This window comes from Hevea brasiliensis, chromosome 8 (assembly GCF_030052815.1).
Source record: "Hevea brasiliensis isolate MT/VB/25A 57/8 chromosome 8, ASM3005281v1, whole genome shotgun sequence".
NCBI lineage: Eukaryota > Viridiplantae > Streptophyta > Magnoliopsida > Malpighiales > Euphorbiaceae > Hevea > Hevea brasiliensis.
The window spans coordinates 93,914,232-93,986,320 of NC_079500.1; the positions used below are offsets into that span (position 1 = coordinate 93,914,232).

Sequence of the window (72,089 nt, forward strand, 5' to 3'; positions counted from 1 at the left end):
TGAAGACACCCTTTATGGTGTAGTGTTGTAATAGTAAATATATTGGGTTATGTCTAGAGGAGATTGAGAGGGACTAACTAATATATTTAGTATGAGCAGTTTGATATAATGTGGGATCTCTTGGGTGTAATTAAGTTGATGGGTAGTATAGCTATTAGCTTGTAATTGATGATTTATTATTGATAATAGTGGAAGATGGCATACCCGTAGATGTAGCCCTATGTTGAGAGGGTGAACCACGTAAATATTGGTATTTTGTGTATTTGTTTTATTTTTTTGTAGTTTACACGTTTCTATAGTGCACAACAGTTCCAAAATTATTTTTAAAATTATTTTTTAATTTACATGGTATGCAAAGAAATGAGAGATTTTCGAGTTCCTAAAACCTTTCATTTTTGTTTAGAAAATTCTCTGATTTTTAAAATAAAATTTTTGAAAGCTTTTTAAAATCTCTAAAAATCTTTATTTTCTAACTAATCAAATCGATGAATTAAAAAGATTTATTTTTAAAAACTTCAAACATTTTGAAAAAATTATATTTTTTAAATAAAAAAATTATAAAAGTTGAAAAATAATTAAAAAAACCTTTCTATAAAATTTTACTTAAATGTTACTTTACCTACTTCCAGGTTAGATATTAAAATTATTATTATTATTTAAATTTAACTTAATTCTTTCAAAAAAAATTATTTATAAAAAAATTGCATATCAATTAACTTAACATATTCTTTTTATCATTGTTTTCGTTTGTAGCATAAATTAAAACTACAGAAAAGGAAATTTTACAAAGTAAAAAAAATATTAAAAAAAAAACAAATGATACACAAATCTAGAGAATTTACTCTTTGGGATCCCAAATTTGGCCTCCCATACATGGCTTACCTCTTGGATTTATTGTAAATGAACTAAACAAATAATATGGAGAATCCCTCTCCTAAAGATCGAATCATTAACATAGAAATCCAAAAAAAGTTAGCAAAATTTTCGTTATTGGACTTGAGTGATAATGATCCAAAAGGAAACTCTCCCTCAATGGTTAGGTGAAAGAGTGATTAAAATTTTGATTTTAGCAAGTTTAAATTTCTAGCTTTTTAAATTGTAATTAATATATACTGCACTTACTCTCAGCACTTAGGTACTTTTATCTCCTCCTTCCTATGGGATCGGTTAGTCATTAATACATTTTAACTTTTTTCAGTCATGACCCTTTGTCATTGCACAAAAAAATGCAAATCATTTTTTAAATAGATATAATGGATTTTGGGTGCTAACAACTAACCCATTATGCATATTGTTTCTGGAAGATGACAAAGAAAACATGTCACATCCATTTTTTCCTACTAAAGATAGGTTTGACATGAAAATTGTTATATTTATAATTAAACCCTTATCAAGATAATCATAAATTCTTTAAATATGGTACATATATTAGAAAGAAAATGCCGTGTTAGATTGGTTACTCAAAACTCTAGTAGATTTTGAGAGACATTTTTCTAATTTAATTGGAAGAGATATTCCTTCGTAAAATGGAGAATTATTTCTTAAATAGACTAAAACTCTGTATTATAGCGTCATTTCTAAGTTGAGTTGGATTCGTAATTAGATTAGGATTAAAGGACTAATACTATAAATAGGAGTATTATTGAGAGGTTATTTGGCTTTGCCAATGATGAGAGACTCTTGCCCATTGCAGTCTCATGAAGAGAGAGAGATTTTAGCTTAAGGTGAAGAAAGAACATAGTCCAAGAAGAAGAGACTATTATCCATTGCAGTCCCATAGAGAGAGAGGCTTCGATATAAGATGAAGAAAGGGAATAGTCCAAAAGGAAAAAAAACTATTATGCATTGCAATCCCATATAGAGAGGTTTCAGCCAAAGGTGAAGAAAAGTGTTGTAACAAGCATACAAATCTAAAGCACACACACAAATCGCACAATCACACAGTATTAAAAAGAGAAGAAAAATAACACAGGATTTAACGTGATTCAACTGTAAGGTCTACGTCCACGGGCAAAACAAGAGAAAAAGTTCCACTATGATGAAAAGAGAAAGATACAATCAATCAAAACTCTTAAACCCTAACCTCAGTCTGTTTCCTGAATATCTTACAACTTTATCGCAAAGGATAGAATATTGCAATATTTATATTAGTCCATATCGCGGGGTCGTTGCCCCCGCATCCCCAAGGAGATCAGTGGTGGGCTTTAGGCACAAGCTGTCACTTTTTTTTTTTTTTTTATCCCAATCAGGTCGTAGCCCGAAACTTTTGAGTCGGGTCACAGTTCGGGTCCATGAAAAAATATATCCAATTTTCAAGCCACAAAAAATAATAATTCTTCCCCTTGGCTTGAATTTCCTCTATCATCAACAAAATAACCGCAAAAACACTCTGTCTTGCCATATGACCTCGTAAGGGCATTACTGAGCACTACAAACATCAACCAAGTCTAGGCAATGCCTAAACTTGTTGACTGGGACTCCCTTGGTCATCATATCTGCTGGATTATTATGTGTAGAGACTTTCTGTACAACTACAGTCCCTTGAGATACAATGTCCCGTATGAAGTGATATCTGACATCAATATGCTTAGTTTGCTCATGGTACATCTGATTCTTTGTGAAATGTATTGCACTCTGTCTGTCACAAAATATTGTTGCCTTGTTCTGTATCAACCCAAGATCACCTACCAAACCTTGTAACCATAAAACTTCCTTTACTGCCTCTGCTAAGGCCATATATTTAGCCTCTGTGGTAGACAAAGCAACTGTAGCTTGCAATGTTGCCTTCCAACTGATAGCACTTATAGAAAGAGTAAACAAATAATCTATCAAAGATCTCCTTTTATCTAAGTCCCCTGCAAAATTTGAATCCATATAGCCAATAACTAAATCACTCATCTTGGCCCTGTCAAATGTTAAACCAACATCTGTAGTACCCTTCAATTACCTCAAAATCCATTTCACTGCCTGCCAATGCTCTTTCCCAGGACACGCCATGCATCTACTCACAACACTAACTGCATGTGCATTGTCAGGTCGGGTGCATACCATAGCATATATGATGCTACCAACAGTACTCGAATAGGGAACACTAGACATGTGCTCCATCTCCTCATCTGTTTTTGGTGATATGTTTGCAGATAACTTGAAATGGGCAGCAAACGGAATAGTCACAGGCTTAGCATTATTCATGTTGAAACGTTTAAGGACTTTCTCAACGTAAGCCTATTGAGACAAGAAAAGCTTCCCAACACTTCTATCCCTGGTAATTTCCATTCCCAATATCTTCTTTGCAGCACTCAAATCTTTCATCTCAAACTCATCACTCAACTGCTTTTTGAGAATGTTAATTTGTGACATGCTTTTAGCAGCAATAAGCATGTCATCCACATACAACAACAAATAAACAAAGGAATCATTTGAAAGCTTCTTATAATACACACAACTGTCATATGAACTACGATTAAAACCATTACAAACCATGAATGTATAAAATCTTTTGTACCACTGCCTAGGAGACTGCTTTGCACCATATAAAGATTTCTTAAGCAAGCAAACACGATTTTTCATACCTGGAATGACAAATCCCTCAGGCTGACTCATATAAATTTGCTCCTCCAACTCACCATGCAAAAATGCTGTCTTCACATCTAGTTGCTTAAGTTCTAGATCATAAAGAGCTACTATAAATAGGATGGACCAATCAATAATACTTCTTTCTTAACAAGCAATGAATGAGCACATGCACATACATTAAAAGATACAGGAATTTGAACTGAATATAAGACACCACATGAGCAAATTTGGAGGCAACCATTGAATAAAGGGACGAGATAATAATTAGCCTATAAATAAGTCTCTCTCAATGGTTTGGTGAAAGAGTGGTTAAAAATTTGGTTCTATAGAATAACAAGTTTTCTAAAATCTTGACAAGATAATTTTTTATTATTAAATTATGCCCTAATAACCTAAAAAATCCTAAATTTTACACATTTATTTTTTTAAATCTATCTTATATTTATTTGTTTATTAAGCCAGACCCTTATTAATGCCACTGTTGTAATGTTGATCAGTTTTGCCTTGTAAAAGTGTTTTTTTTTCTTTTTAATATTTTTATTCACCTTTTTCTTCAAAATGAAAAGAAAAATGAAAATTTATTAGGATGAATCTTCTCTCTCATAACTTGATATGAATACACTAGCAAATTAAAAATTTTTTAATTTAGATTTTAAAATTATTTTTTGAAATGATTACTGTTAGAATTATGACTCAAAATCCTAATGGGATTTGGAGAGAGATCTTTTTCTAATTTGATTGAGAGAAATATTTCTCAATAGGATAGAGGAATATTTCCTATAATGAGTAGAACTCTTATTTTAGTGTTATTCCTAAATTGAGTAGGACTCCTAATTAGATAAGGATTGAGGAAATTAACACTATAAATAGGAGAATGATGAAAAAGATTATTTGGCTTTTGCCCATTGAAAAGAGTGGCTTTAGTCTATGGAGTGAGGCCGTCACCCATTGTAGAGAGGGGCTTTGTCAATTGCTAAGGATTTGGCTCACCCATTGACAAGGGGCACTTGCTCATTGCAAGGAGAGAGGTTTCGGCCTAAAGTAGGTAAGGACATAGAATTCAAGAGGAAGGAATTCTTGTCTATTAGTGAGAGGGCTCTTGCCCATGTGTAGTGTTGTAATAATAAATATATTGGGTTATGTCTAGAGGAGATTAAGAGGGACTAACTAATATATTTACTATGAGCAGGTTTATGTTGTATGGGTTCTCTTAGGTGTAATTGGGTTGATGGGTAGTATAACTATGAGCTTGTGATGATGATTTATTATTGTTGATAGTGAAAGATGGCATGCCCGTAGATGTAGCCCTATGTTGTGAGGATGAACCACGTAAATATTGGTATTTTATGTGTTTGCTTTGTCTCTTTGCAGTTTACACGCTTCCAAATGCACAACAAATTGGTATCAGAGCATGGGGATGATCTTGGTGAGTTTGGTTGAAGGTGGAGCTGTTGCGACATGTAGAAAATCGCACATGCAATAATGGTGGTGGCCAAGAATTTGAGGTATGCAATGGTTGATAGATTTTGAGTCAAGGTGGAGATTGTTAGAATTATGACTTAAAATCCTAATGAGATTTAGAGAGAGATATTTTTCTAATTTGAGTGGGAGAAATATTTCTCAATAGGATAGAGGAATATTTCCTATAATGAGTAGAATTCTTATTTTAGTATTATTTCTATATTGAGTGAGACTCCTAATCAGATAAGGATTGAGGGAATTAACACTATAAATAGGAGAATGATGAAAAAGGTTATTTGGCTTTTACCCATTGAAGAGAGTGGTTTTCAGCTCATGGAGTGAGGTTGTCGCCCACTGTAGAGAGGGGTGATACTGTGTGTATATCCGCAAGTGCACGGGTCACAGTAGTATAGTTTTAAAAATTGATATCGATCCCACAGGGAATTGTGCTTAAATTGGAAATAAAAGTATAAGCTAATTAGAATGACAAAAATTAAAAGATATTAAAAATAAAATCTAAAAATTAAAATTAAGATAAAAATTAAAGATGTAAAATGAAATTTGGAATTAAAATTGGTATTTGAGGAATTAAAACTAGATCAATCAATTAACTAAAATTAATTAAACTAGATTACCCAAAAATTAATTTGAAATATCTATTTATGAAATTGAGAGGAATTAAATCTAAATTCAATAAAAATAAAAATAAAGTGATTATAGAAATTGGATTTAAATTGGATTTAAATTTAAATTGCTATTTATGAGGTTTGGAGGATTTATATCTAATTTCAATGAAAAATAAATTGATTCTAGAGATTGGATTTTCAATATTGTTTGCATGTGATTTTTCCCTAATTTAGCCAAACACATGAGAATTGCAATTTTGAGGGAAATCAATTCTTAAATTTTTGAAACCTTTTTCAAGCATCTCAAAATTGGTTTTCATTAAATCAAACCCTGTTTTCACGGTATTTCAAATCTAACAAAAACCCAATTAATGCTCTAATTGATTTTTGGAAAGTTCCCCTTAATCTTCTTAGCTTATGTCTAACACCAAGAAAATAAAGTTTATTGCAAGATTATCTATCCCCAATATTCACTTTTCAGTCCATCTATTAAGGATTAAAACTTAACTTAATGAGGGCCCATTCATCAAGCAAGGAAATAAGCACACAAGCAATAAATCAAAATATAACAATCTTCATTTAAATGGCTAAATCAGTTCAAAACCACAAAACAAATCAATATTTACAAACCCATCTCTAGAATCTCAATAAACTACTCACAAATCATTGTTTAAAGATAAACCCAAATGAAGAAATGAAGAAATAATGGAAATGTAAGCTTAAAGGGGTAGAAAAACCCAGCAAATCTGCAGCAGGATCTCTGCAGAAAAGTGCAGAAACTTGATCCTTGCTGCTGCTGGAAGAAGAAATGCAGAAAGTGCTCCCTTCTCTCTTTCTAATCTTGCCAAAAAATGCCTCCCTTGCTCTCTATATAGAAAGAAAGTGATAAAATGGGTCTTTATATAGGCTAAGGGACTGTTCTAGAATGGGTAAAAGGGGGAAGGATCCAGAAAAGGTGAGGTAAAAAGCTGGAGTAACGGAAATGCCACGTCAACAATTTTCCAGTAAAAACGACATAAGCCGAGTCGGTTGTGTCGCGGGTTGTGTCGCTCTCGGCGTGAATATCTGACGATCGACACAACCTGCGACATGAGCTAATTCGGTTGTGCTGCAGGTTGTGTCGCTCTCGGCCATTTTTTTCTCAACTTCAAAATTTTTTGCAATTCGATTTTAATCTCCTCCAAATGGCTACTCTGATCAAAATTCATCAAATTTCTCCAGATTTAACCTACAAAGCAAATAAATTCAAAAATTAAACTAAGAAACGTGAAAATTGTAAAATTGACTAAATATATACTAATATCTATAATAATGGCTATGAACAAGGGTAAATTATATGCAAAAATTACTCCTAAATGATGATCTAAAATGCATGCATCAAATTCCCCCATACTCAAACTCTTGCTTGTCCTCAAGCAAAATTTCATTAAAACTCATTTGGAAGGGAATAGAATCAGTCTTTGAAAACACAAAATTCACTAATCCAAACCACCAACTTACCTCTAGCCACCAACATTCCAAATTCCCACCAGCAAAAGCACAAAGAATGAAGCAAGCACTCTCAATAATTACAGAATAGCTAAGAATTAACCAATCAACCCAAGCAACAAATACCAACCAGCTACAAGAGTCAATTGTGCCAAAACAAACCTAAATGAAATAGATAGCCAATGTGTCTCAAATAGATGGTGAGTAATGTATGGAAGATTATATTGCCAAACCAATATGCAAGCATAAAAGATCTAACTCTACTAATGTAACAAGCATTTTTCAAAGAATCATTAGGTCTTTTTAAGGGTTGTAATGGGGTCTAATGGGGTAAAATTGTGGTTAACAAAGAAAGGGAATAAGGTAAACAAAATATGAGAATAATATTAATTATGAAACTCAAAGTGCATCCAAAAAATTTTTTTTTTTTTTTTTTTTTTTTTTTTTTATATCAAGAGGAAAGAAATTCACAATGAATCTCAAGTGCTATCGCAATGATTATATAAAGGGACTACTTTATATATTTTTATTTTTGATTTTGTATGTGTCCCTATTTCACGTCACACCCAAAATTACCTTTGGGATATTTTGGTGACCTTTTCAACTTTTCACAATTATTTTAGCACTTTTCAAGATGTTTCAATCCTCCGAGATTTTTTTATTTTATTTTTATTTTTATTTTTATATTATCATTTTTTTTATGCACTTAATTGCTAAAATACTATTCTCATAGATAGGTGGTAGTGTTTAGGTTTAATGGCTAGGTAAATGATTTGGGTTCCAAAGAAATTAGGGATTTAAGGTTCAAGGGGGTTTGCAAGGGTTAAAATGAGATTAAGGTAGGTTAAGGCTAAATGTGAGGTTTAAAATATGAAGAAATGCCTAAATCATATTCTTATCAAATGCAAGTTAAAAATTTCGCTTTGAAAGATCTAAGATGCTTGTTCTAGGAATGGTGAGACGACAATGACCATTTTCTTCCTTAAAGGCTTATCCAGACACTCAAAACTCAAAATAACTAATCAGAATCTGCATACCTAGATGAATGTATTAATTTTCAGCTATTAAGTAAGAGAAAGAATAATGCTTAAGACTTTGTACCCAGCTGGAACTTTCATTCCACTAACCATCTAAAGGCAAGTTGGTTTGCTTGAATAAGTGGCTTATGGAATTCAAAGACTGGTTTAAAAAATTCAAAAATTTTAAATGAGTGAATGATATGCATGAGTGTAAATGTATAGTCAACCTATATGCAACTAAGTATGCATAACTAAGTATATGAAGCTATATGCAAATGAAAAAGAAAAATAATTTTTACAAGGAAAAAAAAAAAATAATTTTTGCAAAAAATTTACCCTCTCCCCCATACTCAGAATGAACATTGTCCTCAATGTTAAAATAGTGCAAGGAATGGGATAATTTGGCTATATGTGCATAAAGAATTATTACCCTGTTGCATAAGCGATAGCACAACTTGTGTTGAAAATGACACAAGCTGAGATAAGAAGTGTTACCTCATTGAAGTGCAGCCAATTTAATTAAGTAAAATTTGGACAGCTGCTGCACTCATTGCAAAAGAAACAGTGCAATGGAATCCATTAAATCAATTAAACTCAAAAAGTTGAAATAGGAAGTTAAGCTCAAAAATGTAACCATCAAGTGTGAATTCGAAGTAGCACATAAAAGCAAGTGAGCAATGTACTAAAATCATAAAATAAAAATGTATTTTATGAGGAACTAAAAAAAACTGAATAAGTAAATGGTTCAAGTAAAATAAAAACAACACAAGCAAAATATTAACTAAACAAGTTCAAAATACTAATTAGTTAAGCAACTAAAATAAAGACATGAAATGTTTTTTTTTTTTTTTTTTTTTTTTTATGCTCATTTGCTTGCAATGCATTATATCCCATCTGCACAAGGAAATTAGAACAATGTTAAACTCTGAATAAGGAGTATATAAAAAAAAAAAAAAATCTTAAAACAAATGAAAGAAAAATTGGGAGTTATGCACAAAAATGCTAAGTTTAGGTCTTTAGCTTGACCATACTTACTCAAAATTTCATGGAGAATGAGAAAGATAGCAAGTTGCTATTTTCTCAATTGGCTCACCAGCTAAATAATGCCTCAACCTTTGTCCATTTACCTTGAAATTACCAGATTTTTCACCAAAAATTTCCACAGCACCATGAGGTAAAACTTTCACAATTTTGAATGGGCCTGACCACCTTGATTTTAATTTTCCTGGAAAAAATTTTAACCTTGAATTGAATAAGAGAACCAAATCTCCTTCTTTAAAGTCCTTTTTCTTGATATGCTTATCATGCCATTTTTTTGTTCTTTCTTTATAGATCTTAGCATTTTCATAAGCATCAAGTCTCAATTCTTCTAACTCATCAAGTTGCAAAAGTCTTTTGTGTCCAGCAGCTTGTAAATCAAAATTGATTGCTCTTATGGCCCAATAAGCTTTATGTTCTAACTCTACGGGCAAATGGCATGATTTCCCAAAAACTAACCTATAAGGTGTAGTTCCTATGGGGGTTTTAAATGCTGTTCTATATGCCCAAAGAGTGTCATCTAATTTAAGGGACCAATCTTTTACGGACTTATTGTGATTTTCTCCAAGATTTGCTTGATTTCTCTATTTGTGATTTCTACTTGGCCATTTGTTTGAGGGTGATATGGTGTGGCAATCCTATGCTTTACCCCATATTTTCTCATCAATTTTTCAAATTGGTGGTTGCAAAAATGGCTACCACCATCACTGATTATGGCACGTGGGGCACCAAACCTGGTCAAAACAAATTTTTTCAGAAATTTCACCACAACTTTTGCATCATTGGTAGGTGTAGCAATAGCTTCTACCCATTTAGATACATAGTCCACCCCTACCAAGATATATTTATTCCCATAAGAAGATGGAAATGGCCCCATGAAATCAATTCCCCACACATCAAATAATTCAACTTCTAATATGGACTGTTGAGGCATCTCATCTCTTTTGGAAATGTTGCCTACCCTTTGGCACCTATCACACTTGCTTACAAAGTCTCTCACATGTTTAAACATTTTAGGCCAATAGAAACCTGATGTCAAGACTTTTTCAACAGTTTTTGAGACACTAAAATGACCACCATATTCAGAGGAATGACAATGGTAAATAACATCATTTATTTCTTCCTCTGGTATACATCTTCTAATTATTCCATCATTGCATCTCCTAAACAAAAGAGGTTCTTCCCAAGAATAAAATTTAACATCATGCAAGAATCTTTTCTTTTGCTGCCAAGATAAATCAGGTGGCAAGACACCACAAGACAAGAAATTCACAATATCAGCAAACCATGGAAGTGCAGAATTCAACACATACAACTGCTCATTTATGAAAAATTCATCAATTGGCACAATTTCATCATCTTTATTTTCAGTTTTTATCCTAGAAAGGTGATCAGCCACCACATTCTCAACACCCTTTTTATCTCTTATTTCCAAATCAAATTCTTGAAGTAACAATATCCATCTAATCAACCTAGATTTAGCTTCTTTCTTGCTCATTAAATACTTTATTGCTGCATGATCAGTGAAAACAATTACCTTTGAGTTGACCAAATAAGAACGGAATTTATTAAGTGCAAATACTACCGCAAGGAACTCCTTTTCAGTTGTAGCGTAATTGACTTAGGCTTCATCAAGGGTTCGGCTTGCATAGTAAATGGCATAAGGTTTCTTATCTTTCCGCTGGCCAAGGACAGCTCCAACAGCAAACTCACTTGCATCACACATGATTTCAAATGGCAAAGTCCAATCTGGGGGTTGCATGATAGGAGCTGTTGTTAAGGCCGTCTTTAACCTGCAAAAAGCAACCATACAATCTTGATTAAAATCAAATTTAACATCATGATTCAAAAGATTTGTTAAGGGTTTAGCAAGTTTAGAAAAATCCTGAATAAATCGCCGGTAAAACCCAGCATGTCCAAGGAAACTTCGCACTCCTTTGACAGTGGTTGGAGGGGGCATTTTTTCAATAATTTCTATTTTAGCTCTATCCACTTCAATTCCCCTATTGGAGATCAAATGCCCTAAAACGATCCCCTCTTGGACCATAAAGTGGCATTTCTCCCAATTCAACACCAAATCATTATCAGCACATCTCTGCAAGATTTTAGACAAATTAGTCAAGCATGAATCAAAATTAGTACCATAAACTGAAAAGTCATCCATGAAGACCTCCATAATTTCTTCAATAAAATCAGAAAAAATGGCCATCATGCATCTTTGAAATGTGCCAGGTGCATTACACAATCCGAATGGCATCCTTCGATAGGCAAAGGTGCCATAGGGACAGGTAAAGGTAGTTTTTTCTTGGTCATCAGGATGTATTGGAATTTGAAAGAAACCAGAATATCCATCTAAGTAACAAAAGAATGAATGCTTGGCTAATCTCTCTAACATTTGATCCATAAAAGGAAGGGGAAAATGGTCTTTTCTTGTAGCATTGTTCAACTTCCTATAGTCTATGCACATTCTCCAACCTGTAACAGTTCTAGTGGGTATCAATTCATTATTTTCATTTTTAACAACTGTCACCCCACCTTTCTTTGGTACAACATGCACAGGACTAACCCACTCACTGTCAGAAATAGGGTAAATAATTCCAGCAGCTAGTAATTTTAGGATTTCCTTTTTCACAACATCCTTCATTGTAGGATTCAATCTTCTTTGGTGTTCAATGGAAGGTTTACTATTTGGCTCAAGGAAAATCCTATGCATACAAACTGTTGGATTAATTCCCTTTATATCATCAATTGCATAACCCAAAACTCTCCTATATTTTCTCAAAACTCTCAACAATTTGTCAATCTCAATATCAGTCAAACATGCATTAATTATAACAGGATATGTTTCATTGGGTCCAAGAAAAGCATACCTGAGGTTGGAAGGAAGAGGTTTAAGATCTACCTTTGGGGCATCCTCTACCTTTAATGATGGTGGTTTGATCTCCAAATTTTGTACTCCTTCAAGTTGAAAAATTGTGGCTTCAGGATGTGGTGGAGAGCTTTCCAAGTATTGCGCAAAAATAGCCATGTTGTGATTATCATCATCAATGCTCCCACCATGGACTAAGCAATTTTCAAGTGGGTCTTGTGGATAGCTTTTTCTGAAATGCTCTTGAACAATCTCTTCAATAATGTCTACCCGCAAACAAGACTCAACTTCTTCATGTTTCCTTTTCATGGCTGGATTGATGTTGAATATCATTTGATCATCTCCCACTCTAAGTGTCAATTGCTCACCCTTTACATCAATTAATGCACCAGCTGTTGCCAAAAAGGGTCTTCCCAATAAGATAGGAACTTTTGTGTCTTCTTCCATATCCAAAATGACAAAGTCCACCGGAATGTAGAATTTCCCCACCTTGATAGGCACATTTTCAAGAATGCCTTCCGGATACTTAATTGAACGGTCAGCTAATGAAAGATACATGTTTGTGGGCTTCAATTCTCCCATATTCAACTTCTCATATATTGAAAGTGGCATTAGGCTGACACTAGCTCCAAGGTCACATAAGGCATTTGCCACACAATTATCACCAATATGACAAGGGATGGAAAACACACCCGGATCTTTGAGTTTAGGAGGTAACTTTTTCTGAATTATAGCACTGCATTGCTCTCCCAAGTTGATGGTGTCATAATCTTCTAGCCTTCTCTTGTTGGAAAGAATCTCCTTCAAAAACTTGGCATAACTTGGCATTTGGGATAGTGCCTCAGTGAATGGCACATTGATATACAACTTCTTTAGCACTTCAAGGAATTTGCCAAATTGTTTGTCTAGTTTATGCTTGATGAATCTTTGAGGGTAGGGAAGGGTGGGTTTGTAAGGTTCAGGTGGGATGTATGGTTTCTCTCCTTCATCTTGCTCACTTTTGCTTTCTTCTTCTTTTTCATTTTTCTTGCTCTCGACTGAATTTTCTTCAATTGTGCTCTCTTTTTCTTCTCTCTTGTTTTCACTCTCTTGACCATGTGTAGTTGTAGTTGTAGTTGAACATTAATTGATTACACCTCCTCTTCTCATGTGTAGTTGTAGTGTGAAGGTAGCTAAATAATCCGCTTCTGCTTCTGGATTTTGTATTGTAATCAATTAATGTTCTTTAAATCTGGTTTTGATTTAGTAATCTTGTCTCACCATGCACTTCTATGAAAATCAAATCTCTTAGAGTAATAAGTTTCAATTTAATATTAGAGTGTGCCTATTAAAACTCGGGCTCATATAAAGATGAGTACATTTATCATCAGATTAAATTTTTATATATAGATTAATACATTTTATATATACACACTTTAATTAATTCACTGTATATGTAGATATAAATATTTAATCTAATGATAATTAAGTTAGTTCTCATATAAATTTAAGTTTATATTAGATGCATTCTTAATATTATTATACTCATTTTTAAAATTATTATGATATAATAAATTAAAATTTAAAATGATTTGAAGCAAAGCATGTGAGTAGAGATTTATTAAAGGTAAGTAGAGAGAAGCACGATGAATGCTGTAAATGCACTTCTATGAAAATCAAATCTCTTAGAGTAATAAGTTTCAATTTAATATTTGAGTGTGCCTATTAAAACTCGGGCTCATATAAAGATGAGTATATTTATCATCAGATTAAGTTTTTATATATAGATTAATACATTTTATATATACACACTTTCATTACCCATCAATTATAAAGAAATACATGATCAAAGCAAGACTTTTAGAGTATATTTTTCATTCAATTATAATCATAGTATTCTTTTGATTTTAATATTTATTTTGTAACATAAGAGATTAAAATTTAAAATGATTTGAAGCAAAGCATGTGAGCAGATTTATTAAAAGGTAAGTAGAGAGAAGCACGATGAATGCTGTAAATGCACTTCAGCCACAAATACCATCACTTTCATCTCCTACGAAAATGTTTCAAACGCCTAAATAAATAAAATTGAGATGCTATAAAAATCAAATCTCTTAGAGTAATAAGTTTCAATTTACTATTAGAGTATGCCTATTAAAACTCGGGCTCATATAAAGATGAGTATATTTATCATCAGATTAAATTTTTATATATAGATTAATACATTTTATATATACACACTTTAATTAATTCTCTGTATATGTAGATATAAATATTTAATTTAATGATAATCAAGTTAGTTCTCATATAAATTTAAGTTTATATTATATGCATTCTTAATATTATTATACTCATTTTTAAAATTATTATGATATAATAAATTAAAATTTAAAATGATTTGAAGCAAAGCATGTGAGTAGATTTATTAAAAGGTAAGTAGAGAAAAGCACGATGAATGCTGTAAATGCACTTCAGCCACAAATACCATCACTTTCATCTCCTACAAAAATGTTTCAAACGCCTAAATAAATAAAATTGAGATGCTATGAAAATCAAATCTCTTAGAGTAATAAGTTTCAATTTAATATTAGAGTGTGCCTATTAAAACTCGGGCTCATATAAAGATGAGTATAATTATCATTAGATTAAATTTTTATATATAGATTAATACATTTTATATATACACACTTTAATTAATTCTCTATATATGTAGATATAAATATTTAATCTAATGATAATTAAGTTAGTTCTCATATAAATTTAAGTTTATATTAGATGCATTCTTAATATTATTATACTCATTTTTAAAATTATTATGATATAATAAATTAAAATTTAAAATGATTTGAAGCAAAGCATGTGAGTAGATTTATTAAAAGGTAAGTAGAGAGAAGCACGATGAATGCTGTAAATGCACTTCAGCCACAAATACCATCACTTTCATCTCCTACAAAAATGATTCAAACGCCTAAATAAATACAATTGAGATGCTATGAAAATCAAATCTCTTAGAGTAATAAGTTTCAATTTAATATTAAAGTGGGCCAATTAAAACTCGGGCTCATATAAAGATGAGTATATTTATCATCAGATTAAATTTTTATATATAGATTAATACATTTTATATATACACACTTTAATTAATTCTCTGTATATGTTAATATGCTATTGCTCCCAGCCGATGTGGGATGCAGAACTTGCCCTTTCATTACCCATCAATTATAAAGGAATGCATGATCAAAGCAAGACTTTTAGAGTATATTTTTCATTCAATTATAATCATAGTATTCTTTTGATTTTAATATTTATTTTGTAACATAAGAGATTAAAATTTAAAATGATTTGAAGCAAAGCATGTGAGGAGATTTATTAAAAGGTAAGTAGAGAGAAGCATGATGAACGCTGTAAATGCACTCCAGCCACAAATACCATCACTTTCATCTCCTACAAAAATGATTCAAACGCCTAAATAAATACAATTGAGATGCTATGAAAATCAAATCTCTTAGAGTAATAAGTTTCAATTTAATATTAAAGTGGGCCAATTAAAACTCGGGCTCATATAAAGATGAGTATATTTATCATCAGATTAAATTTTTATATATAGATTAATACATTTTATATATACACACTTTAATTAATTCTCTGTATATGTAGATATAAATATTTAATCTAATGATAATTAAGTTAGTTCTCATATAAATTTAAGTTTATATTAGATGCATTCTTAATATTATTATACTCATTTTTAAAATTATTATGATATAATAAATTAAAATTTAAAATGATTTGAAGCAAAGCATGTGAGTAGAGATTTATTAAAGGTAAGTAGAGAGAAGCACGATGAATGCTGTAAATGCACTTCTATGAAAATCAAATCTCTTAGAGTAATAAGTTTCAATTTAATATTTGAGTGTGCCTATTAAAACTCGGGCTCATATAAAGATGAGTATATTTATCATCAGATTAAGTTTTTATATATAGATTAATACATTTTATATATACACACTTTAATTAATTCTCTGTATATGTAGATATAAATATTTAATCTAATGATAATTAAGTTAGTTCTCATATAAATTTAAGTTTATATTAGATGCATTCTTAATATTATTATACTCATTTTTAAAATTATTATGATATAATAAATTAAAATTTAAAATGATTTGAAGCAAAGCATGTGAGTAGATTTATTAAAAGGTAAGTAGAGAGAGGCACGATGAATACTGTAAATGCACTTCAGCCACAAATACCATCACTTTCATCTCCTACAAAAATGTTTCAAATGCCTAAATAAATAAAATTGAGATGCTATGAAAATCAAATCTCTTAGAGTAATAAGTTTCAATTTAATATTTGAGTGTGCCTATTAAAACTCGGGCTCATATAAAGATGAGTACATTTATCATCAGATTAAATTTTTATATATAGATTAATACATTTTATATATACACACTTTAATTAATTCTCTGTATATGTAGATATAAATATTTAATCTAATGATAATTAAGTTAGTTCTCATATAAATTTAAGTTTATATTAGATGCATTCTTAATATTATTATACTAATTTTTAAAATTATTATGATATAATAAATTAAAATTTAAAATAATTTGAAGCAAAGAATGTGAGTAGATTTATTAAAAGGTAAGTAGAGAGAAGCATGATAAATGCTGTAAATGCACTTCTATGAAAATCAAATCTCTTAGAGTAATAAGTTTCAATTTAATATTAGAGTGTGCCTATTAAAACTCGGGCTCATATAAAGATGAGTATATTTATCATCAGATTAAATTTTTATATATAGATTAATACATTTTATATATACACACTTTAATTAATTCTCTGTATATGTAGATATAAATATTTAATCTAATGATAATTAAGTTAGTTCTCATATAAATTTAAGTTTATATTAGATGCATTCTTAATATTATTATACTCATTTTTAAAATTATTATGATATAATAAATTAAAATTTAAAATGATTTGAAGCAAAGCATGTGAGTAGATTTATTAAAAGGTAAGTAGAGAGAAGCACGATGAATGCTGTAAATGCACTTAAATATATAAAATTGAGATGCTATGAAAATCAAATCTCTTAGAGTAATAAGTTTCAATTTAATATTAGAGTGTGCCTATTAAAACTCGGGCTCATATAAAGATGAATATATTTATCATCAGTTAAATTTTTATATATAGATTAATACATTTTATATATACACACTTTAATTAATTCTCTGTATATGTAGATATAAATATTTAATCTAATGATAATTAAGTTAGTTCTCATATAAATTTAAGTTTATATTAGATGCATTCTTAATATTATTATACTCATTTTTAAAATTATTATGATATAATAAATTAAAATTTAAAATGATTTGAAGCAAAGCATGTGAGTAGATTTATTAAAAGGTAAGTAGAGAGAAGCACGATGAATGCTGTAAATGCACTTCACCACAAATACCATCACTTTCATCTCCTACAAAAATGTTTCAAACGCCTAAATAAATAAAATTGAGATGCTATGAAAATCAAATCTCTTAGAGTAATAAGTTTCAATTTAATATTAGAGTGTGCCTATTAAAACTCGGGCTCATATAAAGATGAGTATATTTATCATCAGATTAAATTTTTATATATAGATTAATACATTTTATATATACACACTTTAATTAATTCTCTGTATATGTAGATATAAATATTTAATCTAATGATAATTAAGTTAGTTCTCATATAAATTTAAGTTTATATTAGATGCATTCTTAATATTATTATACTCATTTTTAAAATTATTATGATATAATAAATTAAAATTTAAAATGATTTGAAGCAAAGCATGTGAGTAGATTTATTAAAAGGTAAGTAGAGAGAAGCACGATGAATGCTGTAAATGCACTTCAGCCACAAATACCATCACTTTCATCTCCTACAAAAATGTTTCAAACGCCTAAATAAATAAAATTGAGATGCTATGAAAATCAAATCTCTTAGAGTAATAAGTTTCAATTTAATATTAGAGTGTGCCTATTAAAACTCGGGCTCATATAAAGATGAGTATAATTATCATTAGATTAAATTTTTATATATAGATTAATACATTTTATATATACACACTTTAATTAATTCTCTATATATGTAGATATAAATATTTAATCTAATGATAATTAAGTTAGTTCTCATATAAATTTAAGTTTATATTAGATGCATTCTTAATATTATTATACTCATTTTTAAAATTATTATGATATAATAAATTAAAATTTAAAATGATTTGAAGCAAAGCATGTGAGTAGATTTATTAAAAGGTAAGTAGAGAGAAGCACGATGAATGCTGTAAATGCACTTCAGCCACAAATACCATCACTTTCATCTCCTACAAAAATGATTCAAACGCCTAAATAAATACAATTGAGATGCTATGAAAATCAAATCTCTTAGAGTAATAAGTTTCAATTTAATATTAAAGTGGGCCAATTAAAACTCGGGCTCATATAAAGATGAGTATATTTATCATCAGATTAAATTTTTATATATAGATTAATACATTTTATATATACACACTTTAATTAATTCTCTGTATATGTTAATATGCTATTGCTCCCAGCCGATGTGGGATGCAGAACTTGCCCTTTCAATACCCATCAATTATAAAGGAATGCATGATCAAAGCAAGACTTTTAGAGTATATTTTTCATTCAATTATAATCATAGTATTCTTTTGATTTTAATATTTATTTTGTAACATAAGAGATTAAAATTTAAAATGATTTGAAGCAAAGCATGTGAGGAGATTTATTAAAAGGTAAGTAGAGAGAAGCATGATGAACGTAAATGCACTCCACCCACAAATACCATCACTTTCATCTCCTACAAAAATGATTCAAACGCCTAAATAAATACAATTGAGATGCTATGAAAATCAAATCTCTTAGAGTAATAAGTTTCAATTTAATATTAAAGTGGGCCAATTAAAACTCGGGCTCATATAAAGATGAGTATATTTATCATCAGATTAAATTTTTATATATAGATTAATACATTTTATATATACACACTTTAATTAATTATATGTATGTCTCGATATAAATATTTAATTTATTCATAATTAATTTAGTTCTCATATAAATTTAAGTTTATATTAGATGCATTCTTAATATTATTATACTCATTTTTAAAATTATTATGATATAATAAATTAAAATTTAAAATGATTTGAAGCAAAGCATGTGAGTAGAGATTTATTAAAGGTAAGTAGAGAGAAGCACGATGAATGCTGTAAATGCACTTCTATGAAAATCAAATCTCTTAGAGTAATAAGTTTCAATTTAATATTTGAGTGTGCCTATTAAAACTCGGGCTCATATAAAGATGAGTATATTTATCATCAGATTAAGTTTTTATATATAGATTAATACATTTTATATATACACACTTTAATTAATTCTCTGTATATGTAGATATAAATATTTAATCTAATGATAATTAAGTTAGTTCTCATATAAATTTAAGTTTATATTAGATGCATTCTTAATATTATTATACTCATTTTTAAAATTATTATGATATAATAAATTAAAATTTAAAATGATTTGAAGCAAAGCATGTGAGTAGATTTATTAAAAGGTAAGTAGAGAGAGGCACGATGAATACTGTAAATGCACTTCAGCCACAAATACCATCACTTTCATCTCCTACAAAAATGTTTCAAATGCCTAAATAAATAAAATTGAGATGCTATGAAAATCAAATCTCTTAGAGTAATAAGTTTCAATTTAATATTAGAGTGTGCCTATTAAAACTCGGGCTCATATAAAGATGAGTACATTTATCATCAGATTAAATTTTTATATATAGATTAATACATTTTATATATACACACTTTAATTAATTCTATGTATATGTAGATATAAATATTTAATCTAATGATAATTAAGTTAGTTCTCATATAAATTTAAGTTTATATTAGATGCATTCTTAATATTATTATACTAATTTTTAAAATTATTATGATATAATAAATTAAAATTTAAAATAATTTGAAGAAAAGAATGTGAGTAGATTTATTAAAAGGTAAGTAGAGAGAAGCACGATAAATGCTGTAAATGCACTTCTATGAAAATCAAATCTCTTAGAGTAATAAGTTTCAATTTAATATTAGAGTGTGCCTATTAAAACTCGGGCTCATATAAAGATGAGTATATTTATCATCAGATTAAATTTTTATATATAGATTAATACATTTTATATATACACACTTTAATTAATTCACTGTATATGTAGATATAAATATTTAATCTAATGATAATTAAGTTAGTTCTCATATAAATTTAAGTTTATATTAGATGCATTCTTAATATTATTATACTCATTTTTAAAATTATTATGATATAATAAATTAAAATTTAAAATGATTTGAAGCAAAGCATGTGAGTAGATTTATTAAAAGGTAAGTAGAGAGAGGCACGATGAATACTGTAAATGCACTTCAGCCACAAATACCATCACTTTCATCTCCTACAAAAATGTTTCAAATGCCTAAATAAATAAAATTGAGATGCTATGAAAATCAAATCTCTTAGAGTAATAAGTTTCAATTTAATATTAGAGTATGCCTATTAAAACTCGGGCTCATATAAAGATGAGTACATTTATCATCAGATTAAATTTTTATATATAGATTAATACATTTTACATATACACACTTTAATTAATTCTATGTATATGTAGATATAAATATTTAATCTAATGATAATTAAGTTAGTTCTCATATAAATTTAAGTTTATATTAGACGCATTCTTAATATTATTATACTAATTTTTAAAATTATTATGATATAATAAATTAAAATTTAAAATAATTTGAAGCAAAGAATGTGAGTAGATTTATTAAAAGGTAAGTAGAGAGAAGCACGATAAATGCTGTAAATGCACTTCTATGAAAATCAAATCTCTTAGAGTAATAAGTTTCAATTTAATATTAGAGTGTGCCTATTAAAACTCGGGCTCATATAAAGATGAGTATATTTATCATCAGATTAAATTTTTATATATAGATTAATACATTTTATATATACACACTTTAATTAATTCTCTGTATATGTAGATATAAATATTTAATCTAATGATAATTAAGTTAGTTCTCATATAAATTTAAGTTTATATTAGATGCATTCTTAATATTATTATACTCATTTTTAAAATTATTATGATATAATAAATTAAAATTTAAAATGATTTGAAGCAAAGCATGTGAGTAGAGATTTATTAAAGGTAAGTAGAGAGAAGCACGATGAATGCTGTAAATGCACTTCTATGAAAATCAAATCTCTTAGAGTAATAAGTTTCAATTTAATATTTGAGTGTGCCTATTAAAACTCGGGCTCATATAAAGATGAGTATATTTATCATCAGATTAAGTTTTTATATATAGATTAATACATTTTATATATACACACTTTCATTACCCATCAATTATAAAGGAATACATGATCAAAGCAAGACTTTTAGAGTATATTTTTCATTCAATTATAATCATAGTATTCTTTTGATTTTAATATTTATTTTGTAACATAAGAGATTAAAATTTAAAATGATTTGAAGCAAAGCATGTGAGCAGATTTATTAAAAGGTAAGTAGAGAGAAGCACGATGAATCCTGTAAATGCACTTCAGCCACAAATACCATCACTTTCATCTCCTACGAAAATGTTTCAAACGCCTAAATAAATAAAATTGAGATGCTATAAAAATCAAATCTCTTAGAGTAATAAGTTTCAATTTAATATTAGAGTGTGCCTATTAAAACTCGGGCTCATATAAAGATGAGTATATTTATCATCAGATTAAATTTTTATATATAGATTAATACATTTTATATATACACACTTTAATTAATTCTCTGTATATGTAGATATAAATATTTAATCTAATGATAATTAAGTTAGTTCTCATATAAATTTAAGTTTATATTAGATGCATTCTTAATATTATTATACTCATTTTTAAAATTATTATGATATAATAAATTAAAATTTAAAATGATTTGAAGCAAAGCATGTGAGTAGATTTATTAAAAGGTAAGTAGAGAGAAGCACGATGAATGCTGTAAATGCACTTCAGCCATAAATACCATCACTTTCATCTCCTACAAAAATGTTTCAAACGCCTAAATAAATAAAATTGAGATGCTATGAAAATCAAATCTCTTAGAGTAATAAATTTCAATTTAATATTAGAGTGTGCCTATTAAAACTCGGGCTCATATAAAGATGAGTATATTTATCATCAGATTAAATTTTTATATATAGATTAATACATTTTATATATACACACTTTAATTAATTCTCTGTATATGTAGATATAAATATTTAATCTAATGATAATTAAGTTAGTTCTCATATAAATTTAAGTTTATATTAGATGCATTCTTAATATTATTATACTCATTTTTAAAATTATTATGATATAATAAATTAAAATTTAAAATGATTTGAAGCAAAGCATGTGAGTAGGTTTATTAAAAGGTAAGTAGAGAGAAGCACGATGAATGCTGTAAATGCACTTCAGCCACAAATACCATCACTTTCATCTCCTACAAAAATGTTTCAAACGCCTAAATAAATAAAATTGAGATGCTATGAAAATCAAATCTCTTAGAGTAATAAGTTTCAATTTAATATTAGAGTGTGCCTATTAAAACTCGGGCTCATATAAAGATGAGTATATTTATCATCAGATTAAATTTTTACATATAGATTAATACATTTTATATATACACACTTTAATTAATTCTCTGTATATGTAGATATAAATATTTAATCTAATGATAATTAAGTTAGTTCTCATATAAATTTAAGTTTATATTAGATGCATTCTTAATATTATTATACTAATTTTTAAAATTATTATGATATAATAAATTAAAATTTAAAATGATTTGAAACAAAGCATGTGAGTAGATTTATTAAAAGGTAAGTAGAGAGAAGCACGATGAATACTGTAAATGCACTTTAGCCACAAATACCATCACTTTCATCTCCTACAAAAATGTTTCAAATGCCTAAATAAATAAAATTGAGATGCTATGAAAATCAAATCTCTTAGAGTAATAAGTTTCAATTTAATATTAGAGTGTGCCTATTAAAACTCGGGCTCATATAAAGATGAGTATATTTATCATCAGATTAAATTTTTATATATAGATTAATATATTTTATATATACACACTTTAATTAATTCTGTGTATATGTGGATATAAATATTTAATCTAATGATAATTAAGTTAGTTCTCATATAAATTTAAGTTTATATTAGATGCATTCTTAATATTATTATACTCATTTTTAAAATTATTATGATATAATAAATTAAAATTTATTTTGAAATTAAATAAAAAATATGTTTACAAATAATGTAATTGAATTATTTTACTTTACAAAACCATTGAATATTAAACTTGACGCAACCGAAGATTCTAAAGCAAAAGTCAAAGTGTCAAAGCTTGTGATCTTCTAGAAGAATTCTTCTTATATTCTACTTATTTGTTTCTTTGCTTAATTTCAACTAATTATGAAATAAAAAGTTGGAATCTGATTCGCATATGGTGAAATGCAAAACCATCAACCGACAGCTCAAGGGTTTAAGCTGGACCACAGAGAAACCCAACCCACGTACTACATAGTGCAGACATCTCTAGCCCAGTGTGTACCCCGCCCCAAGAAAAACCACAATCCCCTTCGCCTTTGAAGCCTCCAAGGCCCCAGACCGAACAAATCCACCTAATCTTCCTCTCTCTCTCTCTCTTTCTAAAGCCTTCTTTATTTTCTTGCTTTGTCTTTTCTTCATTTCACCCAGAAAGCTCTGGTCTTGATCTTTACTTGTTTCTCGTTGTATGCAACTATCCTTCACTCACTGTTATCATATTTTATATATACTAATTTGTTTATATATGCGCGTGTGCGTGTTCTACTGATCTGGGTACTCATGTATTGGTTTGTTTATTCTGGGTTTTTTGCAGGTGTGTTGAGATATGGCTACAAAGAAGAGCGTTAGCAGTCTAAATGACGCAGATTTGAAGGGAAGGGGTGTTTGTGAGAGTGGATCTCAACGTCCCTTTGGATGATAACTTCAATATCACTGATGATACCAGGATCCGAGCTGCCGTTCCCACCATCAAGTACTTGATGGATCATGGCTCAAAGTTATTCTTTGCACCCATTTGGTATATACTTGCAATGCCTTATTTAATGCTTTTTACCAGTTATATTTCTTGTTCTAGTTGGAAATTTTTTTTGTATTGATCTCTCCCTTTAGATCACTTATATTTACCCTTGTAGATTCTTGATATGTTTATTTGTTATTCTTCGTTTGCCCGACCCTTAATTTATGTGCTGATTTCATTGCTTCTACTAGTTGTATCTGCGTTTTTGGTGGTTATATGTCTGCAGATGTGTATCTACATCACGTAATTCTGATATCTCACAAAAACGCTGTTTGATTGTTGTGATATAGCTTATAGGATTTGCCTGAATCATGCGCATGTTAACAGATTTGCATGTTCTTCTGATATCTGATGCTGTTTTGATAAAATGGGTCTGTGGCTTGTCTTCTATCAATGCTCTGGTTGATATTTCTTTATTTTGCTTCCTGCTAGCTCCTTTGGATATGTATAAAATAGTTTAATTGTTTGTGGTTGTGATTACTTTTATCGTGAAATTGGCTTTTTCAATTATTATTATGCAACTTCTCAGCTTTATTTTTCAGTAGTGCCTATTTACCCTTTTGATCAGATTTCTGCTTGGTTCTGTAATTAGCTGTTTGGATCTACAGTGGTCGCTGCCCGATAAGCTTTTTATTTTTTTCGGAATAGTTTTTGCTGGTGCAAAATGTGGCTTTGAAAATGGATTTGTGCCATGATATCTGTCATATATTCATATTTGATATCTGGGAGAGGACACCTACATTCATACACATGGTGTATTTTCTTTGGTGTAATTGTGGTAGTAATTGGATGGCATTAATCTGCTTAGTCAATTAATCAAGTAGAAGGATCAGTTTGAAGGACTAAAAACAAAAATCCTAAGTGTTTTTAGTACTGAAGAAAGGTGGGCATCACAAAATTTATTTATCTAAGCATTTTTAAGTTTCTTTGTTGCTATTGTTTCTTTTGATGGCTTCATTTGTCTAAATGTGGATAAGGCAGTGCTTAGCTATCTGGGCCTTCCCAATGAAAGCTCTTCTTGGACTTGTAATAGTAGAATTATCAGTTCCTTTTGTCGGTTGTAATATGCATCATCTTTTTGTCTTTTTCTGCCATGAGGAAAATTTCCTCGTCTTCTAGGTTATGTTAATCTTGTTTTTTTCTAGGTTATGTTATTCTTGTTTTTTTTTTTTTTTTTTTATTTTTTTTATCATTGTTATGACTATTGATTGAATTTACGTGATCAAAATTCATGGAATTGGTAAATTAAGGTTATATTTTCCTTTGCTCAACCTCTATTGGGGTGTATAGTGTGATATTCCTTCTTCTCTTCTCCATCGTTGTGAGACTGTAGTCCATCTAGATATATCATACATTTTTGTCATAGACATCATTAAATGAAAAGATCATGCCTGACCTCTGCAATCCATTTTTATGGAATATTCAGTTTCTTTTTGAAAATTGAGTTTTAACTTTCTTTGGCAAGAATATGAATATTTGTTATAAAAAAAAAATCCAGACTGGAGGTGTGCTACCTTATGCTTGAAGTAATGTTGCCAAGACGTATGAGGTGATATGGGATGCATTAAATTATTCAAAAATAATTGGAATTGATAAAAGATATTCATTTATGTGGAATATTTGTTATTATTTTGAAAGTTGAACTAAAACCTGTTATTTAAAAGGGTTAAGATTTGAAGATGAGTAAAATTACTGAAATGTGACAGGCTGAAGAAAGATGCACTGTTGTTTACATGAGCGTATGAAAAAGTTGATAGCTCTTTTACTATGAACAAAACCTATGATCTAGAGTGATGGTTTGCTTACTGGCATGAAAGTATGTGCATTCCTTTCAATCACATGTCTGTTGCATAATAGAATAAATGAGTATGTGATAAATATGATTTTATTCTGTGCCAATTTTTGATAGTGAGCACTTGTATGATTATTTTATCTGATTGTGCTTTTCAGGGACGTCCAAAGGGTGTTACGCCCAAGTAAAGCTTGAAGCCACTTGTACCTAGGCTATCTGAACTTCTTGGAGTCCAGGTTTGCCTTCGTCTCTCTGTCCCCTCTCCTCCCCAACTCCTACTCCTCCACTCCCCCCTCTCTGTTCCTCTGTTTTTGGATTATCTGGGTTGCTTAGTTTTTCTTATTCCTCTATACAATAGGTTAAAATGGCTAATGACTGTATTGGTGAGGAAGTTGAGAAACTGGTGGCTGAGCTCTCAGACGGAGGTGTCTTGCTTCTTGAGAATGTAAGGTTCCACAAGGAGGAGGAAAAGAATGATCCTGAATTCTCCAAGAAACTAGCTGCTCTTGCAGATGTCTACGTTAATGATGCATTTGGCAGTGCTCATAGAGCCCATGCATCAACAGAGGGTGTGGCTAAATACTTGAAACCTTCTGTTGCCGGTTTTCTTATGCAGAAGGTGTGTTAGATGCCTGTTCATTTTTCTTTGTTCTTTCATGAAAGAATGCTGATGTGCTTTTTGCAATTAGGAACTTGACTATCTTGTTGGAGCTGTGGCAAATCCTAAGAAGCCTTTTGCTGCAATTGTTGGTGGCTTAAAGGTATCAACCAAGATTGGAGTGATAGAATCCCTCCTGGGGAAGGTTGATATCCTCATATTGGGTGGAGGAATGATGTTTACTTTATACAAGGCACAAGGGTACTCAGTTGGGTCATCCCTTGTGGAGGAGGACAAACTTGATCTTGCAACTTCACTTGTTGAAAAAGCCAAGGCTAAGGGGGTATCTTTACTGCTGCCTACTGATGTGGTCATTGCTGACAAGTTTGCAGCTGATGCCAACAGCAAGGTATGCTTTTCAATGGCTTTTGTAGTGAATTTTTGCCTGGTTTAAGTGACCAAGAGAAACTTGAATTTCTTAAGAGAAGCATCTTAGATATCAACTGGTGGTGGTGCCAGTTTGGAGTTGTTGGAAGGCAAAGAACTTCCAGGTGTTCTTGCTCTTGATGAAGCCACACCAGTTGCTGTGTAAGATTAATCTAATTTTTCCCCCTCATCCCTGTGTCAGTGCTTTTATCGTGCTTCATAAAGGAGAAAGGGTTGTTGTAGAAAGATATGAGCTCATGTTGTAAATTTTTCTCTTTGTTTCTTTATGCTAAAATTGCTAAAATAGACAGCAAGGATGAGCAAAGAGAGCCATCCAAGTTTTTAATATATGGTTCATTTTTATCAGTTGTTTTATTTAGAGCTTCTATAATGAATTGATGTGTATGAAATTGAGAACAAAAATTGATAAAGGGCGGAAAAACCTCAATTTGTTTTTCTTTTCTTCCTTATATTAATAAATTCTAGTTTTGATGCTGAAATCATCGATTGATTCCATACAATTGTTTTCAGTTAATATTTTGGTTTCTTGTTTGAAATATCCACATTCCACAACACAGATGTCTCTCACATGGCAGCAAAGGTTTTCAAAGCCAACCGGTTTGAATATCCAGAGAGTGAGAACAGCACAAGAATATAGATCGCTCCCTTTGATTGCAAATCTGCCGTTTGAAGCATTTCAGTATGCCCAAAATGTCCAATCATGCGGTTGAAATGTATTGTGCATATATGACAAGGGGTTAACAAATTGAAAATGGTGGAGGTGGTAGCTGTAGCGCTCTTATGTGATCTCCTCCCCAGTCTGTCGCAATGATGCCAAAGACGGTGGAAAGTAACCTACGCAACAAACTGTGTCACAGAATCACCTTACTTTCAGAGCACATGATACTTTCTTCGTTGGACCACTTTTTGTATACAGTAACACAGCATAGAACTTCTGTTAAAAAATACTGTAAAATTATTTAAAATATTATAAATATATCAGATTGGCATGAGAAAATATGTTTTTAAAATCGTTTGAAAAAGAAATCTTGATGTGTATTAATTGATATGATAGAAATAAAAAACAGAAAAAAAATCATAGAAGGGCACCATCCTTTTTTCTTCAATCTATTCGTAAGTGGAATATATATTTTGTCTGTTTCAAAATTCAACTCTCTTTGTGGCTACGACTAAGTCCTGGATTATGAAGTTCGATGGAAATCATTCGTCTTTGTGCAAGGGAAAAAAAACAAATAAATATAAATAATAATTTAAAGAAAATAGATTCAATATTATACATAAAAACAGAACTTGAAGATGATAGCTAATTATTTATGATTTGGAATAAAACATCTCACAGTGGCCTAAATATGCCCTGGATTATATAGGAAAAAGGCAAACACACCAGGAGGCCGTAAGCCCCGTTCTGTTAGAACCCTAGAGCGGGCTAAGTGAATAACTGTGAAGCAACGGCCACTGTGACTCAAGTATAGAATTCGAGGGCTCCAAACTTGTCTCAGCCCCTCGCCAATTGCGATCGAATTCCATGCCTAAGTTTTCCCGATTCCGGGACTGCATCTCTGCAGGAAGGGCCCGGGGACTTTCCTGGGTACAAGCAGAGGCACCCAACCACCACCTCCTGGTGAAGTGCCTTTGATGCCCTTGGTGGAGACTTATAAAGTTAATATGCTATTGCTCCCAGCCGATGTGGGACGCAAAACTTGCCCTTTCATTTAGGGCTGAGCACAATACGGTTCAAACCGAAAAACCGAACCAAACCGATTCAATTCGGTTCAATCGGTTCGGTTTTAAAAGTTAATCGGTTCGGTTTTAATTTATAAAAATTTCGGTTATTTCGGTTCGGTTCGGTTTTGAAGAGAAAAAATCGAACCGAACCGAATAGTGATTTATATAGTCAAATCGAACCGAATCGATTTTTGAATTAATTTATTTTTATGGAAAATTTATGAATTATATTTAATTTTATATATATTAATTATTTAATTTCATTGATTAATGGTTATTAGGTTCAAACCAAAGTTAAAATTAGACCAAATAACTTGAAAATCAAGTCTAAATTAAAAAATCAATCAAAAATCAAACTGATCGGTTTAAACCGAACCGAACCGAATTAAAGCGGTTCGGTTTGATTCGGTTTTTCACTAATTTCGGTTCGGTTCGGTTTCTAAAATTGGCGGTTCGGTTTTGATAATTTAATTCGGTTCGGTTCGGTTCGGTTTGAACCGATTGCTCACCCCTAATCATGTTTACCTTTTTTTTTTTCCCTTAATTTGTTTTTTACACAGCAAAAGATTAAAAGGTAATTTCTTCATGTGGCACTTTACATCATAAGGAATTACAACAAATTAGGAACTAAATCTTCACTGATAGCTTAATGCTCTCCTAAGACTTGGGCAATCACACTAATTTAGGCTAGCTGTATGTAACAAAACTATACTTTTTTTTTTTTTAAGTTATATCAAGAAGGCCTAACTAAATAAGGGAAGAAAAAAAAAATACTAATCAGGGATTACAACAAACTAAGAACTAAATCAGGGATTATACAAATAATAAGGGATTGCAACAAACTAAGAACTAAATCAGGGATTATACAAATAATAAGGGATTGCAACAAATTAGAATCTAAATCAAGAATTGTACAACTAAGTGATTATATAGCTAGTGAATTCTAAGTCAACTCTTCCTCAAATAAGGAATAAAAATAAATAGGAAAGATTTTAGAGATTCTAATAGTACATATTTAACATTCTCTATTTTTGGCTATAATATAGGATCTGATTAAGCTAAAATATTACTTTTCACATATGTAAATTTTTTTGTACTATATAAATCGTATCTATTAAAGAGTTTTCAGTGCCTTTTTCGTCAAACACTTGCTATAAACCCTAAGAAACTGGAGTTAATTAATCTTTCTTTAAATTTCATTTCTTTTCTATAACCTTATTATTTTTTGATTTTTATCTCTTATATTATTACATGTACTGCACTGTAAATAATATATTTTTTTTCCTTTTAAATTAGAAGTATGATATTTTAATGTTATATATATATAAAAGCTATGGCGCCTCACTTTAAAAAGGCACTCGCCTCGCCTCTCGCCTAAGGTTATAATAGGGTACCCTATCGCCTTAATGTCCCCTTTCTCCTTAATAACATTGCTTATATGTTAAATTAACAACCTGAGGCGTTTCCTTTTATTACCAATTGTGCCATATTATACAAATAATTGACTAGTTTTTGGATCTAGTTTTTGTTCCAAAATGTCTTTGACGTTTCATAATGTGCTTTAGAGGGGTGATCCAATATATGAAACATGAGCACTTGTGCCTTAACCTTGCTTTGCTGAGAGGCTGCAAGCTGCAACCGTAGCTTGAACTGATGACCTCAAAGTTACAAATGAAGTAACTTTACTATTACACCAAAGCTATAATGAGCATTAAACTTTTACAAAATGTCAAGCATTAATAAACAGATTTCTTGACCTATCCTACATCAATTCCTTGAACTATTTTGCACCTTTTAGGAACCTTTAGTGTGAAACCACTTTCATGGATTTAGTGTGCCTTGAAATGAGGAGAAATTGTGAGACATGATTTTATTCTTGAATATTGTAGAATAAGCGCAATACATGCTTGTACATGTGTATGCACATAGCCTAGAGAGAATTGTAGATCCACTTTTAAGTAATGCAAACTTCAAAATAGCATTCAAGTATGAGAACCATTCATAGAAAGTGTAGTTAAAAGTGTTATTAAGGCGAGAGGCGACATTAAGACAATAGGGTACCCTATGGACTTAGGCAAGAGTTGAGGCGAGAGCCTTTTTGAAGTGAGGCGTGCATATATATATATATATATATATATATATATATATATATACTTTTACTAGTTTAATGAGTAAAATACAATATTGAAAAGGAAAAAACATATTATTTGCAGTGCATTCATTATATGTAATATAAGAGAAATAGAAAATAAAAACTCAAGTTATAGAAAGGAAATGAAATTCAAAAAAAAATTAATTAACTCCTCTTTATTAGGGTTTAGAACAAGTCTTTGACTAAAAAAGGCACTAAATAGTAGGATTTACATAGGATAGAAAAATTTACATTTGTGGAAAGTAATATTCTAGCTTAATCAGATCTTGTATTGCAGCAAAAAATGAAGAATGTCAAATATGTGCCGTTAGAATCTTCAAAATTTTCCTATTTATTTTTATTCCTTATATGAGGAAGAGTTTACTTAGGAATTCACTAGCTATATAATCACTTGCTGTATAATCTTTGATTTAGATCCTAATTTGTTGTAATCCTTGTTAGCTGTATAATCCTTGATTTAGTTCATTTGTTGTAATATCTGATTAGTTGTTTTTTCCTTGTTTAGTTAGATTTTCTTGGTGTATAAATTCTTCTTATACCTGCAACTTAAAAAACAAAAAAAAGAAAACAATATAGTTTTGTTCATGTACAATTAGCCTAAATTAGTATGATTGCCTAAGTTTTAGGAGAGGATTAAGCTATCAATGCAAATTTAGTTCCCAATTTGTGGTAAACCCTGATGATGAAGAGCGTTATATGAGGAAATTGCTTTCTAATCTTTTGTTGTGTAAATAACAAAAAAAAAAAAAAGGGTAAATGTTACATGAAAAAGGTGCTGCCTCTGTCACCTCTCACCTGGCACCTTTCTCTTTGGGGAGCTCGCCTCATGCAATCCAGGCGAGGCGCTAGAGGGTCGCCTCGCCTCGCCTGGCACCTCGTGTGGCACCTTGGAGTGCCTTTAACAACATTGCATGGTTATTGAAGGTGAAAGCCACACTAAGGTGCAAAGGATTCTTGGACTGAGATGTGAGGCTCAAGTGCATACCTGAGCGACATTAGGCGCATTGAAAACAAAATAAGACGTATATAATCCTAAATAGGACTAAAATATAAGCACCATTAAATAACATAAACCATTTACAGTTCTAGCAGTGAGGTTTTGAAATCCAACAAGAATAACGATTAAGTCTTAATCCCAAATTAGTTGGGGTTGGCTATATAGATCTTTTTTAGCCATTTAGCTACATTTGAGACCAATTCTGCATCGATCACTCCGTGCCATTTTTGGTATCCCCTTTTCTCTCTTTACTCTTTCAACCACAAAAGAACATAAAGCAACTAAAAAACTACTATTCAATTCTCATTAAGAGTAAGATGGTCTCCATGTTCATCTCTATAATCATCAACATCATCATCATCATCTTCTTCTTCTTCTTCCTAACTTCCAAAGTTCTTTTCTTCTTCATCTTCATTATCTTCATTATACTATTATCTTCTTCCTCATCAAGACTACTACTCAAATCTCTTCTTCATCCTCATGTCTAAGTACTAGAGGAGCATTGGCTCTCAAATTAGAAGTTGTTACTGTGCCATTTCCTTACATCTAACACCTTGGAGTAGATGTAGGCTTCACATTTTTTCTTTTGTTGCTCAAGTACTATGGACGTTGTCTTCAACTTCAATAGCTTTAGCAACTGCACACCAAGTTAGATTATCATCTTCAAACACAATTTCATCCTAATCGTTCAAGAGGACATTGGTTTGGTCAGTTCAGCTTGTGTTTATTCCGTTGGATATTTTATATTTAATGTGATGGATGTTCGCCTGATTCTGTTATTACAGATGTATGGTCAATCATCAGAATACATATGAATTTGAACTTAAATAAAATTCAAGCAATGCTAGTTAACTAAGCAAAGCAAAGCTGCCATGGTTTGGTGGATATGAAATTCCATGATTTGGAATAATGGTTGCAACTATTTGATGCGAAGGATATTCTCCTGATTCTGTTGTTACAGATATATGGTCAACGTCAATCATCAGAATACATCTGGATGGAAACTGAAATAAAATTCAAGCAATGCTAGTTAACTAATAAAACTGCACAGTATTTGCAGATAAAAATTTCTATGATTTGGAATAAGGTTACAAATATTTAATGCGATGGATATATGCCTGATTCTCTTATTACAGATGTATGGTCAATCACCAGAATACATCTGAATGTAAACTCAAATAAAATTTAAGTAATGCTAGTTCACTGTGCTTAGGGATAAAAAATTCTATGATTTGGAATGATGGTTACAATTTTATCCAAACTACGTTGTCTCTTACATTTGTCCTTTGTGTACGTAGTGCACTCTCTCTCTCTCTCTCTCTCTCTCTCTCTCTCTATTTCTCCCCCTCTCTCATATTTTATTTGGTGTATCATGCATGCAGCAGTTATTTGATCATGTTTTGGTTTTGGATTTGTAGAAGCAGATTTGTTCCCTTTCCATTAATTGCCGCTTATAATAATATAAATTTGCTGTTGAGTTGCCAGGTTACCAGAGGAAGCAAAGAAGGATAAAGCTGTTAAACATGCTCTTGCAGTTCGTGCAGCTGTAACCTCAGGAAACTATGTTATGTTCTTCAGATTATACAAGACAGCTCCTAACTTGAACATATGCCTCATGGGTGGGCATACATTTTGACTCCTTCACACAACAACGCGCCCGCGCCCCCGCCCAAAAAAAAAAAAATCCTTTTTTTTTATTTGTCAAATTGTCAATTCAATGTGTTATAAGATAGTGATGGTAATTTTTGTCTCTCTGCAGATCTCTGTGTTATAAGATAGTGATGGTAACTTTCATTACCCATCAATTATAAAGGAATACATGATCAAAGCAAGACTTTTAGAGTATATTTTTCATTCAATTATAATCATAGTATTCTTTTGATTTTAATATTTATTTTGTAACATAAGAGATTAAAATTTAAAATGATTTGAAGCAAAGCATGTGAGCAGATTTATTAAAAGGTAAGTAGAGAGAAGCACGATGAATGCTGTAAATGCACTTCAGCCACAAATACCATCACTTTCATCTCCTACGAAAATGTTTCAAACGCCTAAATAAATAAAATTGAGATGCTATAAAAATCAAATCTCTTAGAGTAATAAGTTTCAATTTACTATTAGAGTATGCCTATTAAAACTCGGGCTCATATAAAGATGAGTATATTTATCATCAGATTAAATTTTTATATATAGATTAATACATTTTATATATACACACTTTAATTAATTCTCTGTATATGTAGATATAAATATTTAATTTAATGATAATCAAGTTAGTTCTCATATAAATTTAAGTTTATATTATATGCATTCTTAATATTATTATACTCATTTTTAAAATTATTATGATATAATAAATTAAAATTTAAAATGATTTGAAGCAAAGCATGTGAGTAGATTTATTAAAAGGTAAGTAGAGAGAAGCACGATGAATGCTGTAAATGCACTTCAGCCACAAATACCATCACTTTCATCTCCTACAAAAATGTTTCAAACGCCTAAATAAATAAAATTGAGATGCTATGAAAATCAAATCTCTTAGAGTAATAAGTTTCAATTTAATATTAGAGTGTGCCTATTAAAACTCGGGCTCATATAAAGATGAGTATAATTATCATTAGATTAAATTTTTATATATAGATTAATACATTTTATATATACACACTTTAATTAATTCTCTATATATGTAGATATAAATATTTAATCTAATGATAATTAAGTTAGTTCTCATATAAATTTAAGTTTATATTAGATGCATTCTTAATATTATTATACTCATTTTTAAAATTATTATGATATAATAAATTAAAATTTAAAATGATTTGAAGCAAAGCATGTGAGTAGATTTATTAAAAGGTAAGTAGAGAGAAGCACGATGAATGTTGTAAATGCACTTCAGCCACAAATACCATCACTTTCATCTCCTACAAAAATGATTCAAACGCCTAAATAAATACAATTGAGATGCTATGAAAATCAAATCTCTTAGAGTAATAAGTTTCAATTTAATATTAAAGTGGGCCAATTAAAACTCTGCTCATATAAAGATGAGTATATTTATCATCAGATTAAATTTTTATATATAGATTAATACATTTTATATATACACACTTTAATTAATTCTCTGTATATGTTAATATGCTATTGCTCCCAGCCGATGTGGGATGCAGAACTTGCCCTTTCATTACCCATCAATTATAAAGGAATGCATGATCAAAGCAAGACTTTTAGAGTATATTTTTCATTCAATTATAATCATAGTATTCTTTTGATTTTAATATTTATTTTGTAACATAAGAGATTAAAATTTAAAATGATTTGAAGCAAAGCATGTGAGGAGATTTATTAAAAGGTAAGTAGAGAGAAGCATGATGAACGCTGTAAATGCACTCCAGCCACAAATACCATCACTTTCATCTCCTACAAAAATGATTCAAACGCCTAAATAAATACAATTGAGATGCTATGAAAATCAAATCTCTTAGAGTAATAAGTTTCAATTTAATATTAAAGTGGGCCAATTAAAACTCGGGCTCATATAAAGATGAGTATATTTATCATCAGATTAAATTTTTATATATAGATTAATACATTTTATATATACACACTTTAATTAATTCTCTGTATATGTAGATATAAATATTTAATCTAATGATAATTAAGTTAGTTCTCATATAAATTTAAGTTTATATTAGATGCATTCTTAATATTATTATACTCATTTTTAAAATTATTATGATATAATAAATTAAAATTTAAAATGATTTGAAGCAAAGCATGTGAGTAGAGATTTATTAAAGGTAAGTAGAGAGAAGCACGATGAATGCTGTAAATGCACTTCTATGAAAATCAAATCTCTTAGAGTAATAAGTTTCAATTTAATATTTGAGTGTGCCTATTAAAACTCGGGCTCATATAAAGATGAGTATATTTATCATCAGATTAAGTTTTTATATATAGATTAATACATTTTATATATACACACTTTAATTAATTCTCTGTATATGTAGATATAAATATTTAATCTAATGATAATTAAGTTAGTTCTCATATAAATTTAAGTTTATATTAGATGCATTCTTAATATTATTATACTCATTTTTAAAATTATTATGATATAATAAATTAAAATTTAAAATGATTTGAAGCAAAGCATGTGAGTAGATTTATTAAAAGGTAAGTAGAGAGAGGCACGATGAATACTGTAAATGCACTTCAGCCACAAATACCATCACTTTCATCTCCTACAAAAATGTTTCAAATGCCTAAATAAATAAAATTGAGATGCTATGAAAATCAAATCTCTTAGAGTAATAAGTTTCAATTTAATATTAGAGTGTGCCTATTAAAACTCGGGCTCATATAAAGATGAGTACATTTATCATCAGATTAAATTTTTATATATAGATTAATACATTTTATATATACACACTTTAATTAATTCTCTGTATATGTAGATATAAATATTTAATCTAATGATAATTAAGTTAGTTCTCATATAAATTTAAGTTTATATTAGATGCATTCTTAATATTATTATACTAATTTTTAAAATTATTATGATATAATAAATTAAAATTTAAAATAATTTGAAGCAAAGAATGTGAGTAGATTTATTAAAAGGTAAGTAGAGAGAAGCACGATAAATTCTTCAAATGAACTTCTATTAAAATCAAATCTCTTAGAGTAATAAGTTTGAATTTAATATTAGAGTGTGCCTATTAAAACTCTGCTCATATAAAGATGAGTATATTTATCATCGATTAAATTTTTATATATAGATTAATACATTTTATATATACACACTTTAATTAATTCTCTGTATATGTAGATATAAATATTTAATCTAATGATAATTAAGTTAGTTCTCATATAAATTTAAGTTTATATTAGATGCATTTTTAATATTATTATACTCATTTTTAAAATTATTATGATATAATAAATTAAAATTTAAAATGATTTGAAGCAAAGCATGTGAGTAGATTTATTAAAAGGTAAGTAGAGAGAAGCACGATGAATGTCAGTAAATGCACTTCAGCCACAAATACCATCACTTTCATCTCCTACAAAAATGTTTCAAACGCCTAAATAAATAAAATTGAGATGCTATGAAAATCAAATCTCTTAGAGTAATAAGTTTCAATTTAATATTAGAGTGTGCCTATTAAAACTCGGGCTCATATAAAGATGAGTATATTTATCATCAGATTAAATTTTTATATATAGATTAATACATTTTATATATACACACTTTAATTAATTCTCTGTATATGTAGATATAAATATTTAATCTAATGATAATTAAGTTAGTTCTCATATAAATTTAAGTTTATATTAGATGCATTCTTAATATTATTATACTCATTTTTAAAATTATTATGATATAATAAATTAAAATTTAAAATGATTTGAAGCAAAGCATGTGAGTAGGTTTATTAAAAGGTAAGTAGAGAGAAGCACGATGAATGTCAGTAAATGCACTTCAGCCACAAATACCATCACTTTCATCTCCTACAAAAATGTTTCAAACGCCTAAATAAATAAAATTGAGATGCTATGAAAATCAAATCGCTCAGAGTAATAAGTTTCAATTTAATATTAGAGTGTGCCTATGAAAACTCAGGCTCATATAAAGATGAGTGTATTTATCATCAGATTGAATTTTTATATATAGATTAATACACTTTATACACATATTTTAATTAATTATGTATATGTCTCAATATAAATATTTAATTTATTCATAATTAAATTAGTTCTAATATAAATTTAAGTTTATATTAAATTTATTCTTAATATTATTATACTCATTTTTAAAATTCTTATGATATAATAAATTAAAATTTAAAATGATTTGAAACAAAGCATGTGAGTAGATTTATTAAAAGGTAAGTAGAGAGAAGCACGATGAATCTCAGTAAATGCACTTTAGCCACAAATACCATCACTTTCATCTCCTACAAAAATGTTTCAAATGCCTAAATAAATAAAATTGAGATGCTATGAAAATCAAATCTCTTAGAGTAATAAGTTTCAATTTAATATTAGAGTGTGCCTATTAAAACTCGGGCTCATATAAAGATGAGTATATTTATCATCAGATTAAATTTTTATATATAGATTAATACATTTTATATATACACACTTTAATTAATTCTCTGTATATGTGGATATAAATATTTAATCTAATGATAATTAAGTTAGTTCTCATATAAATTTAAGTTTATATTAGATGCATTCTTAATATTATTATACTCATTTTTAAAATTATTATGATATAATAAATTAAAATTTATTTTGAAATTAAATAAAAAATATGTTTACAAATAATGTAATTGAATTATTTTACTTTACAAAACCATTGAATATTAAACTTGACGCAACCGAAGATTCTAAAGCAAAAGTCAAAGTGTCAAAGCTTGTGATCTTCTAGAAGAATTCTTCTTATATTCTACTTATTTGTTTCTTTGCTTAATTTCAACTAATTATGAAATAAAAAGTTGGAATCTGATTCGCATATGGTGAAATGCAAAACCATCAACCGACAGCTCAAGGGTTTAAGCTGGACCACAGAGAAACCCAACCCACGTACTACATAGTGCAGACATCTCTAGCCCAGTGTGTACCCCGCCCCAAGAAAAACCACAATCCCCTTCGCCTTTGAAGCCTCCAAGGCCCCAGACCGAACAAATCCACCTAATCTTCCTCTCTCTCTCTCTCTTTCTAAAGCCTTCTTTATTTTCTTGCTTTGTCTTTTCTTCATTTCACCCAGAAAGCTCTGGTCTTGATCTTTACTTGTTTCTCGTTGTATGCAACTATCCTTCACTCACTGTTATCATATTTTATATATACTAATTTGTTTATATATGCGCGTGTGCGTGTTCTACTGATCTGGGTACTCATGTATTGGTTTGTTTATTCTGGGTTTTTTGCAGGTGTGTTGAGATATGGCTACAAAGAAGAGCGTTAGCAGTCTAAATGACGCAGATTTGAAGGGGAAGGGGGTGTTTGTGAGAGTGGATCTCAACGTCCCTTTGGATGATAACTTCAATATCACTGATGATACCAGGATCCGAGCTGCCGTTCCCACCATCAAGTACTTGATGGATCATGGCTCCAAAGTTATTCTTTGCACCCATTTGGTATATACTTGCAATGCCTTATTTAATGCTTTTTACCAGTTATATTTCTTGTTCTAGTTGGAAATTTTTTTTGTATTGATCTCTCCCTTTAGATCACTTATATTTACCCTTGTAGATTCTTGATATGTTTATTTGTTATTCTTCGTTTGCCCGACCCTTAATTTATGTGCTGATTTCATTGCTTCTACTAGTTGTATCTGCGTTTTTGGTGGTTATATGTCTGCAGATGTGTATCTACATCACGTAATTCTGATATCTCACAAAAACGCTGTTTGATTGTTGTGATATAGCTTATAGGATTTGCCTGAATCATGCGCATGTTAACAGATTTGCATGTTCTTCTGATATCTGATGCTGTTTTGATAAAATGGGTCTGTGGCTTGTCTTCTATCAATGCTCTGGTTGATATTTCTTTATTTTGCTTCCTGCTAGCTCCTTTGGATATGTATAAAATAGTTTAATTGTTTGTGGTTGTGATTACTTTTATCGTGAAATTGGCTTTTTCAATTATTATTATGCAACTTCTCAGCTTTATTTTTCAGTAGTGCCTATTTACCCTTTTGATCAGATTTCTGCTTGGTTCTGTAATTAGCTGTTTGGATCTACAGTGGTCGCTGCCCGATAAGCTTTTTATTTTTTTCGGAATAGTTTTTGCTGGTGCAAAATGTGGCTTTGAAAATGGATTTGTGCCATGATATCTGTCATATATTCATATTTGATATCTGGGAGAGGACACCTACATTCATACACATGGTGTATTTTCTTTGGTGTAATTGTGGTAGTAATTGGATGGCATTAATCTGCTTAGTCAATTAATCAAGTAGAAGGATCAGTTTGAAGGACTAAAAACAAAAATCCTAAGTGTTTTTAGTACTGAAGAAAGGTGGGCATCACAAAATTTATTTATCTAAGCATTTTTAAGTTTCTTTGTTGCTATTGTTTCTTTTGATGGCTTCATTTGTCTAAATGTGGATAAGGCAGTGCTTAGCTATCTGGGCCTTCCCAATGAAAGCTCTTCTTGGACTTGTAATAGTAGAATTATCAGTTCCTTTTGTCGGTTGTAATATGCATCATCTTTTTGTCTTTTTCTGCCATGAGGAAAATTTCCTCGTCTTCTAGGTTATGTTAATCTTGTTTTTTTCTAGGTTATGTTATTCTTGTTTTTTTTTTTTTTATTTTTTTATTTTTTTTATCATTGTTATGACTATTGATTGAATTTACGTGATCAAAATTCATGGAATTGGTAAATTAAGGTTATATTTTCCTTTGCTCAACCTCTATTGGGGTGTATAGTGTGATATTCCTTCTTCTCTTCTCCATCGTTGTGAGACTGTAGTCCATCTAGATATATCATACATTTTTGTCATAGACATCATTAAATGAAAAGATCATGCCTGACCTCTGCAATCCATTTTTATGGAATATTCAGTTTCTTTTTGAAAATTGAGTTTTAACTTTCTTTGGCAAGAATATGAATATTTGTTATAAAAAAAAAATCCAGACTGGAGGTGTGCTACCTTATGCTTGAAGTAATGTTGCCAAGACGTATGAGGTGATATGGGATGCATTAAATTATTCAAAAATAATTGGAATTGATAAAAGATATTCATTTATGTGGAATATTTGTTATTATTTTGAAAGTTGAACTAAAACCTGTTATTTAAAAGGGTTAAGATTTGAAGATCAGTAAAATTACTGAAATGTGACAGGCTGAAGAAAGATGCACTGTTGTTTACATGAGCGTATGAAAAAGTTGATAGCTCTTTTACTATGAACAAAACCTATGATCTAGAGTGATGGTTTGCTTACTGGCATGAAAGTATGTGCATTCCTTTCAATCACATGTCTGTTGCATAATAGAATAAATGAGTATGTGATAAATATGATTTTATTCTGTGCCAATTTTTGATAGTGAGCACTTGTATGATTATTTTATCTGATTGTGCTTTTCAGGGACGTCCAAAGGGTGTTACGCCCAAGTACAGCTTGAAGCCACTTGTACCTAGGCTATCTGAACTTCTTGGAGTCCAGGTTTGCCTTCGTCTCTCTGTCCCCTCTCCTCCCCAACTCCTACTCCTCCACTCCCCCCTCTCTGTTCCTCTGTTTTTGGATTATCTGGGTTGCTTAGTTTTTCTTATTCCTCTATACAATAGGTTAAAATGGCTAATGACTGTATTGGTGAGGAAGTTGAGAAACTGGTGGCTGAGCTCTCAGACGGAGGTGTCTTGCTTCTTGAGAATGTAAGGTTCCACAAGGAGGAGGAAAAGAATGATCCTGAATTCTCCAAGAAACTAGCTGCTCTTGCAGATGTCTACGTTAATGATGCATTTGGCAGTGCTCATAGAGCCCATGCATCAACAGAGGGTGTGGCTAAATACTTGAAACCTTCTGTTGCCGGTTTTCTTATGCAGAAGGTGTGTTAGATGCCTGTTCATTTTTCTTTGTTCTTTCATGAAAGAATGCTGATGTGCTTTTTGCAATTAGGAACTTGACTATCTTGTTGGAGCTGTGGCAAATCCTAAGAAGCCTTTTGCTGCAATTGTTGGTGGCTTAAAGGTATCAACCAAGATTGGAGTGATAGAATCCCTCCTGGGGAAGGTTGATATCCTCATATTGGGTGGAGGAATGATGTTTACTTTATACAAGGCACAAGGGTACTCAGTTGGGTCATCCCTTGTGGAGGAGGACAAACTTGATCTTGCAACTTCACTTGTTGAAAAAGCCAAGGCTAAGGGGGTATCTTTACTGCTGCCTACTGATGTGGTCATTGCTGACAAGTTTGCAGCTGATGCCAACAGCAAGGTATGCTTTTCAATGGCTTTTGTAGTGAATTTTTGCCTGGTTTAAGTGACCAAGAGAAACTTGAATTTCTTAAGAGAAGCATCTTAGATATCAACTGGTGGTGGTGCCAGTTTGGAGTTGTTGGAAGGCAAAGAACTTCCAGGTGTTCTTGCTCTTGATGAAGCCACACCAGTTGCTGTGTAAGATTAATCTAATTTTTCCCCCTCATCCCTGTGTCAGTGCTTTTATCGTGCTTCATAAAGGAGAAAGGGTTGTTGTAGAAAGATATGAGCTCATGTTGTAAATTTTTCTCTTTGTTTCTTTATGCTAAAATTGCTAAAATAGACAGCAAGGATGAGCAAAGAGAGCCATCCAAGTTTTTAATATATGGTTCATTTTTATCAGTTGTTTTATTTAGAGCTTCTATAATGAATTGATGTGTATGAAATTGAGAACAAAAATTGATAAAGGGCGGAAATACCTCAATTTGTTTTTCTTTTCTTCCTTATATTAATAAATTCTAGTTTTGATGCTGAAATCATCGATTGATTCCATACAATTGTTTTCAGTTAATATTTTGGTTTCTTGTTTGAAATATCCACATTCCACAACACAGATGTCTCTCACATGGCAGCAAAGGTTTTCAAAGCCAACCGGTTTGAATATCCAGAGAGTGAGAACAGCACAAGAATATAGATCGCTCCCTTTGATTGCAAATCTGCCGTTTGAAGCATTTCAGTATGCCCAAAATGTCCAATCATGCGGTTGAAATGTATTGTGCATATATGACAAGGGGTTAACAAATTGAAAATGGTGGAGGTGGTAGCTGTAGCGCTCTTATGTGATCTCCTCCCAGTCTGTCGCAATGATGCCAAAGACGGTGGAAAGTAACCTACGCAACAAACTGTGTCACAGAATCACCTTACTTTCAGAGCACATGATACTTTCTTCGTTGGACCACTTTTTGTATACAGTAACACAGCATAGAACTTCTGTTAAAAAATACTGTAAAATTATTTAAAATATTATAAATATATCAGATTGGCATGAGAAAATATGTTTTTAAAATCGTTTGAAAAAGAAATCTTGATGTGTATTAATTGATATGATAGAAATAAAAAACAGAAAAAAAATCATAGAAGGGCACCATCCTTTTTTCTTCAATCTATTCGTAAGTGGAATATATATTTTGTCTGTTTCAAAATTCAACTCTCTTTGTGGCTACGACTAAGTCCTGGATTATGAAGTTCGATGGAAATCATTCGTCTTTGTGCAAGGGAAAAAAAACAAATAAATATAAATAATAATTTAAAGAAAATAGATTCAATATTATACATAAAAACAGAACTTGAAGATGATAGCTAATTATTTATGATTTGGAATAAAACATCTCACAGTGGCCTAAATATGCCCTGGATTATATAGGAAAAAGGCAAACACACCAGGAGGCCGTAAGCCCCGTTCTGTTAGAACCCTAGAGCGGGCTAAGTGAATAACTGTGAAGCAACGGCCACTGTGACTCAAGTATAGAATTCGAGGGCTCCAAACTTGTCTCAGCCCCTCGCCAATTGCGATCGAATTCCATGCCTAAGTTTTCCCGATTCCGGGACTGCATCTCTGCAGGAAGGGCCCGGGGACTTTCCTGGGTACAAGCAGAGGCACCCAACCACCACCTCCTGGTGAAGTGCCTTTGATGCCCTTGGTGGAGACTTATAAAGTTAATATGCTATTGCTCCCAGCCGATGTGGGACGCAAAACTTGCCCTTTCATTTAGGGCTGAGCACAATACGGTTCAAACCGAAAAACCGAACCAAACCGATTCAATTCGGTTCAATCGGTTCGGTTTTAAAAGTTAATCGGTTCGGTTCGGTTTTAATTTATAAAAATTTCGGTTATTTCGGTTCGGTTCGGTTTTGAAGAGAAAAAATCGAACCGAACCGAATAGTGATTTATATAGTCAAATCGAACCGAATCGATTTTTGAATTAATTTATTTTTATGGAAAATTTATGAATTATATTTAATTTTATATATATTAATTATTTAATTTCATTGATTAATGGTTATTAGGTTCAAACCAAAGTTAAAATTAGACCAAATAACTTGAAAATCAAGTCTAAATTAAAAAATCAATCAAAAATCAAACTGATCGGTTTAAACCGAACCGAACCGAACCGAATTAAAGCGGTTCGGTTTGATTCGGTTTTTCACTAATTTCGGTTCGGTTCGGTTTCTAAAATTGGCGGTTCGGTTTTGATAATTTAATTCGGTTCGGTTCGGTTCGGTTTGAACCGATTGCTCACCCCTAATCATGTTTACCTTTTTTTTTTTTTTTCCCTTAATTTGTTTTTTACACAGCAAAAGATTAAAAGGTAATTTCTTCATGTGGCACTTTACATCATAAGGAATTACAACAAATTAGGAACTAAATCTTCACTGATAGCTTAATGCTCTCCTAAGACTTGGGCAATCACACTAATTTAGGCTAGCTGTATGTAACAAAACTATACTTTTTTTTTTTTTTTAAAGTTATATCAAGAAGGCCTAACTAAATAAGGGAAGAAAAAAAAAATACTAATCAGGGATTACAACAAACTAAGAACTAAATCAGGGATTATACAAATAATAAGGGATTGCAACAAACTAAGAACTAAATCAGGGATTATACAAATAATAAGGGATTGCAACAAATTAGAATCTAAATCAAGAATTGTACAACTAAGTGATTATATAGCTAGTGAATTCTAAGTCAACTCTTCCTCAAATAAGGAATAAAAATAAATAGGAAAGATTTTAGAGATTCTAATAGTACATATTTAACATTCTCTATTTTTGGCTATAATATAGGATCTGATTAAGCTAAAATATTACTTTTCACATATGTAAATTTTTTTGTACTATATAAATCGTATCTATTAAAGAGTTTTCAGTGCCTTTTTCGTCAAACACTTGCTATAAACCCTAAGAAACTGGAGTTAATTAATCTTTCTTTAAATTTCATTTCTTTTCTATAACCTTATTATTTTTTGATTTTTATCTCTTATATTATTACATGTACTGCACTGTAAATAATATATTTTTTTTCCTTTTAAATTAGAAGTATGATATTTTAATGTTATATATATATAAAAGCTATGGCGCCTCACTTTAAAAAGGCACTCGCCTCGCCTCTCGCCTAAGGTTATAATAGGGTACCCTATCGCCTTAATGTCCCCTTTCTCCTTAATAACATTGCTTATATGTTAAATTAACAACCTGAGGCGTTTCCTTTTATTACCAATTGTGCCATATTATACAAATAATTGACTAGTTTTTGGATCTAGTTTTTGTTCCAAAATGTCTTTGACGTTTCATAATGTGCTTTAGAGGGGTGATCCAATATATGAAACATGAGCACTTGTGCCTTAACCTTGCTTTGCTGAGAGGCTGCAAGCTGCAACCGTAGCTTGAACTGATGACCTCAAAGTTACAAATGAAGTAACTTTACTATTACACCAAAGCTATAATGAGCATTAAACTTTTACAAAATGTCAAGCATTAATAAACAGATTTCTTGACCTATCCTACATCAATTCCTTGAACTATTTTGCACCTTTTAGGAACCTTTAGTGTGAAACCACTTTCATGGATTTAGTGTGCCTTGAAATGAGGAGAAATTGTGAGACATGATTTTATTCTTGAATATTGTAGAATAAGCGCAATACATGCTTGTACATGTGTATGCACATAGCCTAGAGAGAATTGTAGATCCACTTTTAAGTAATGCAAACTTCAAAATAGCATTCAAGTATGAGAACCATTCATAGAAAGTGTAGTTAAAAGTGTTATTAAGGCGAGAGGCGACATTAAGACAATAGGGTACCCTATGGACTTAGGCAAGAGTTGAGGCGAGAGCCTTTTTGAAGTGAGGCGTGCATATATATATATATATATATATATATATATATATATATATATATATATATATATACTTTTACTAGTTTAATGAGTAAAATACAATATTGAAAAGGAAAAAACATATTATTTGCAGTGCATTCATTATATGTAATATAAGAGAAATAGAAAATAAAAACTCAAGTTATAGAAAGGAAATGAAATTCAAAAAAAAATTAATTAACTCCTCTTTATTAGGGTTTAGAACAAGTCTTTGACTAAAAAAGGCACTAAATAGTAGGATTTACATAGGATAGAAAAATTTACATTTGTGGAAAGTAATATTCTAGCTTAATCAGATCTTGTATTGCAGCAAAAAATGAAGAATGTCAAATATGTGCCGTTAGAATCTTCAAAATTTTCCTATTTATTTTTATTCCTTATATGAGGAAGAGTTTACTTAGGAATTCACTAGCTATATAATCACTTGCTGTATAATCTTTGATTTAGATCCTAATTTGTTGTAATCCTTGTTAGCTGTATAATCCTTGATTTAGTTCATTTGTTGTAATATCTGATTAGTTGTTTTTTCCTTGTTTAGTTAGATTTTCTTGGTGTATAAATTCTTCTTATACCTGCAACTTAAAAAACAAAAAAAAGAAAACAATATAGTTTTGTTCATGTACAATTAGCCTAAATTAGTATGATTGCCTAAGTTTTAGGAGAGGATTAAGCTATCAATGCAAATTTAGTTCCCAATTTGTGGTAAACCCTGATGATGAAGAGCGTTATATGAGGAAATTGCTTTCTAATCTTTTGTTGTGTAAATAACAAAAAAAAAAAAAAAAGGGTAAATGTTACATGAAAAAGGTGCCTCTGGCACAGCTCACCTGGCACCTTTCTCTTTGGGAGCTCGCCTCATGCAATCCAAAGTAGGCGCTAGAGGGTCGCCGCCGCCTCGCCGCCTCGGGCACCTCGTGTGGCACCTTGGAGTGCCTTTAACAACATTGCATGGTTATTGAAGGTGAAAGCCACACTAAGGTGCAAAGGATTCTTGGACTGAGATGTGAGGCTCAAGTGCATACCTGAGCGACATTAGGCGCATTGAAAACAAAATAAGACGTATATAATCCTAAATAGGACTAAAATATAAGCACCATTAAATAACATAAACCATTTACAGTTCTAGCAGTGAGGTTTTGAAATCCAACAAGAATAACGATTAAGTCTTAATCCCAAATTAGTTGGGGTTGGCTATATAGATCTTTTTTAGCCATTTAGCTACATTTGAGACCAATTCTGCATCGATCACTCCGTGCCATTTTTGGTATCCCCTTTTCTCTCTTTACTCTTTCAACCACAAAAGAACATAAAGCAACTAAAAAACTACTATTCAATTCTCATTAAGAGTAAGATGGTCTCCATGTTCATCTCTATAATCATCAACATCATCATCATCATCTTCTTCTTCTTCTTCCTAACTTCCAAAGTTCTTTTCTTCTTCATCTTCATTATCTTCATTATACTATTATCTTCTTCCTCATCAAGACTACTACTCAAATCTCTTCTTCATCCTCATGTCTAAGTACTAGAGGAGCATTGGCTCTCAAATTAGAAGTTGTTACTGTGCCATTTCCTTACATCTAACACCTTGGAGTAGATGTAGGCTTCACATTTTTTCTTTTGTTGCTCAAGTACTATGGACGTTGTCTTCAACTTCAATAGCTTTAGCAACTGCACACCAAGTTAGATTATCATCTTCAAACACAATTTCATCCTAATCGTTCAAGAGGACATTGGTTTGGTCAGTTCAGCTTGTGTTTATTCCGTTGGATATTTTATATTTAATGTGATGGATGTTCGCCTGATTCTGTTATTACAGATGTATGGTCAATCATCAGAATACATATGAATTTGAACTTAAATAAAATTCAAGCAATGCTAGTTAACTAAGCAAAGCAAAGCTGCCATGGTTTGGTGGATATGAAATTCCATGATTTGGAATAATGGTTGCAACTATTTGATGCGAAGGATATTCTCCTGATTCTGTTGTTACAGATATATGGTCAACGTCAATCATCAGAATACATCTGGATGGAAACTGAAATAAAATTCAAGCAATGCTAGTTAACTAATAAAACTGCACAGTATTTGCAGATAAAAATTTCTATGATTTGGAATAAGGTTACAAATATTTAATGCGATGGATATATGCCTGATTCTCTTATTACAGATGTATGGTCAATCACCAGAATACATCTGAATGTAAACTCAAATAAAATTTAAGTAATGCTAGTTCACTGTGCTTAGGGATAAAAAATTCTATGATTTGGAATGATGGTTACAATTTTATCCAAACTACGTTGTCTCTTACATTTGTCCTTTGTGTACGTAGTGCACTCTCTCTCTCTCTCTCTCTCTCTCTTTCTCTCTCTCTCTCTATTTCTCCCCCTCTCTCATATTTTATTTGGTGTATCATGCATGCAGCAGTTATTTGATCATGTTTTGGTTTTGGATTTGTAGAAGCAGATTTGTTCCCTTTCCATTAATTGCCGCTTATAATAATATAAATTTGCTGTTGAGTTGCCAGGTTACCAGAGGAAGCAAAGAAGGATAAAGCTGTTAAACATGCTCTTGCAGTTCGTGCAGCTGTAACCTCAGGAAACTATGTTATGTTCTTCAGATTATACAAGACAGCTCCTAACTTGAACATATGCCTCATGGGTGGGCATACATTTTGACTCCTTCACACAACAACGCGCCCGCGCCGCGCCCCCCGCCCCCCCCCCCCCCCCACAAAAAAAAAATCCTTTTTTTTTATTTGTCAAATTGTCAATTCAATGTGTTATAAGATAGTGATGGTAATTTTTGTCTCTCTGCAGATCTCTGTGTTGAAAAGATGCGCTATAAGGCTGTAAGCTGCATATCCCGGTCATATCGCCCTACTGTGCCTGTTTCATACATTGCACAGGTTTTGGGCTTCTCCAGCACAAGTGAAGGAAATGACCAGGTCTCAGTTGGATTAGAGGAATGTGTAGAGTGGTTGAGAGCACATGGTGCATGCCTCACTTCAGACGGTAATGGAGAGATGCAGCTGGATACAAAGGTATCTTCAACTTCAACCTTTTTTTTTTAATGTAATTTAATTTTAATAAAGGGAAAAGATTTTCTTTTCATTTTGGTCCTGCATAAGAACCAAGTTTCTGAAGTTTGTTACTGTCAGGATTTTACCAGCACGGAATGGTTTAGAGGGTGAACCAATCCCTTTCCTCTGATCTTCCCTCTTTCAGTAATTCATGTATGCCTTAATTGGGTTTAGTTATACGGATCATTCTTCTTTCCATGCATCTCCACTTGTCTCTCTTGGCCAGGGGAAAAAATAAATTTGCTGGATGTCTTTCCTAGATTAGTGAAACCAAAGAGATATGCCCTCTGGTTTTAGAAATGACAGATGGCTATCCCATAGGAGAACCATAATTGATAGTGGAAAAAGAAATAAAAGAAAATACAACACGTTTCAGCATTACTGTTTGTGCCACTGACCTCTTCTCTCTCTTCTTCTTATTCCTTTTTTTTTTTTTAAATAAATTTAATAATGTTAATTAAGGCAGCTGATGTTATACTTTTAAGGGCTAATTCAATGGTAACTTTGTATGACTTAATATGATGTGCAGGCTTCATCTTCTAGTCTTTATATTCCAGAACCCGAGGATGCTGTGTCCCATGGAGATGCTAGTCTGGCTGTTAATGATTTTCTTGCACGGACATCCTTGTAGTCAAAATGTAATGATTGTATACATTTAATAAGAAAAATTTGAAAATTGCGCAGCCCTCAACAATATGTACAACCAGAAGATTAGGTTTCTTCCCTGACCTGGAAGTGAGAGTTCAACTCAAGCCTTTAGCGAGCGTAGATCATAGATGTATAAAAGCACATATAACGAAAATAGAGCAGAGGCTTCCCTAAGAAATTTGTTGCCTAGAATTGCGGAGGGATTGAACTACGACAATAACCATATGATTTATATTCTTCCTTTTTGTCTTGAACGATGATAATTCATTCTTTGCTGGGGAAGAAGATGGAACTTGTTAGGGGGGAGAAGGGAAGAGAACAAGAACAAATAGCTTTGTTGTATTTTTATTAATTACAGTTCAATGATTTTTTTTAGCATTAGTTCGCAATCATTTGCTCTTTTTTGTACCCAATTGAACGAAATCGTTTGCTTCACTGTAGACAAAAATTTGTTTATTTCATGTATGATTGATGCTTAGCTTTCTCGCTACAGTTGACAAATGAGAGGATTGTGTTTGATAGGGTTGGGTTGAGCTCTACAGGAACACTGCAACATTTTCAATCATGTATCTTTTTGATTCACAAGCTTATTAACATATATATAATTACCTTTTCTTGTGCATTAGATGTAATTCTATTTCGACATTTTGCGAATTATATGAAAGAAATTAATTTATTATCATAATTTTTTCTTTGATTCTAGTACATTATATTCGGAGGTTTCGTCTGCCCCAAAAACTCCATGCAATTGCCGAAAGCTGGAGAATAACTTGTGAAGAACGCATCTGCAACATTGAGAAAAACTAATCTCCGAAATTCACAGAAGTGACCTGAGAAAAATCAAAACCCTTTTAACCCCCAACAGGCCGCAGTACTAGAACACTTTGACAACACATGCACAGAATCTTCAGGCTCACCATAAAATAAATATCCAATGTCAAACTGCAGGTCACATTGATGTAAACACAATTTAGTTAGCAACACATCACGGCATGCTCTCCACCAGAATTTTTTTAATTTTAGGAGGAAGAGCAATCTATTCCAACGACCCGGAATTGCCCCATTCGCCTGAGATCTGAGCGAAGAGCAACCACGATGGTAAGCCGACTTAACCGAATAAATTCCACCCCCATCTATCAGACCTGCTGAAATGACTAATTGGAATTTGACAAATTAGATCCACATCGCGTTGCTGGAAAATGCCTTGTAACGAAGCCAAATTAGAAGAGAATCCATTCTCAGACGATAAATCCCGAACACATAAAACCTTCAAACCTGGAACCAGAAAAGAATCAACCCAGAAATGATGATCATCAGGCAACCACGAATAATCCCAAACTCGAATAGAGTTTCCATTCCCAACACTCCATCTAATTCCATGTTTTAATAACATTTGAGAATGCTAAATGCACTTCCAAACAAAACTTGGATTAGACCTGCAAGAAGCCTCCAAGAACTCTCCCGTAAGGAAACATTTAGCTTTAAAACATCTACATAGAAGAGATTGTGGATCAGAAATAAATTTTCAACCCTGCTTTTCCAACATGGCAATTATAAAACAGTGAAAGTCTCTAAAACCCGAGAATTATAAGATGTAACTGTGATTCCATATAAAATAATCTATCCAATTAAAATAATATACAGATATATAAGTGGATCCTACAGAAGTGTAATCACTATACAAATTTTTTTTTTCAATTGATTATAATATTTTATAAGGGAGAGCAATTTTCGGTTTAAATCGAAAAATCGAACCGAACCGATTTAATTCGGTTCAATCGGTTCGGTTTTAAAATTTAATCGGTTTGGTTCGGTTTATAATTTTGATAATTTCGATTAATCTGTTTGGTTCGGTTATTTTCATAAAAAAATAAAAAAACCGAACCGAACAGAAATTATTAATATATAAAGGAAATAAAAAAATCGAACCGAATTGAATCGAACCGAATCGAACCGAACCGAAATCAAAGAAAACCAAACCGAACCTTAAGATTTTTGAGTTTTGATTTCTAATTTTTTTTTGTTTTTATGTTTTTATTATTTAGATTTAATGTTAAAAATATGAAATTTTATAAATTTTGGTTTGATCGGTTTAAAATCAAACCGAATCGATATTTATCGATTTGATTCAGTTCGATTTTCTCTTATTAATCGGTTTGGTTCGGTTTTTAAAGTTTTTGACTTTCGGTTTTCAGTTTTATCGGTTCGATTCGGTTCGGTTCGTAACCGAACCGACCTTTTGCACACCCCTAATATTTTATGTATTAATTTTACTTACATGGAATTACCGTCCCACTATAAAATTACTCTGGAAACTCAATCCACCATCCTCCTTTTTAAAACATAACCTCTTCCAAGCAAACTAATGAATATCATATCTTTATCATTAACATATAATAAACTAATTATATTCAAATTTAATTTTTATTATAAAAATAAAGAGAAATAATTTATAATTTATTATTATATAACTTAATTAGTTAATAAATGAATAACATAACTTTAAATTTAAAAAAAAATAATAATATTACTAAAATAGATAGTTAAGCTTGAAGAATTGGAACAATTGAGGAGTTGCTTTGTCAATATTTAATTATTTACGACCGTATATGGTAATATGCATAGAACTTATAATCTAAAATTTTTAATACGCTAATTTATAATATTATTATGCATCATGACATTATATATATTATTTATTGCATTATATGTTATTTTGATGTCTAAATATGTTATCTCGATATTATTTATTATTTTAACATTATGTACAAAATGATGTTCATATATATATATATGAAAAAGAACAATTTAAATTAATACAATAAATATGAACCGTATTTTCTAAAAATATTTTTTAAAACAATATTTTTCATAAAAGAAATAGTCTTAGATTAATATTATTCTTATACATAAAGAAGAAGAATTTAGATTAATAAAATAAATTTTTTTTCAATAGATAAAACACATGCACATATGATGAATTAGTGACAAGAATGAATCGCTAATAAAATCATAATCAATTTGAATAGAATTCTTATTTTTATATAACCCATGCGTTGAACACATCAAACTCACTCTAGGACGTCAATGTTTATTTTCTCACAAACCATTTCATTCGCTATTATAAAATAATAATTTGGAAAAGTGACTTTCTTAATTTCCATCAAACTTTAGAATCAAAAAGTGTCTGCCTTCATCTCTATGATACAGTAGCTAATAAAAGAAAATCATTATATCAAAAAGTTTAAGTTTTATCTATAATTTTTAATTTTCATTATTTTAATTAAAATGTAAAAAATGCTGTGATTGTATTTCTTTTATAAAATTCCATTTGTTTGTGAAAAATATTTTTTTAAAAAATATTTTTTATATTTTTTAATATTTAGCACACTCAATTAAATAAAAAATATTTTTTTATCAAATGAAAATACTTTTTATTATCAAAATTTGAGATTTGAACTGTAATTGTAAAGAGGAATAGTGTGTCTTTCACTTGTTTTTAATTAAATATAAGCAAATAAATTATAAGAGAGGATCATTTCATAAGTTGTATAATTAAATAAATAATTTGTCTCTTTGCAAATATAATAATGGGTTATAAGAAACTTATTTTAAACGACATTCCCCCAAACCCACGCAACTAATTAAAGAAATAATTGAAGCAAGAAACATGTTCTTGGCTGTGGATGGGAGTGTTTAATCGGTAACGTTGAAATTTGAAAAAGGTGGCGTCAACTGCAGAAAAGGAAGCCAATGGTGTCAAGAACTAAAGATTACAAGTATGCATGGAATTGTTAGAAGGAAGTGCAATCAACATAAGAATGGCCAAACTAAGCTTTTTGTTTGAACCCTTTTCCATATTCTTCTTCGTCGCGCGTTCTCTTTGTTGTCCTCCATATCAGAAAGAAGCCCTCCGCCATTTCAAATTTCTGTTACTTGGAAACTCTTCCTTTCCATATTCTTCTTCGTCGCCCGTTCTCTTTGTTGTCCTTCTTTATCAGAAAGAAGCCCTCCGCCATTTCAAATTTCTGTTGCTTGGAAACTCTTCCTCCATTTCTAACATGGAGCTTTATGGGAATGACAACTTCACTTCTGATTGCTGTCAGTGGGGACTAGTAGGCTGTACTTCGCAAAAGGTTACTCATCTTCACTTGTCTGGGCTCATTCCCTCACTAGACTTGAAAAAAGTAGTGACATCTGATGTTTTAGCTCCACTCTTTCACTTGCAAACACTCATTTCACTAGACATTTCTAAAAATGATATACATGGTGAAATCCTGAGAGTTGGGTTTGCCAATATAAGTAGCCTTGAATACCTTGACATGGATGGAAATAGTTTCAATGGCTCCCTTCCTCCCCATTTGTTTTCTTTATGGCATCTGGCGACAATCAATTTGGATTATAACTTAATCCATGGATCGATTCCTACACAGATTGGAAACCTCTCTAATTTGGTTGCGATGTCACTTTACAGTAACAAAATTTCTGGAGCAATTCCACCATCGCTATTCCATTTGAAAAGGTTAGGGTTTTTGAATTTGGGACGAAATTTTCTCAACATGGAGTTACCAGCTGAGACTGGCAACCTCTCCAACATAGAATATCTGTTCTTAGATAACAACAATTTGTCCGGAGAGATCCCTTCATCAATTCGAAAGATGGAACAATTAAAATGTCTTGATTTAGGAGATAAATTTGTTATCTGGTGAGATCCCAACATGGTTGTTCAATTTCAGCACACTTTCACTATTGAATCCTGGGGGAAACAAACTTGTTTTGAGAAATGTGAGAATATCACCGAGGAGCATGTTACACAGACTATCATTGAGATCTTGCAATCTTGCAGGGCAAATTCCCATTTGGATTTCCAACCAGATCAAGCTTTTTTTCTTGGACTTGGGTGATAATAACCTTGAAGGAACCTTCCCTTAATGGTTAGCTCAAAGTGATCTTTCAGGTTTGCTTTTATCAAATAACAAGATTTCAGGTTCTCTGCCACCTCACTTATTTCAATCTCAGTCTCTTAATGTCCTCGTACTTTCAAATATAACTTGTTAGGATTATCGCCAGATACTATAGGTCAAGCCAATGAAATGAGGATACTCATGTTGTCAGGTAATAATTTCTCTGGATCAATTCCTACATCCATCTCAAATATGCTTGAACTGGGTGTTGCTGGACTCGTCAAGCAATAGATTTTCAGGCAATAAATTTCCAATATTTAATCAAAATTCATCATTGCTTTATATGGATCTTTCATCCAATAAACTATCTGGTCAGGTCCCTACGACTTTTCCTTTGGGCATAAAAGTGCTTGTGTTAAGCCAAAATGAGTTTTCTCATGTCTTGCCTCAAAACCTCTCAAATTTCAACCAGCTTTATTACCTTGATCTCCGTGGCAACAACATTGGAGGTGAAATCCCAAATTTTCTCTCACAGATGTCTTCTCTTCAAATGTTGAATTTTAGAAATAATTCGTTCGAAGGCTCAATTTCAATTAATTTATCAAGTCTTAGTGCTCTTCAAATACTTGATCTCTCTTGCAATAATAACCTTAGCGGAATAATCCCACATACTTTAGGAAATCTTTCGGGGATGGTCAATCATCATGACTTCTCATCAAGTATCTCTTCAAGCATCATAAGTCAAATTAATATCTTTCCTAACACTGGGTTTTTGATTCATGCAATTACGGTAGCAAATCAAACTGTTTTGTTATTGCGTAGTTTGGAAGTCTTCTGGAAGAAGTCAAAGCGAAGTCTACCAAATAAAAACCTTCAACTATACGCTTTTTTTGACTTGTCTAACAATCAATTATCAGGTGAAATTCCTGACAGTTTAGGTGGATTGAAAAATTTGAAGTCAGTGAACTTATCACAAAACAAATTCTTTGGAAGAATACCTTTGAGTTTTGGTGATTTGGAAAGCTTAGAAAGCTTGGATTTATCACACAACAATCTCTTTGGTGAAATTCCTTACACATTGGCAAATCTCTTTGAGCTGAGTTACTTAGACTTGAGTAAAAATAAATTGGAGGGTTGCATACCAGGTGGTCCTTAGATGGATTGGTTGAATGACCCAAATTCTTATGCCAACAACATTGGATTGTGTGGAATGCAATTTGAAGTATCATGTGGGAAGTTGCCTTCTGAACCAAAGCTAAAAGATGGAAAGCTCAAGAAAAGCAAGAGTTGGGAGACATGGTTTTCATGGGAAATGGCAGTGATTGGATATCCTTCTAGCTTTTTGTCAACAGTTTTCGTTATGTATGTCATTGGCTACTTTAATATTATACCACAGCCAAGTAGGAGAAGAAGAAGAAGATGCCTTGTTAGGCATGGTCTTTTTGGTTTTTAGGCATTTGATGTATGTTTTTCTTAATTTATGCTGTTATAAATAAAGACTTGTAAGGTCTTCATGCTCTGCCCTTAGTTATTGCAACAGCTGCTCCTTGTTTCCTTTGTTATCTCTGCAGATTGTTCCCTTTTTGTTTTTGTATGTTATGTATTTTCTACAAATTTTTTCATTTAACATACCCACCACACCTAGGTTTAAGTTTACGTTTAGAGATGAAAATAGGTAAAGTACCCATAAAAATTACTATATTCGAATCAAAATCTAATTAACATTTTCAATAACCAAATCCATCTCGAATCCAATTAAATATTACCTCAATTACCCACATATTTGTATAATAAATTTATGATGGATTTAGTTTAAACAAGAATTTTGCACCTATTATATATAAGATTATAATTTCTGATTGGCTAGATTTATAAATTAATTTATACATAGAAGAAATTTCCTAACTTCTGTGGTCTCATTCCCACACTAAACTTGAAAATTGTAGTAAAATGGGATGTTTTAGATCCACTGTTTTCACTTGCAAACACTTATTTCACTCCACATTCTAAAGAATTCTGTTCTTGAACTGTTAATCGTGTTGTGACTTTTTTTTTAAAAAGAAATTTTTTTAATAAAAGCTTCAATAATTTAAATTAATATAATAAATTCATATAAACCGTAATTAATGCAATATTTGGTTTTTCACAAATCAATTCATAAATCATTATAAAATAATAATTTGTATCTTCCAATCAATAACCCAGCTTTGGCAAAGTGTATGCTTTAATTTCTTTCCATCGAACTTTAGAAAGTCGATTTAGGAAACATTCTTTGATGACTAATTTATGTACATAAAGTAGCCTAATTAAATGAAGAAAGTGAGATAAATGTTCAGAAATTTCTTCTTACATTAGGCTCTCTTTGTTACGCGGAACTTAATATTAATGAAACAAGTAACAACTTATTAGAAAATTTTAATTTGGAATTTAAAAGTATTGTGGAATGATTCTAAAATTAAGATGTGATAATTAAAAATATTTTTTTAATATTTTAAAAAAAAATTGTAATAGTATCTCATTTAATTTGGTTGTTTAATTTAAGGTATAGCAATAGGTTAAATATTAAAATTATTTTTTGAAGACAAAAAAGAAATTTTTAGATAGAAACCATAATTTTAAATTATATGTCAATTTCTAATTAGGTGGGCATATACAACTGGGTGCATATAAGAATTTCCCTAATTTTAAAAGAATTTTCCCAATTTTAAATGTAAACATGAATTGGATGAATAGTTGATTTGGATTTCCAACCCGACCAAGCTTTAGTTCTTGGACTTTTTCTGATAAGCAAAATCTTATTAAGGATAATAAAATGTCATGAAAAACTTAGCCTCGTAACCAATAGGCTAACCCCGTAAAACCAACCTAGGAGATTGCATGGTAAGTGAAAAAACTTGGACCTGAATTACATTGAAGCAAAGAACATACAGACCAAGATCATCAATAAGACAAAAAGAGCAAAAAATGCAACAGATCAACAGTCTAAAGAATGCAGCAAATCGAAATCCAAAGCATACAAAGATCAAGCAGGCTAAAGCTAGTGGCATCAAGCCAACAAATAAAAAAACCACACGAGAACCTGCTGCACAATCTATCAAATGAGGAGAAGTAGTGACCATCAACCAGAATATGAAAATCCAAAACCAGAGGCGCCAACAATGAATCAAAAAGAAAGCAAAAAAGGATGCAGCTGAAAAGCACGCAAAGAAGATTGATCCAACTAATTAAGAGCCTCCCAAAACAGAAGCTAAAATACAAACCAATCCAACCAGATGAAACCAAACTTCTATAACAAGGCAACGAAATCCTGAAACTGAGACACCCCTGCTTTGGCTAAAGAATCCGCTACATTGTTACCTTCTATAAGTGTGTGATAAAGGAAACAGATAGCAAAGATTCTTGAAGACAAGCAATTCCATTTAAAATTGATGATAATCTCCAAAGAGCGCTATCCGAATTGAGAACCCAAGGGAGTGTAGTTGTCGAATCTAATTCAACAATAATACTAATAATGTTAGAACATAGGTGTGAAGTAGCAGATAACAAATCCAAAGCCTTTATTTCCTTGGCTCTGCTTTATTAGAATCAGCCATGCCAATAGGTTTAGATAAAATCCATAAAAAGTAACCCATAGAATCACCAAGAACCCCGCCAATAGTCGCAAGACCAAGCTTCTCCAAAGAAGATCCATCAACGTTTGCTATCTGGAGGCAACCATTGAATAAAGGGACGAGATAATAATTAGCCTATAAATAAGTCTCTCTCAATGGTTTGGTGAAAGAGTGGTTAAAAATTTGGTTCTATAGAATAACAAGTTTTCTAAAATCTTGACAAGATAATTTTTTATTATTAAATTATGCCCTAATAACCTAAAAAATCCTAAATTTTACACATTTATTTTTTTAAATCTATCTTATATTTATTTGTTTATTAAGCCAGACCCTTATTAATGCCACTGTTGTAATGTTGATCAGTTTTGCCTTGTAAAAGTGTTTTTTTTTCTTTTTAATATTTTTATTCACCTTTTTCTTCAAAATGAAAAGAAAAATGAAAATTTATTAGGATGAATCTTCTCTCTCATAACTTGATATGAATACACTAGCAAATTAAAAATTTTTTAATTTAGATTTTAAAATTATTTTTTGAAATGATTACTGTTAGAATTATGACTCAAAATCCTAATGGGATTTGGAGAGAGATCTTTTTCTAATTTGATTGAGAGAAATATTTCTCAATAGGATAGAGGAATATTTCCTATAATGAGTAGAACTCTTATTTTAGTGTTATTCCTAAATTGAGTAGGACTCCTAATTAGATAAGGATTGAGGAAATTAACACTATAAATAGGAGAATGATGGAAAAGATTATTTGGCTTTTGGCCATTGAAGAGAGTGGCTTTCAGTCTATGGAGTGAGGCCGTCACCCATTGTAGAGAGGGGCTTTGTCAATTGCTAAGGATTTGGCTCAGCCCATTGACAAGGGGCACTTGCTCATTGCAGTGGAGAGAGGTTTCGGCCTAAAGTAGGTAAGGACATAGAATTCAAGAGGAAGGAATTCTTGTCTATTAGTGAGAGGGCTCTTGCCCATGTGTAGTGTTGTAATAATAAATATATTGGGTTATGTCTAGAGGAGATTAAGAGGGACTAACTAATATATTTACTATGAGCAGTTTTATGTTGTATGGGTTCTCTTAGGTGTAATTGGGTTGATGGGTAGTATAACTATGAGCTTGTGATGATGATTTATTATTGTTGATAGTGAAAGATGGCATGCCCGTAGATGTAGCCCTATGTTGTGAGGATGAACCACGTAAATATTGGTATTTTATGTGTTTGCTTTGTCTCTTTGCAGTTTACACGCTTCCGCAGTGCACAACAAATTGGTATCAGAGCATGGGGATGATCTTGGTGAGTTTGGTTGAAGGTGGAGCTGTTGCGACATGTAGAAAATCGCACATGCAATAATGGTGGTGGCCAAGAATTTGAGGTATGCAATGGTTGATAGATTTTGAGTCAAGGTGGAGATTGTTAGAATTATGACTTAAAATCCTAATGAGATTTAGAGAGAGATATTTTTCTAATTTGAGTGGGAGAAATATTTCTCAATAGGATAGAGGAATATTTCCTATAATGAGTAGAATTCTTATTTTAGTATTATTTCTATATTGAGTGAGACTCCTAATCAGATAAGGATTGAGGGAATTAACACTATAAATAGGAGAATGATGAAAAAGGTTATTTGGCTTTTACCCATTGAAGAGAGTGGTTTTCAGCTCATGGAGTGAGGTTGTCGCCCACTGTAGAGAGGGGCCTTGCCAATTGCTGCGGATTTGGCTCTGCCCATTGATGAGGGACTTTTGTCCATTGCAATGAAGAGAGGCTTTGGCCTAAGGTGAAGAAAGGACATAGAATTCAAGAGGAAGGGATTCTTGTCCATTGGTGAGAGGGCTCTTGCCCATATAGTTGAAGACACCCTTTATGGTGTAGTGTTGTAATAGTAAATATATTGGGTTATGTCTAGAGGAGATTGAGAGGGACTAACTAATATATTTAGTATGAGCAGTTTGATATAATGTGGGATCTCTTGGGTGTAATTAAGTTGATGGGTAGTATAGCTATTAGCTTGTAATTGATGATTTATTATTGATAATAGTGGAAGATGGCATACCCGTAGATGTAGCCCTATGTTGAGAGGGTGAACCACGTAAATATTGGTATTTTGTGTATTTGTTTTATTTTTTTGTAGTTTACACGTTTCTATAGTGCACAACAGTTCCAAAATTATTTTTAAAATTATTTTTTAATTTACATGGTATGCAAAGAAATGAGAGATTTTCGAGTTCCTAAAACCTTTCATTTTTGTTTAGAAAATTCTCTGATTTTTAAAATAAAATTTTTGAAAGCTTTTTAAAATCTCTAAAAATCTTTATTTTCTAACTAATCAAATCGATGAATTAAAAAGATTTATTTTTAAAAACTTCAAACATTTTGAAAAAATTATATTTTTTAAATAATAAAAAAATTATAAAAGTTGAAAAATAATTAAAAAAACCTTTCTATAAAATTTTACTTAAATGTTACTTTACCTACTTCCAGGTTAGATATTAAAATTATTATTATTATTTAAATTTAACTTAATTCTTTCAAAAAAAATTATTTATAAAAAAATTGCATATCAATTAACTTAACATATTCTTTTTATCATTGTTTTCGTTTGTAGCATAAATTAAAACTACAGAAAAGGAAATTTTACAAAGTAAAAAAAATATTAAAAAAAAAACAAATGATACACAAATCTAGAGAATTTACTCTTTGGGATCCCAAATTTGGCCTCCCATACATGGCTTACCTCTTGGATTTATTGTAAATGAACTAAACAAATAATATGGAGAATCCCTCTCCTAAAGATCGAATCATTAACATAGAAATCCAAAAAAAGTTAGCAAAATTTTCGTTATTGGACTTGAGTGATAATGATCCAAAAGGAAACTCTCCCTCAATGGTTAGGTGAAAGAGTGATTAAAATTTTGATTTTAGCAAGTTTAAATTTCTAGCTTTTTAAATTGTAATTAATATATACTGCACTTACTCTCAGCACTTAGGTACTTTTATCTCCTCCTTCCTATGGGATCGGTTAGTCATTAATACATTTTAACTTTTTTCAGTCATGACCCTTTGTCATTGCACAAAAAAATGCAAATCATTTTTTAAATAGATATAATGGATTTTGGGTGCTAACAACTAACCCATTATGCATATTGTTTCTGGAAGATGACAAAGAAAACATGTCACATCCATTTTTTCCTACTAAAGATAGGTTTGACATGAAAATTGTTATATTTATAATTAAACCCTTATCAAGATAATCATAAATTCTTTAAATATGGTACATATATTAGAAAGAAAATGCCGTGTTAGATTGGTTACTCAAAACTCTAGTAGATTTTGAGAGACATTTTTCTAATTTAATTGGAAGAGATATTCCTTCGTAAAATGGAGAATTATTTCTTAAATAGACTAAAACTCTGTATTATAGTGTCATTTCTAAGTTGAGTTGGATTCGTAATTAGATTAGGATTAAAGGACTAATACTATAAATAGGAGTATTATTGAGAGGTTATTTGGCTTTGCCAATGATGAGAGACTCTTGCCCATTGCAGTCTCATGAAGAGAGAGAGATTTTAGCTTAAGGTGAAGAAAGAACATAGTCCAAGAAGAAGAGACTATTATCCATTGCAGTCCCATAGAGAGAGAGGCTTCGATATAAGATGAAGAAAGGGAATAGTCCAAAAGGAAAAAAAACTATTATGCATTGCAATCCCATATAGAGAGGTTTCAGCCAAAGGTGAAGAAAAGTGTTGTAACAAGCATACAAATCTAAAGCACACACACAAATCGCACAATCACACAGTATTAAAAAGAGAAGAAAAATAACACAGGATTTAACGTGATTCAACTGTAAGGTCTACGTCCACGGGCAAAACAAGAGAAAAAGTTCCACTATGATGAAAAGAGAAAGATACAATCAATCAAAACTCTTAAACCCTAACCTCAGTCTGTTTCCTGAATATCTTACAACTTTATCGCAAAGGATAGAATATTGCAATATTTATATTAGTCCATATCGCGGGGTCGTTGCCCCTCATCCCCAAGGAGATCAGTGGTGGGCTTTAGGCACAAGCTGTCACTTTTTTTTTTTTTTTTATCCCAATCAGGTCGTAGCCCGAAACTTTTGAGTCGGGTCACAGTTCGGGTCCATGAAAAAATATATCCAATTTTCAAGCCACAAAAAATAATAATTCTTCCCCTTGGCTTGAATTTCCTCTATCATCAACAAAATAACCGCAAAAACACTCTGTCTTGCCATATGACCTCGTAAGGGCATTACTGAGCACTACAAACATCAACCAAGTCTAGGCAATGCCTAAACTTGTTGACTGGGACTCCCTTGGTCATCATATCTGCTGGATTATTATGTGTAGAGACTTTCTGTACAACTACAGTCCCTTGAGATACAATGTCCCGTATGAAGTGATATCTGACATCAATATGCTTAGTTTGCTCATGGTACATCTGATTCTTTGTGAAATGTATTGCACTCTGTCTGTCACAAAATATTGTTGCCTTGTTCTGTATCAACCCAAGATCACCTACCAAACCTTGTAACCATAAAACTTCCTTTACTGCCTCTGCTAAGGCCATATATTTAGCCTCTGTGGTAGACAAAGCAACTGTAGCTTGCAATGTTGCCTTCCAACTGATAGCACTTATAGAAAGAGTAAACAAATAATCTATCAAAGATCTCCTTTTATCTAAGTCCCCTGCAAAATTTGAATCCATATAGCCAATAACTAAATCACTCATCTTGGCCCTGTCAAATGTTAAACCAACATCTGTAGTACCCTTCAATTACCTCAAAATCCATTTCACTGCCTGCCAATGCTCTTTCCCAGGACACGCCATGCATCTACTCACAACACTAACTGCATGTGCATTGTCAGGTCGGGTGCATACCATAGCATATATGATGCTACCAACAGTACTCGAATAGGGAACACTAGACATGTGCTCCATCTCCTCATCTGTTTTTGGTGATATGTTTGCAGATAACTTGAAATGGGCAGCAAACGGAATAGTCACAGGCTTAGCATTATTCATGTTGAAACGTTTAAGGACTTTCTCAACGTAAGCCTATTGAGACAAGAAAAGCTTCCCAACACTTCTATCCCTGGTAATTTCCATTCCCAATATCTTCTTTGCAGCACTCAAATCTTTCATCTCAAACTCATCACTCAACTGCTTTTTGAGAATGTTAATTTGTGACATGCTTTTAGCAGCAATAAGCATGTCATCCACATACAACAACAAATAAACAAAGGAATCATTTGAAAGCTTCTTATAATACACACAACTGTCATATGAACTACGATTAAAACCATTACAAACCATGAATGTATAAAATCTTTTGTACCACTGCCTAGGAGACTGTTTCAGACCATATAAAGATTTCTTAAGCAAGCAAACACGATTTTTCATACCTGGAATGACAAATCCCTCAGGCTGACTCATATAAATTTGCTCCTCCAACTCACCATGCAAAAATGCTGTCTTCACATCTAGTTGCTTAAGTTCTAGATCATAAAGAGCAACTATAAATAGGATGGACCAATCAATAATACTTCTTTCTTAACAAGCAATGAATGAGCACATGCACATACATTAAAAGATACAGGAATTTGAACTGAATATAAGACACCACATGAGCAAATTTGGATGTTTATGTGAATGAACAATAATTTTTGAAATTTTTATATAATATAATTATGATTAATATTCTATAGATGTTCCAGACTTGTCAATTTTTTCAAGATTAAGTTCTTGCATTGCCACTTTTACTGTTGCTCCTACCATTCTTGATGTTGGACAGCTTGCAAGGCTGGTTATCCAGGCTAGATTTGGGGTTTGTTAAATGGCCTCAATGAGTAGAAAACTATGTAAATAGCCTGAATTTATAACCAAGAGTACCTAGGCAGTAAACTTGCAGAAGGAAAACAGATCGTAGGGGTGTTTGCAGTGTAGTGAAGGTAGTGTCAACAGTAAACAAGGTTTTAGGCTTCACAGCTAAGCTTCCTTGGGCTTCATGCCTGCCCTGGGTTCCATGGGCATCACACCTAACAATCCAAGAGCAACAAATGCAGGAAACTTTTATTGTCTAAAAACTTATTAAGATTATAAATATAGGTATTCATAGACTTAAAACTAATACTAAGCGTCTAAGACATGGGACTCCAAAATCAGTCCAAATCCACATGGGGTTGCACTTACCCCTGCAGTAGCTCTTTGGCTTTGCCAATGGGGTTATATTTGCTCGAAGTTGTTTCAAGAAAGTTGCATTATTTGCTTGTCCACTCATTTATTTTATTGATCTTCACTAACAGGATTTTCTGATACATTCTCACATGTAATTTCTTTTTATTCTTGCTTTGGTGGTGCTTTATTTTGTTTTTTGGTGCCACTTGTATCAAGTATTTCTCTTCGTTTTGCCTAGATTATTACTAAGGCAACTGCTGATGGTGCACTTCACACTCGAGACTGGGATACTGAGCCTCTTTTTCCATTACCGGACCCTGATTTTGCCAACAAGGAGTATGTATTCTGTCTGTCTTTTTTTTGTTATTCCGTGTTTCTCTTCATTCTTGTGGCTTTAATTCTTGTAATCTAGGGTCTGTTGACCACTTTGGAATTATTAGGATTGATAATATAATACGCACATTGTTTGGATTCCAGTAATACAAATTTGCTACATTTATGTTGGCTACAGGAGCTCACAGTCTTCAATTCCTGTTCTGTCATTAATGAAGTATAAGAGTCCAAGCAAACGATCCAAAAGTAGGTGGGAGCCTTTACCTGAGGAGAAGTTGGTTGAAAAAACTGTTACTGTCAGTAATGATGATGTAAAATATGGTGGTTGGGATGGAAAGGTATACATTTTTATTTCCTCCTCTTCTCATGTGTAGTTATAGTGTGAAGGTAGCTAAATAATCCACTTCTGCTTCTGGATTTTGTATTGTAATCAATTAATGTTCTTTAAATCTGGTTTTGATTTAGTAATCTTGTCTCACCATACAGCCTTTAATTGGGAATTCTGAGAGCAAGGTTGATGCTTTCAGTGACCTCAAGTTCTCTTTATCGGAGCAGAAAACTCTGAGTAAGGGTTCCCAGAGGCCACTCAAGAAGCAGCGTATTGCTGATGCTTTTAATAGTGCCGAAAATGGCAATGCATCAAGTGATAGTGATAAGGAACAAAGTTTAGCAGCTTATTATTCTGGTGCAATAGCGCTTGCAAATTCACCTGAGGAAAAAAAGAAACGTGAAAATCGCTCTAAGCGTTTTGAAAAAGTACAAGGGCATCAATCAGAAATTAATTACTTCAAACCAAAAAATGCTGGAGCTGGAAACCTGTACAGTAAACGGGCTAGTGCCTTGATGCTTTGCAAAAACTTTGATGATGGTGGAAGCAGGGCTGTTGAAGACATTGACTGGGATGCACTAACTGTTAAAGGGACCTGCCAGGAAATTGAGAAACGTTATTTGCGACTCACTTCTGCACCTGATCCTTCCATTGTAAATATCAATGTCATATTTATATATATTTAGATTGCAAGGTCCAAGTAACAAATGGACTGTATATGAAATGCAACTATTTTGGCTAAAGTCTATTTTGTTTAATAGGTGAGACCAGAAGAAGTGCTAGAGAAAGCTCTGCTTATGGTTCAAATTTCTCAGAAGAACTACCTTTATAAATGTGATCAATTGAAGTCTATTCGCCAAGATCTAACCGTACAACGAATAAAAAATCAGCTAACAGTTAAGGTATGCTTGATGCTCTAATTTCAAAAGCTCATGATCTTTTCGATTAAAGCTTTTCTGATTTTAGTTGAGTGTGTGTATATCAGAACCTTGGTCTTTTCATAGTTTGCTCCTATATTTTACTCATTTTCAGGTGTATGAAACTCATGCTCGGTTAGCAATGGAAGTAGGGGACTTGCCTGAGTATAATCAGGTTGGTGGGTTTGTGCTATGGCTGAAAACCATTTTATTCTCTTTCAACTTCTGTATTGATGCATTGCTCATGCATCCATGAGTCTCTGGTCTTCTTCCTGAGATAGTCATTTTCTATTTTAAGTGCTAGCTCAGTTTCTTCTAAGGAATTAGTAGAGTCATTTTAAACGTGACATTACAGCTGGCAGTGGAGTGTATGTATGAAGAACTGTGTCTGTATGCCTCATTCAAGACCATTATAATATCTGTTGTAATCATTACCCAAAAAAAAAAAAAAATTGTTGTAAGATGCTTACTAGCTGAATGTTCTGAAACTGTGTAGAAATATGTTACCCGAAAAGTGTGTAACTGATGCCTGAAGGTGCCCATGTAATGTGTCTCCTCAGTCATCTTTAATTCAACTTATTCAAATTGTAGCTTACATTTTGAGCCTTTCTTCCATCTATATGTTAAGCATTAGCTGCTGTTTGCTACTATTAGACCAACGTGATATGGTTATTATTGTAGGTGTTTTACTTCTTAGTTCTTACGCATGTTCATGATTTATGAGGTAGGAACTTGTGCCGTGTTACAGTTTGGAATCTTAAATAGCATAAATTTAACGGTCATGAGACACATTGAAAACTCAGATATCTAAAACAATCAAGCAGCTTTTTCTCGATTGTCTTCATTTGATGATGCTTTGAGATATAATAAATTAATTCGCATGATGCTTATATTTGGTTGATTTTCTTCGTTGCAGTGCCAATCACAGTTAAAAACCCTGTATGATGAAGGAATCGAAGGATGCTGCATGGAATTTGCAGCGTACAACTTACTTTGTGTTATTTTGCACTCTAATAACAACAGAGACCTTGTATCATCAATGTCAAGGTTAGTGGAATTTTCAGAATTGCGGTTTTGGTTGTAATGATGTTTGATATATGTTCTTGCCTGAATTCCCTTGCCACATAATTTCTTGATCTTGAAGTTATAACCTCTCAGTGTGCATACTAATTTTTTCCCCCTTGTGCATTATAATGTGTTGATACTTATATGCAGTGTTGTTAAAGGCGTTGGGCGAGGTGAGGCGACCCTCTAGCGCCTTGCCTGGCTGTGCCTCGCTTGAATTATGTGAGTTGACCGTCCCAGAGAGAAAGGCGAGAGGTGACAGAGGCGATGCCTTTTTTATATAATGTTTACTTTTTTTTTTTTTCCCTTAATTTGTTTTTTACACAGCAAAAGATTAAAAGGTAATTTCTTCATGTGGCACTTTACATTTTAAGGAATTACAACAAATTAGGAACTAAATCTTCACTGACAGCTTAATGCTCTCCTAAGACTTAGGCGATCACACTAATTTAGGCTAGCTGTATATAACAAAACTATACTTTTTTTTTTTTTTTTTTAAGTTATATCAAGAAGGCCTAACTAAATAAGGGAAGAGAAAAAAAATACTAATCAGGGATTACAACAAACTAAGAACTAAATCAGGGATTATACAAATAATAAGGGATTGCAACAAATTAGAATCTAAATCAAGAATTGTACAACTAAGTGATTATATAGCTAGTGAATTCTAAGTCAACTCTTCCTCAAATAAGGAATAAAAATAAATAGGAAAGATTTTAGAGATTCTAATAGTACATATTTGACATTCTCTATTTTTGGCTATAATATAGGATCTGATTAAGCTAAAATATTACTTTTCACATATGTAAATTTTTTTGTACTATATAAATCGTATCTATTAAAGAGTTTTCAGTGCCTTTTTCGTCAAACACTTGTTCTAAACCCTAAGAAATTGGAGTTAATTAATCTTTCTTTAAATTTCATTTCTTTTCTATAACCTTATTATTCTTTGATTTTTATCTCTTATATTACATGTACTGCACTGTAAATAATATATATTTTTTCCTTTTAAATTAGAAGCATAATATTTTAATGTTATATATATATAAAAGCTATGGAGCCTCACTTTAAAAAGGCACTCGCCTCGCCTCTCGCCTAAGGTTATAATAGGGTACCCTATCGCCTTAATGTCCCCTTTCTCCTTAATAACATTGCTTATATGTTAAATTAACAACCTGAGGTGTTTCCTTTTATTAACAATTGTGCCATATTATACAAATAATTGACTAGTTTTTGGATCTAGTTTTTGTTCCAAAATGTCTTTGACGTTTCATAATGTGCTTTAGAGGGGTGATCCAATATATGAAACATGAGCACTTGTGCCTTAACCTTGCTTTGCTGAGAGGCTGCAAGCTGCAACTGTAGCTTGAACTAATGACCTCCAAGTTACAAATGAAGTAACTTTACTATTACACCAAAGCTATAATGAGCTTTAAGCTTTTAAAAAATGTCAAGCATTAATAAACAGATTTCTTGACCTATCCTACATCAATTCCTTGAACTATTTTGCGCCTTTTAGGAACCTTTAGTGTGAAACCACTTTCATGGATTTAGTGTGCCTTGAAATGAGGAGAAATTGTGAGACATGATTTTATTCTTGAATATTGTAGAATAAGCGCAATACATGCTTGTACATGTGTATGCACATAGCCTAGACAGAATTGTAGATCCACTTTTAAGTAATGCAAACTTCAAAATAGCATTCAAGTATGAGAACCATTCATAGAAAGTATAGTTAAAAGTGTTATTAAGGTGAGAGGCGACATTAAGACGATAGGGTACCCTATGGACTTAGGCAAGAGTTGAGGCGAGAGCCTTTTTGAAGTGAGGCGTGTATATATATATATATATATATATATATATATATATATATATATACTTTTACTAGTTTAATGAGTAAAATACAATATTGAAAAGGAAAAAACATATTATTTGCAGTGCATTCATTATATGTAATATAAGAGAAATAGAAAATAAAAAATAATAAAGTTATAGAAAGGAAATGAAATTCAAAAAAAAGATTAATTAACTCCTCTTTATTAGGGTTTAGAACAAGTCTTTGACTAAAAAAGGCACTAAATAGTAGGATTTACATAGGATAGAAAAATTTACATTTGTGGAAAGTAATATTCTAGCTTAATCAGATCTTGTATTGCAGCAAAAAATGAAGAATGTCAAATATGTGCCGTTAGAATCTTCAAAATTTTCCTATTTATTTTTATTCCTTATATGAGGAAGAGTTTACTTAGGAATTCACTAGCTATATAATCACTTGCTGTATAATCTTTGATTTAGATCCTAATTTGTTGTAATCCTTGTTAGCTGTATAATCCTTGATTTAGTTCATTTGTTGTAATATCTGATTAGTTGTTTTTTCCTTGTTTAGTTAGATTTTCTTGGTGTATAAATTCTTCTTATACCTGCAACTTAAAAAACAAAAAAAAGAAAACAATATAGTTTTGTTCATGTACAATTAGCCTAAATTAGTATGATTGCCTAAGTTTTAGGAGAGGATTAAGCTATCAATGCAAATTTAGTTCCCAATTTGTGGTAAACCCTGATGATGAAGAGCGTTATATGAGGAAATTGCTTTCTAATCTTTTGTTGTGTAAATAACAAAAAAAAAAAAAAAGGGTAAATGTTACATGAAAAAGGTGCTGCCTCTGTCACCTCTCACCTGGCACCTTTCTCTTTGGGGAGCTCGCCTCATGCAATCCAGGCGAGGCGCTAGAGGGTCGCCTCGCCTCGCCTCGCCTCGCCTGGCACCTCGTGTGGCACCTTGGAGTGCCTTTAACAACATTGCATGGTTATTGAAGGTGAAAGCCACACTAAGGTGCAAAGGATTCTTGGACTGAGATGTGAGGCTCAAGTGCATACCTGAGCGACATTAGGCGCATTGAAAACAAAATAAGACGTATATAATCCTAAATAGGACTAAAATATAAGCACCATTAAATAACATAAACCATTTACAGTTCTAGCAGTGAGGTTTTGAAATCCAACAAGAATAACGATTAAGTCTTAATCCCAAATTAGTTGGGGTTGGCTATATAGATCTTTTTTAGCCATTTAGCTACATTTGAGACCAATTCTGCATCGATCACTCCGTGCCATTTTTGGTATCCCCTTTTCTCTCTTTACTCTTTCAACCACAAAAGAACATAAAGCAACTAAAAAACTACTATTCAATTCTCATTAAGAGTAAGATGGTCTCCATGTTCATCTCTATAATCATCAACATCATCATCATCATCTTCTTCTTCTTCTTCCTAACTTCCAAAGTTCTTTTCTTCTTCATCTTCATTATCTTCATTATACTATTATCTTCTTCCTCATCAAGACTACTACTCAAATCTCTTCTTCATCCTCATGTCTAAGTACTAGAGGAGCATTGGCTCTCAAATTAGAAGTTGTTACTGTGCCATTTCCTTACATCTAACACCTTGGAGTAGATGTAGGCTTCACATTTTTTCTTTTGTTGCTCAAGTACTATGGACGTTGTCTTCAACTTCAATAGCTTTAGCAACTGCACACCAAGTTAGATTATCATCTTCAAACACAATTTCATCCTAATCGTTCAAGAGGACATTGGTTTGGTCAGTTCAGCTTGTGTTTATTCCGTTGGATATTTTATATTTAATGTGATGGATGTTCGCCTGATTCTGTTATTACAGATGTATGGTCAATCATCAGAATACATATGAATTTGAACTTAAATAAAATTCAAGCAATGCTAGTTAACTAAGCAAAGCAAAGCTGCCATGGTTTGGTGGATATGAAATTCCATGATTTGGAATAATGGTTGCAACTATTTGATGCGAAGGATATTCTCCTGATTCTGTTGTTACAGATATATGGTCAACGTCAATCATCAGAATACATCTGGATGGAAACTGAAATAAAATTCAAGCAATGCTAGTTAACTAATAAAACTGCACAGTATTTGCAGATAAAAATTTCTATGATTTGGAATAAGGTTACAAATATTTAATGCGATGGATATATGCCTGATTCTCTTATTACAGATGTATGGTCAATCACCAGAATACATCTGAATGTAAACTCAAATAAAATTTAAGTAATGCTAGTTCACTGTGCTTAGGGATAAAAAATTCTATGATTTGGAATGATGGTTACAATTTTATCCAAACTACGTTGTCTCTTACATTTGTCCTTTGTGTACGTAGTGCACTCTCTCTCTCTCTCTCTCTCTCTCTCTCTCTCTATTTCTCCCCCTCTCTCATATTTTATTTGGTGTATCATGCATGCAGCAGTTATTTGATCATGTTTTGGTTTTGGATTTGTAGAAGCAGATTTGTTCCCTTTCCATTAATTGCCGCTTATAATAATATAAATTTGCTGTTGAGTTGCCAGGTTACCAGAGGAAGCAAAGAAGGATAAAGCTGTTAAACATGCTCTTGCAGTTCGTGCAGCTGTAACCTCAGGAAACTATGTTATGTTCTTCAGATTATACAAGACAGCTCCTAACTTGAACATATGCCTCATGGGTGGGCATACATTTTGACTCCTTCACACAACAACGCGCCCGCGCCGCGCCCCGCCCCCAACAAAAAAATCCTTTTTTTTTATTTGTCAAATTGTCAATTCAATGTGTTATAAGATAGTGATGGTAATTTTTGTCTCTCTGCAGATCTCTGTGTTGAAAAGATGCGCTATAAGGCTGTAAGCTGCATATCCCGGTCATATCGCCCTACTGTGCCTGTTTCATACATTGCACAGGTTTTGGGCTTCTCCAGCACAAGTGAAGGAAATGACCAGGTCTCAGTTGGATTAGAGGAATGTGTAGAGTGGTTGAGAGCACATGGTGCATGCCTCACTTCAGACAGTAATGGAGAGATGCAGCTGGATACAAAGGTATCTTCAACTTCAACCTTTTTTTTAATGTAATTTTATTTTTAATAAAGGGAAAAGATTTTCTTTTCATTTTGGTCCTGCATAAGAACCAAGTTTCTGAAGTTTGTTACTGTCAGGATTTTACCAGCACGGAATGGTTTAGAGGGTGAACCAATCCCTTTCCTCTGATCTTCCCTCTTTCAGTAATTCATGTATGCCTTAATTGGGTTTAGTTATACGGATCATTCTTCTTTCCATGCATCTCCACTTGTCTCTCTTGGCCAGGGGAAAAAATA

The 72,089-nt window shown here is 31.7% G+C and overlaps 5 protein-coding genes across 6 annotated transcripts in view; all 5 read left to right on the top strand.

The window, feature by feature from the left end:
- Nucleotides 1-25,504: 25,504 nt before the first annotated feature.
- LOC131182350 (phosphoglycerate kinase, cytosolic-like) lies at nucleotides 25,505-28,224 on the top strand. The gene is made up of 4 exons (XM_058151655.1): nucleotides 25,505-26,309; nucleotides 26,432-26,692; nucleotides 26,763-27,080; nucleotides 27,676-28,224. Exons 2-4 carry the CDS (start codon nucleotides 26,438-26,440, stop codon nucleotides 27,826-27,828), a joined length of 726 nt encoding a protein of 241 aa, XP_058007638.1. The 5' UTR covers nucleotides 25,505-26,309; nucleotides 26,432-26,437; the 3' UTR covers nucleotides 27,829-28,224.
- Nucleotides 28,225-38,620: 10,396 nt separating this feature from the next.
- Nucleotides 38,621-43,602, top strand: LOC131182349 (phosphoglycerate kinase, cytosolic-like). 2 transcript variants are annotated; one of them, XM_058151653.1, is made up of 6 exons: nucleotides 38,621-38,802; nucleotides 38,931-39,137; nucleotides 41,091-41,168; nucleotides 41,291-41,551; nucleotides 41,622-41,939; nucleotides 42,535-43,602. In XM_058151653.1, exons 2-6 carry the CDS (start codon nucleotides 38,943-38,945, stop codon nucleotides 42,685-42,687), a joined length of 1,005 nt encoding a protein of 334 aa, XP_058007636.1. In that variant the 5' UTR covers nucleotides 38,621-38,802; nucleotides 38,931-38,942; the 3' UTR covers nucleotides 42,688-43,602. The 2 variants fall into 2 exon arrangements, with proteins under 2 accessions (XP_058007636.1, XP_058007637.1); XM_058151654.1 differs by having other exon boundaries at nucleotides 42,553-43,602.
- Nucleotides 43,603-48,315: 4,713 nt separating this feature from the next.
- On the top strand, nucleotides 48,316-50,173 carry LOC131182541 (SAC3 family protein A-like). Its single transcript, XM_058152078.1, has 3 exons — nucleotides 48,316-48,514; nucleotides 48,673-48,896; nucleotides 49,465-50,173. The coding sequence occupies exons 1-3, from the start codon at nucleotides 48,463-48,465 to the stop codon at nucleotides 49,564-49,566; spliced, it is 378 nt and encodes a 125-aa protein (XP_058008061.1). The 5' UTR covers nucleotides 48,316-48,462; the 3' UTR covers nucleotides 49,567-50,173.
- A 4,657-nt stretch (nucleotides 50,174-54,830) lies between these two features.
- On the top strand, nucleotides 54,831-55,643 carry LOC110648914 (receptor-like protein 46). The gene has a single exon (XM_021803291.2). The coding sequence runs from the start codon at nucleotides 54,831-54,833 to the stop codon at nucleotides 55,641-55,643; it is 813 nt and encodes a 270-aa protein (XP_021658983.2).
- LOC110648916 (SAC3 family protein A) overlaps nucleotides 55,644-72,089 on the top strand; it is a 17,303-nt gene continuing 857 nt past the window's right edge. The window contains exons 1-10 of the mRNA XM_058150819.1: nucleotides 55,644-55,887; nucleotides 63,828-63,946; nucleotides 64,535-64,632; nucleotides 64,808-64,967; nucleotides 65,116-65,610; nucleotides 65,719-65,859; nucleotides 65,990-66,049; nucleotides 66,791-66,921; nucleotides 71,314-71,447; nucleotides 71,591-71,814. Coding sequence (XP_058006802.1) covers nucleotides 55,644-55,887; nucleotides 63,828-63,946; nucleotides 64,535-64,632; nucleotides 64,808-64,967; nucleotides 65,116-65,610; nucleotides 65,719-65,859; nucleotides 65,990-66,049; nucleotides 66,791-66,921; nucleotides 71,314-71,447; nucleotides 71,591-71,814 — 1,806 coding nt within the window. The remainder of the gene's footprint in view (nucleotides 55,888-63,827; nucleotides 63,947-64,534; nucleotides 64,633-64,807; nucleotides 64,968-65,115; nucleotides 65,611-65,718; nucleotides 65,860-65,989; nucleotides 66,050-66,790; nucleotides 66,922-71,313; nucleotides 71,448-71,590; nucleotides 71,815-72,089) is intronic.

What these genes read in the sequence shown, in the direction of transcription:
- LOC131182350 (XM_058151655.1), top strand. Translation starts at nt 26,438, where the DNA reads ATGGCTAATGACTGTATTGGTGAGGAAGTTGAGAAACTGGTGGCTGAG. An exon ending in CCGGTTTTCTTATGCAGAAG is followed by an intron (nt 26,693 to 26,762) that starts GTGTGTTAGATG and finishes TTTTGCAATTAG; the next exon opens with GAACTTGACTATCTTGTTGG. An exon ending in CAGCTGATGCCAACAGCAAG is followed by an intron (nt 27,081 to 27,675) that starts GTATGCTTTTCA and finishes TCCACAACACAG; the next exon opens with ATGTCTCTCACATGGCAGCA.
- LOC131182349 (XM_058151653.1), top strand. Translation starts at nt 38,943, where the DNA reads ATGGCTACAAAGAAGAGCGTTAGCAGTCTAAATGACGCAGATTTGAAG. An exon ending in TTATTCTTTGCACCCATTTG is followed by an intron (nt 39,138 to 41,090) that starts GTATATACTTGC and finishes TGTGCTTTTCAG; the next exon opens with GGACGTCCAAAGGGTGTTAC. An exon ending in CCGGTTTTCTTATGCAGAAG is followed by an intron (nt 41,552 to 41,621) that starts GTGTGTTAGATG and finishes TTTTGCAATTAG; the next exon opens with GAACTTGACTATCTTGTTGG.
- LOC131182541 (XM_058152078.1), top strand. Translation starts at nt 48,463, where the DNA reads ATGTTCTTCAGATTATACAAGACAGCTCCTAACTTGAACATATGCCTC. An exon ending in CTTGAACATATGCCTCATGG is followed by an intron (nt 48,515 to 48,672) that starts GTGGGCATACAT and finishes GTCTCTCTGCAG; the next exon opens with ATCTCTGTGTTGAAAAGATG. An exon ending in AGATGCAGCTGGATACAAAG is followed by an intron (nt 48,897 to 49,464) that starts GTATCTTCAACT and finishes TATGATGTGCAG; the next exon opens with GCTTCATCTTCTAGTCTTTA.
- LOC110648914 (XM_021803291.2), top strand. Translation starts at nt 54,831, where the DNA reads ATGGATCTTTCATCCAATAAACTATCTGGTCAGGTCCCTACGACTTTT.